The following is a 72,089-nucleotide window of genomic DNA, read 5'->3' as shown; positions in this document are numbered from 1 at the left end:
TTTAAGGCAAGATGAAGCAAACAAGAGCACCATGATGCCACAACAAGAAAAGGACAGAGCTGAAATCCATAGCTAAGGAGGTGATTCTAGAGTATGTGTTTTTACCATTAAACTGAAGAGTCCCACAACACTGTAGGTCAAGGGTCAGTGGGCCAACTCGTGTGGTCCTATGTGCAAAGGTCATGTAAAAGTCACACAGTAACCCTCATTCACACCAAGTCATCTGCATAAGATTTAAGCATCCTTGTATGAAAGCATTGGAGTTCATCCAAAATAACATGGTCAAATGAATTTGAAAAGGTTGGAACATTGAGATTCACTTACACAAGAAAATTAGATGAGAAAATATGCGATTAAATTTATTTAGACTAGAAGAGATACATCCTGAGGTTTCAAAAATTAAAAGTTTGGTTCCCAGAAAAATGGTGATCAACTATTCCTTATAATGAGATGCAATCAATTTTTTGAGCTCTTGCAATATGCTGGGCACATACTTTTTATATTCATTTTTGTTCCATAGGAGTCAGTCACAGTGGCTTTACCCCTGCTCTTTTTTCACTTCTGTTTGGGACATGTTTATTAATGGCTCAGATGTTAAAGCATCTCCCTACAATGCGGGAGACCCGGATGCAATCCCTGGGTCAGGAAGATCTCCTGGAGAAGGAAATGGCAACCCATTCCAGTATTCTTGCCTGGAAAACCCCATGGATGGAGGAGCCTGGTGGGATACAGTCCATGGGGTCGCCAAGAGTTGAACACAACTGAGCGACTTCACTTTCACTTTTCACTTTTATACTAGTTATGACATCTTTATTTTAATGTCAATATACATACTTGTATTTTTTAAACATAAAAAGGGTGAATTATGCCAAAATTAACTGTGCAGTATTAACAGAAATTGATGGATTATTGTTATAAGAATACCTTTTATTGTTGATGAGACTGTTCATTGTAGAAACACTAGAAAACAGAGAAAAGCAAAATGAGTAAAAACTTAAAAATTTTTTGAAGCCCTACAATAATCACTGTTGATGCTTTATACTGATACAAAAATATATGCATGTGTGTGTTTAAGTTACACAAAGATACCCTAGTATTGTGCGTGGTGTTTTGTAATCTGCTTTTTACTTGAGTAAATCTTAGAAACCTTTTCTATTTCAGTAAACAGTTATTTACGATATACACTGCACTTCTTGTTAGCAGGGTACACATCATATATTTCATTTGGTCCTCTAATAGTGGACATTTGCTTGTTACATATTTTCAGTTTTGCTAAGAGCTTTGAGTATAAATTTCTGATGACTGAATCTTTGGTACATTCTTAATTAACTCCTGGGTACAAATTACTCAAAGGGGACTTACCAGGTCAAACCGAATGCATGTTTTTAAAATGTTTGATAATTACATGCTTGTGGACATCAGTGTTTCTTCTCTTTGAATTGTCATTTGGAAAATTTTGTCCACTTTTAAAATGGAAGAATTTGTATTTTCTATTAATTTACAATGTCTTTACACATCACAACTATAACACAGCTTTGTCTCTTCATGTTGAATTTTGTTAACTGTGCCTTTTGGCAGAGTCAAATCAATTGGACATTTCCTTTTTCATTCTTTTCTTTTTACTTAAAAAGAGCTTCCCAATTCCAAATGTCTTTATAGATGAATGGATATTTTCAGTCTTTATAGTTTGGTTTCCTTGTTATTCTCTGATTATTTTTATGGCTATTGCTATTGTTTATTGATTTTAATATTTTTTGCTTATTTTCAGCTGACTCGGTTGGTTTTCGTCTTAGACTGTTATCAGAAATTGGTAAATCTGGATTCCATTAAATTCTTATACTGTTTTCCTTTCTCATGTCTTGTCACATTGGTCAGAAAACCAAGCACCCAATATAACACAACAGTAATAAAAACAGGCAGTATTATTTTATTGTTAATTTTAATGACATTCTTATAATCTTACCTCCTGAAATATTTTATTGCCTATTGGTTTGAAATGACCTCTTTTTTCATATTAAAGAAGCATCAGTCTGTCCTAAGTTGTTTACCGTGCCTGGATGTTAGACTTTATCTAGCAACTTTTTGCTGTTTATCATAATAAACTATAGCTTTTCTCCTCTTATCTATTGATGTTTTATATCAATTTTCTGATTTTAAAACACAAGAATTTCTAGTATAGATCTCATTTGTTTATACTCTATTAGTCTATAAGTGGAAACAGTGACAGACTATTTTGGGGGGCTCCAAAGTCACAGATAGTGACTGCAGCCATGAAATTAAAAGATTCTTGCTCCTTGAAAGAAAAGTTATGACCAACCTAAACAGCATATTAAAAAGCAGAGACATTACTTTGCCAACAAAGGTCTGTCTAGTCAAAGCTATGGTTTTTCCAGTGGTCATGTATGGATGTGAGAGTTGGACTATAAAGAAAGCTGAGTGCCAAAGAATTGATGTGTTTGAACTGTGGTGTTGGAGAAGACTCTTTAGAGTCCTTGGACTGCAAGGAGATCCAACCAGTCCATCTTAAAGGAAGTCAGTCCTGAGTATTCATTGGAAGGACTGACACTGAAGCTGAAACTCCAATACTTTGGCCACCTGATGCAAAGAACTGACTCATTTGAAAAGACCCTGATGTTGCGAAAGATTGAAGGTGGGAGGCGAAGGGGACCACAGAGGATGAGATGGTTGGATGGCATCACCGATGCAATGGACATGAGTTTGAGTAAACTCCGAAAGTTGGTGATGAACAGGGAGGCCTGGCGTGCTGCGATTCATGGGGTCGCAAAGAGTTGGACACGACTGAGCAACTAAACTGACTGAATTGAATTCTGTAAGTAATTTACTGAGCTTTGCAAAAATGCTTTGTCTATTTTGATAATTGAGATTAGCCAGCAGTTTTTGTTTTCTGTTTTCTTATTTCCCCATGTTTTGTCTTTCCTGTATGTTTCTCTATTCTGGAATATTTTCTGCATCAAGTTTAGAATCTATTCATTGGAAGTATGAAAGAAACTGCTAATACAATTATTGGGGGTTTTGTCTTTACTGGAAAATAATTTGCTCTCTGAAAACTTTGAGAATTTCTCTATAGTTAAGGACAGATTTAAGCCTTCCACATCTGCTTTGGTCTCTTTTGGTAATTAATGTTAAACTGATATACTTAATTAACACAAAATTAAATATACTTTTTGCTTGTTTCATTAATCTCACCTATATCTGCTTTTCTGTCTTCTTAACCCTAATTTTATGTGAATTGTAAAGCTCTGTATTTACTGATTATATATGCAAGAAGTTGATTTTTTAAAAATATTTTTAAAGATGTCTTTAATTTTTTATTAATTAAGCCACTTGATTCTAAATTATTTTATATTCAATCCATAATTCATTCTTTATCATGTCAGGTTTATTTTGCTTTCCTTTACCTAACTTCTTAATTTGACCTCATAGTTGATCTATGTTTGTAACTTTAAAAATGAAACGTGTTTAATAATTTGACTTAGCATATGAGCACAGTGTTGTTCACATTCAGACATGCAGTTTCCTCATTAATTCCTACATGATCCATAATCGTGGTTTGAATTCTTCTTTGCTCAGTTGTGTGGGAGACTAGTCTTGCTCTGCTCAAGGTCTAAGAGATTGCTTTTACTGTGGTTGTCTAAAGTTTTATTATTTATTTCTAGCGTGTGTGTGTGTATTGAGATAATGTTGAATATATAATTTCTACTTCTGGGGAATTTATTAAAGTTTTATGGCATAATGTATGATAAATACTAACACATATTTAAGACTGCATGTAGACTGTGATAAATAATAATATTTTAATTCAACCATATTGCTTGTATTATTTTATTCTTCTGTGTAATTAAATAATGATTATTAATTCTCCCTCCCTCCTTTCTTTCCTTCCTTCTACTGATAATTAATTCACCATTTTGTGCTCCTTCTCTGTTTCTCATGAAGTTGCTATATTTACTTTTTGAGCTCATCTTTCTCTTTGTCCCATGATGGTACAAGTGACTCATTGAGCACACCCTGGGCATTATGCTCCCTTCTTGACCTCACCATCATGTTGGTGCTGGAATTCCACATGCTACAATAGAGCCCAAATTCCCTACTGCCTGCTTGTCCCTTTGCCATCATTCTCCCAGAGTGAGAGTGGCTTCTGCCATTGCCCAGCAGCATGGCTGAGTTTCAGAAGGAAGAGTTGTATGCCATTTTTATTCTGCCTTCCTTTCTCATCCATCCCAGAACCATGGATACCCTGTCAACCAAGGCATTCCTCCTGTTAGGGAGGTAGATGGCACCTTCTGTTATTTTTGGAGTGAATATCAGTCATTTTGGTAGAGTTATGAGAGTGACTTAGAAATCTGTGCTTATCTTACCAAAAAAATTCATTGTTAAAGTTCTTGGAAGAAATAGTCAGTGCTCACTGATTGTCTTCAGTCCAACATAACTTTTTTTTTCATATGATTTTGCTAAAACTCTTCTCCAGAATGACATGCCTACCATGTTAGCTATGTTTAAGCCAGGATTCAAAATATATAAGCCATATCAGGTTATCAATCACATTTATTGAAGAACAAACACAATATATAATTACAACTCATTTAGAGTTGACACCTAAATTCCATATCTACTGCAAGAGCCTAGTGACAGTGAACTGGCCATCCACTTAAATTTGAGATTTTTTTTTCATTTTTGAAATTTGAGGAGTAAGCTGTGGTAGATCTTGATGTGTCCTTTCTGTATGACACAAAAATAATTGATTTTTACTAATATGGCATAAATCAGGCTTGTCTTAATAGCAGTGCATGAGCAAAAACATCAAAGAAATTATGAATTCTCTATTAGCCATATGGGGAAAACAGCCAACTAAACAAATAGACCCCAACTGACCTCAATATGTAATGACTTACAGAGTATGGGTATTTATTTGCCTCACACACAACAATTCTGAGATGGGAAATTCAGGTTAACTGGGCACCTCTGCCCTGCAAGAGCCTTCTGGGGCTCAGGTCTCTTCCCATTTTCTGCTCTGTCATCCCCAATGCCTCTGTCATTTTCTGCATGGCTGGAGCTCAGTCACTCCATCTGGTTTCCTGCCAGCAAGAAGGGGGAAGAAAGGAGACAGTTCTGAAGTCTTAATTCCCAAATCCAGAAGTGGCATCCATCATTTGTCTTCATGTTCTGTTAGTGAGAACGTAGACATATCTTACATCTAACTTCCGAGGAGAGTTAAGAAGTTTAGTCCAGTTAAGCAAGTATGTGTGATGAGGCTACAGTTTTATTACCACCGAGACCAGGAGAATGGATTTTAGAGGGAAGCTACCAATCTTTTCCTCAATGGCCATCTTCTGCAACAGTATATTTTCAGAAATAAGAGGGAAAAGCCAAATCTATCTTAGATAGAACTAATAGAATGAAATTCTTCAGGCCCTAAAAATTAATGACCTGATAGTCCTCTGCAAAGATCTGCTCTCTTCTCCATTGTGTTATTTAAAATTTGGGGATCGACATGTAGATACTTCTATATTTAAAATAGATAACCAACAAGGACCTATTGTTTAGCAGAGGGAATCTGCTTGGGTGTTATGTGGCAGTCTGGATGGGAGGGGAGTTTGGGACAGAATGGACACATGTATATGTATGGTTGAATCCCTTTGCTGGTCACTTGAAACCATCACAACATTGTTGATTGGCTATATTCCAATATAAAATAAAAAGTTTTAACAAAATGAAATAAAATTTTAGTGCTTCAAGAAGTTCAGAAATTAAGGAAACAATACCATTCATCATTGCAACAAAAAGAATAAAATACTTTAGGAGTATATCTACCTAAAGAAACAAAAGACCTATATATAGAAAACTATAAAACACTGATGAAAGAAATAAAAAAGGAACACAAATAGATGGAGAAATATATCGTGTTCATGGATTGGAAGAATCAATATTGTGAAAATGAGTATACTATCCAAAGCAATCTATAGATTCAATGCAATCCCTATCAAGCTACCAACGGAATTCTTCACATAACTAGAACAAATAACTTCACAATTTGTATGGAAATACAAAAAACCTCAAATAGCCAAAGCAATCTTGAGAAAGAAGAATGGAACTGGAGGAATCAACATGCCTGACTTCAGGCTCTACTACAAAGCCACAGTCATCAAGACAGTATGGTACTGGCACAAAGACAGAAATATAGGTTAATGGAACAAAATAGAAAGCCCAGAGATAAATCCACGTACCTATGGACACCTTATCTTCGACAAAGGAGACAAGACTATACAATGGAAAAAAGACAACCTCTTTAACAAGTGGTGCTGGGAAAACTGGTCAACCACTTGTAAAAGAATGAAACTAGAACACTTTCTAACACCATACACAAAAATAAACTCAAAATGGGTTAAAGATCTAAATGTAAAACCAGAAACTATAAAACTCCTAGAGGAGAACATAGGAAAAACACTCTCTGACATAAATCACAGCAAGATCCTCTATGACCCACCTCCCAGAATATTGGAAATAAAAGCAAAAATAAACAAATGGGACCTAATGAAACTTAAAAGCTTTTGCACAACAAAGGAAACGATAAGCAAGATGAAAAGACAGCCGTCAGATTGGGAGAAAATAATAGCAAATGAAGAAACAGACAAAGGATTAATCTCAAAAATATACAAGCAACTCCAGCAGCTCAATGCCAGAAAAATAAATGACCCAATCAAAAAATGGGCCAAAGAACTAAACAGACATTTCTCCAAAGAAGACATACAGATGGCTAGCAAACACATGAAAAGATGCTCAACATCACTCATTATCAGAGAAATGCAAATCAAAACTACAATGAGGTACCATTACATGCCAGTCAGGATGGCTGCTATCCAAAAGTCTACAAGCAATAAATGCTGGAGAGGGTGTGGAGAAAAGGGAGCCCTCTTACACTGTTGGTGGGAATGCAAACTAGTACAGCCACTATGGAGAACAGTGTGGAGATTCCTTAAAAAACTGGAAATAGAACTGCCATATGACCCAGCAATCCCACTTCTGGGCATACACACTGAGGAAACCAAAACTGAAAGAAACATTGTACCCCAATATTCATTGCAGCGCTGTTTATAATAGCCAGGACATGGAAGCAACCTAGATGCCCATCAGCAGATGAATGGATAAGAGAGCTGTGGTAAATATACACAGTGGAATATTACTCAGCCATTAAAACGAATACATTTGAATCAGTTCTAATGAGATGGATGAAACTGGAGCCCATTATACAGAGTGAAGTAAGCCAGAAAGATAAATGCCAATACAGTATACTAACGCATATATATGGAATTTAGAAAGATGGTAATGATAACCCTATATGCAAGACAGAAAAAGAGACACAGATGTATAAAACAGACTTTTGGACTCTATGGAAGAAGGTGAGGGTGGGATGATCTTAGAGAACAGCATCGAAACATGTACATTATCAAGTGTGAAACAGATCACCAGTCCAGGCTGAATGCATGAGACAAGTGCTCGGGGCTGGTGCACTGGGATGACCCAGAGGGATGGGATAGGGAGGGAGGTGGGAGAGGGGTTCAGGATGGGGAACACATGTAAATCCATGGCTGATTCATGTCAATGTATGGCAAAAGCCACTATAATATTGTAAAGTAATTAGCCTCCAACTGTTGAAAATAAATGGAAAAAAAAAAAAGAAGTGGAATAGTAAAGGAAAATCACAGTTTCAAAAGTCAGGGTTTGAGGAAAATCTAAACTCTGACATAAAACAGACAAAATTTAGTGAAATTTACCTGTATTTCAAAATTATTTTTTACTAAAGTTTAGGATATACTTAAAAATAGTATATTTACTTGTCTCAGGATAGATAGATGAAAACATCTTTAATTATCCCCTAGAAAATGTATATATTTTATTACCTGGATAATCTGTTGAGAAAATAAAGAAAATTGCTGACTCAAAAAAAAAAAAAAAAAAAGAAGTTCAGAGATCATTCAGTGTTGTGCAACCAGAATTATTTACCACTTGTGTCACTCCAAATACAGTAGAAAGGGACTTTTAGCTTTGAGGAAAGTAAGAGCAAGAGGAAGCCTGGTTACCATGTTAATTTTGTGAAAATCTCTCATATGAAGAGAAAGAAAGTTAGAAAAAGTTGTTACAACAGTTTTTAGGAGGTGACCTGGTACTTCTAAGAGCTGTTCTGAAATGATATTTCTAGAAAAATAGTAATTGATTCAACATATCTCATCCAACAGTTACTGGGCTTTTACTGTGGGCCGAATACTTCTCTGGGCACAGATACACACTGATGGGACACCGCCTCTACTGGCAAGTCTGCATCCTGTCACGTCATATGGTACACATCTTCAATACATTTTCATTTGCTTGAATGACTGAATCTCCTTCATCTGAGAGCACTTCAGGTATGACTTCTCTATCTTAGCTTAGTTGACTGGTGGTGTTTAGTGTTTTAGTTGTGGAACTATCACAGGATAGTCTAAAATCAAAATAACATCACCTTCTTTTTTCTTTTGTAAAATTCTGTCTATGCTTTAGGAATTTTCTTGCAGAAAATCATGTTTTAAGTGCCCAATTAGAGAACGCAAACTAGAATCAGGTGGTGAAGATAGATTTCCAAAGGATTTGGGCAATTTATTCAGTCTTTTTCATCTTGAATTCTTAATTTGATCTATAGGGCTCAAGGGGATTAAAAAATGCTTTAAAATGCACATAGTATGGAAAGTATGATTTTTGTGTGAAATGTACTTTTCAAATAAACACTTCTTTTCTTGCTTTATATCAATGTTTCTTTTTGCAAGGTCATCATTACTATTCACCAGATCAAGACAAAAGAAGGAGAAGAAAGTAGTACTTTTAATGCCTAAAGTACCCCAATTTTAGTTACAATCATTTAGAGGTAAAGAGAAAATATAGTGAGAGAAACTGTGTGAGAAATTCAAAGCTTCTAACTAATCTAAGTAAGGAAATCACAAATCCTTTTTGTTCTTTCTTTTTTAAAAAAACATACTTTCAGGGAGAGATTGGCATAGTAGATAAATAAAACATTCAAAATTATTCTCTTAAAGAAAGATTATTACAGGTATAAGTTTTTTAATTATTGCTTTGTTCACTATCTATTATAATACATGGATGTCAATAATTATTACTGGCACACGTGTATTACAAGAATACAAAGTAATAATTTCTAGGTACCTCAGAAACACATAAGCATTTATACACAAAGTTTTTCTGGAAAAGTTCTTTGGAATGAGGACCTGGGGTATGTTTATTTAGCCATTTAATAGAAACTTACAAACTTAGCAAAAAGGCCCATCCATTGGTCTCAGGACAAGACTGGCACATAATAAACTCTCAATAAATACTTGCTGAGTGAACCCATGAATTAGGCATTTAGCAAGGATGTCCTGCCTCACTAGTGAGAGACATCATTACCATGATGGGTGTTCACAGAAGGACTGCTGCCCAACAAGAGCAGGGCACACATTCCTTGAACCAGACACAGCCTCTGTTGTTTTTCATTAGTGATGGCACTCCAGTGTAAGAAAATACTCTGGTTTGTTTTTCCATTCTCTTCTTGGCAGGTATTTTGGTTGCTTCCATGTTGAGGTTATTTCAAATATGATTATTATGGATATTCTTTTTTTTTTTCAATTGAAGTAGAGTTCATTTACAATGTTGTATTGGTTTCAAATGTATAGCTAAGTTTTATATATATATAAATATATTTTGCAGATTCTTTTCCATGATAGAAAGGGAAATCTGGTCTTCTTGGCCATGTGCATGTTCTTAGTCATTCAATCATGTCCAACTCTCGGCAACCCCTGGATTGTAACTTGCCAGGCTCTTCTGTCCATGGGATTTCCCAGGCAAGAACACTGGAACAGCTTGCCATTTCCAACCCCAGGAAATCTTCCCCACCCAAGGATCAAACCTGCATCTTTTCCATCATCCTGCATTGACAGGAAGATTCTTTACCACTCAGGGAAGCCCCATCCTCTTGGCCATCCTTGTCTGCAAAAGAGTTTCTGCAACGTGGGGTCGGGGGAGGTTAAAAGTCCTAGTGGTTTGCACTTCCCATGGTGAAATCATCATTGGGGGCAGAAGTAAACCCCGTCTTCCTGACTGTGCCCACCTGGAGCAGAGTGCCCAAGCGGAGCTTCTGTAACACTGACGTGGCAGGGAGAGAACAAAGATTGTTGGTTGTGTCTCAGATGCCAAGCACTCTTGCTGTTCTTATTGAAATGTAATAGATTTTCTTGAACACATGTTTCTCTACTTTATTTATGCCCTTAGGACAATTTCCAGAGACTTGAAATACTTGACTCTAATGGTTTTTACTAGTTAAATAGTTGTTTTGCTGGGGAGCGGGTCTGGGGGCCCCTCACTCCATCATGCCTAAAGTCTTACATCCAAGCTCACTGGTTTCTTGACATCTTATTTCAAGAATGAATCAACTATGAGGAAAGATGGCTCTTCCCAAAGCCATGGTTACTGGAAGGAAGCCCAAGCCCCGTGGACGGAGAGAAGAAAGTGCTCTGAGCTTCTCCTCACCCGAAGCTCACTCTCCCCAGACTCCTTAGCTGCCCCCCCACCCCCCACCACTGCTCATGCCCTGGGAGGCTGTGTGGCATGCCCAGATCTGTCATCTTTCATGATCAGCTTTCTGGAGTGTCACTGACATTCACCAGTTACATCGTCCTCAGTTCCAACGATCCTACTCAGTATTAGTCCCCCATGAGTTTGGTGCTCTGGGTTTTCTTACATGGCAATAAGGTCAATTCATGAAGGAATTAGTGCTTATGTCCATGGAGTCGCAAAAGAGTCAGACATGACCCGTTGCCATTTACTTTGTTGTTTTGGGTTCACGTTTATACAACCTTTCTGCATTTCCTGTCTAGAGAAGATCCTTTAGCATTTGTTGAAGAGCTGGTTTGGTGGTGCTGAATTCTCTCAGCTGCACACCTATCAATAATTACCCTAAATGTAAATGGGTTGAATGCCCCAACCAAAAGACAAAGATTGGCTGAATGGATACAAAAACAAGACCCCTATATATGCTGTCTACAAGAGACCCACCTCAAAGCAAGAGACACATACAGACTGAAAGTGAAGGGCTGGAAAAAAATATTTCATGCAAACGGAGACCAAAAGAAAGCAGGAGTCGCAATACTCATATCAGATAAAATAGACTTTCAAATAAAGGATGTGAAAAGAGACAAAGAAGGACACTACATAATGATCAAAGGATCAATCCAAGAAGAAGATATAACAATTATAAATATATATGCACCCAACATAGGAGCACCACAATATGTACGGCAAACACTAACGAGTATGAAAGAGGAAATTAATAGTAACACAATAATAGTGGGAGACTTTAATACCCCACTCACAACTATGGATAGATCAACTAAACAGAAAATTAACAAGGAAACACAAACCTTAAATGACACAATGGACCAGCTAGACCTAATTGATATCTATAGGACATTTCACCCCAAAACAATCAACTTCACCTTTTTCTCAAGTGCACACGGAACATTCTCCAGAATAGATCACATCCTGGGCCATAAATCTGGTCTTGGAAAATTCAAAAAAATTGAAATCATTCCAGTCATCTTTTCTGCCCACAGTGCAGTAAGATTAGATCTCAATTACAGGAAAAAAATTGTTAAAAATTCAAACATATGGAGGCTAAATAACACGCTTCTGAATAACCAACAAATCATAGAAGAAATCAAAAAAGAAATCAAAATATGTATAGAAATGAATGAAAATGAAAACACAACAACCCAAAACCTATGGGACACTGTAAAAGCAGCGCTAAGGGGAAGGTTCATAGCATTACAGGCTTACATCAAGAAACAAGAAAAAAACCAAATAAATAACCTAACTCTACACCTAAAGCAACTAGAGAAGGAAGAAATGAAGAACCCCAGAGTTAGCAGAAGGAAATAAATCTTAAAAATCAGGGCAGAAATAAATGCAAAAGAAACTAAAGAGACCATAGCAAAAATCAACAAAGCTAAAAGCTGGTTTTTTGAAAAAATAAACAAAATTGACAAACCATTAGCAAGACTCATTAAGAAGCAAAGAGAGAAGAACCAAATTAACAAAATTAGAAATGAAAATAGAGAGATCACAACAGAGAACACTGAAATACAAAGGATCATAAGAGACTACTACCAGCAGCTCTACGCCAATAAAATGGACAACTTGGATGAAATGGACAAATTCTTAGAAAAGTATAACTTTCCAAAACTGAACCAGGAAGAAATAGAAGATCTTAACAGACCCATCACAAGCAAGGAAATCGAAACTGTAATCAAAAGTCTTCCAGCAAACAAAAGCCCAGGACCAGATGGCTTCACAGCTGAATTCTACCAAAAATTTAGAGAAGAGCTAACACCTATCTTACTCAAACTCTTCCAGAAAATTGCAGATGAAGGCAAGCTTCCAAACTCATTCTATGAGGCCACCATCACCCTAATTCCAAAACCAGACAAAGATGCCACAAAAAAAGAAAACTACAGGCCAATATCACTGATGAACATAGATGCAAAACTCCTTAACAAAATTCTAGCAAACAGAATCCAACAACATATTAAAAAAAACCATACACCATGACCAAGTGGGCTTTATCCCAGGAATGCAAGGATTCTTTAAAATCCACAAATCAATCAATGTAATATGCCACATTAACAAATTGAAAGATAAAAACCATATGATTATCTCAATAGATGCAGAGAAAGCCTTGGACAAAATTCAACACTCATTTATGATTAAAACTCTCCAGAAAGCAGGAATAGAAGGAACATACCTCAACATAATAAAAGCTATATATGACAAACCGACAGCAAGCATCACCGTCAATGGTGAAAAATTGAAAGCATTTCCCCTGAAATCAGGAACAAGACAAGGGTGCCCACTCTCACCACTACTATTCAACATAGTGTTGGAAGTTTTGGCCACAGCAATCAGAGCAGAAAAAGAAGTAAAAGGAATCCAGATAGGAAAAGAAGAAGTGAAACTCTCGCTGTTTGCAGATGACATGATCCTCTACATAGAAAACCCTAAAGACTCTTCCAGAAAATTACTAGAGCTAATCAATGAATATAGTAAAGTAGCAGGATATAAAATTAACACACAGAAATCCCTTGCATTCCTATATACTAACAATGAAAAAACAGAAAGAGAAATTAAGGAAACAATACCATTCACCATTGCAACAAAAAGAATAAAATACTTAGGAGTATATCTACCTAAAGAAACAAAAGACCTATACATAGAAAACTATAAAACACTGATGAAAGAAATCAAAGAGGACACAAACAGATGGAGAAACATACCGTGTTCATGGATTGGAAGAATCAATATTGTCAAAATGGCTATTCTACCCAAAGCAATCTATAGATTCAATGCAATCCCTATCAAGCTACCAATGGTATTTTTCACAGAACTAGACCAAAGAATTTCACAATTTGTATGGAAATACAAAAAACCTCAAATAGCCAAAGTAATCTTGAGAAAGAAGAATGGAACTGGAGGAATCAACCTGCCTGACTTCAGACTCTACTACAAAGCCACAGTCATCAAGACAGTATGGTACAGGCACAAAGACAGAAATATGGGATCAATGGAACAGAATAGAAAGCCCAGAGATAAATCCACAAACCTATGGACACCTTATCTTTGACAAAGGAGGCAAGGATATACAATGGAAAAAAGACAACCTCTTTAACAAGTGGTGCTGGGAAAACTGGTCAACCACTTGTAAAAGAATGAAACTAGAACACTTTCTAACACCATACACAAAAATAAACTCAAAATGGATTAAAGATCTAAATGTAAGACCAGAAACTATAAAACTCCTAGAGGAGAACATAGGCAAAACACTCTCCGACATAAATCACAGCAAGATCCTCTATGACCCACCTCCCAGAATATTGGAAATAAAAGCAAAACTAAACAAATGGGACCTAATGAAACTTAAAAGCTTTTGCACTACAAAGGAAACTATAAGTAAGGTGAAAAGACAGCCCTCAGATTGGGAGAAAATAATAGCAAATGAAGAAACAGACAAAGGATTAATCTCAAAAATATACAAGCAACTCCTGCAGCTCAATGCCAGAAAAATAAATGACCCAATCAAAAAATGGGCCAAAGAACTAAACAGACATTTCTCCAAAGAAGACATACAGATGGCTAACAAACACATGAAAAGATGCTCAACATCACTCATTATTAGAGAAATGCAAATCAAAACCACAATGAGGTACCATTACATGCCAGTCAGGATGGCTGCTATCCAAAAGTCTACAAGCAATAAATGCTGGAGAGGGTGTGGAGAAAAGGGAGCCCTCTTACACTGTTGGTGGGAATGCAAACTAGTACAGCCGCTATGGAAAACAGTGTGGAGATTTCTTAAAAAACTGGAAATAGAACTGCCATATGACCCAGCAATCCCACTTCTGGGCATACACACTGAGGAAACCAGATCTGAAAGAGACACGTGCACCCCAATGTTCATCGCAGCACTGTTTATAATAGCCAGGACATGGAAGCAACCTAGATGCCCATCAGCAGATGAATGGATAAGGAAGCTGTGGTACATATACACAATGGAATATTACTCAGCCATTAAAAAGAATTCATTTGAATCAGTCCTAATGAGATGGATGAATATGGAGCCCCTTATACAGAGTGAAGTAAGCCAGAAAGATAAAGAACATTACAGCATACTAACGCATATATATGGAATTTAGAAAGGTGATAACGATAACCCTATATGCAAAATGGAAAAAGAGACACAGAAATACAGAACAGACTTTTGAACTCTGTGGGAGAATGTGAGGGTGGGATATTTCAAAAGAACAGCATGTATACTATTTGTGGTGAAACAGATCACCAGCCCAGGTGGGATGCATGAGACAAATGCTCGGGCCTGGTGCACTGGGAAGACCCAGAGGAATCGGGTGGAGAGGGAGGTGGGAGGGGGGATCGGGATGGGGAATAAGTGTAAATCTATGGCTGATTCATATCAATGTATGACTAAATAAATAAATAAATAAATAAAAATTAAAAAAAAAAAAAAAGAGTCGGACATGACTTAGTGAATAAACAGCAACAACAATTCTGAAGAAATCCCTAGGCAGTGCTCTTCCCCAACTAGGGAGCAAATATGCAGCTTAATAATGGGCTTTGAGGGGTGACATTCCCATTTTATAGTCTTAGAGAGCAGTTTTCAAATCTTGTGACTATGGCAAAGCTTTCACCGTACCAACAGGAAATGAGAAATAGCAGCAACTGTAATGTTTTTATAAGGTTAAATTTAATCACCTTAAAGGATGAATTGTGGACTTTGCATCTTCCTATTGTTGTTAAAATGACCTTTTTGTAATGAAATATTGGTTATAGTAGATGGAAATTTTGCTTGCTTTGATTTTAATATTAATTTGTTATGTTCTTCCCTACCACGTGCTGTTGTTCAGTCACTTGGTCATGTCCAGTCTTTGTGATCCCCCTGACTGCAGCACACCAGGCTTCTCTGTCCTTCACTATCCCCCAGAGTTTGCTCAGGTTCATGTCCATTGAGGGGGTGACGCTATCCAACCATCTCCTCCTCTGCCACCCCTTCTCCATTTGACTTAGATCTTGAAGGACTGATGCTTAAGCTGAAACTCCAGTACTTTGGCCACCTCATACGAAGAGTTGACTCATTGGAAAAGACCCTGATGCTGGGAGGGATTGGGGGTAGGAGGAGAAGGGGACGACAGAGGATGAGATGGCTGGATGGCATCACCAACTCGATGGACATGAGTTTGAGTAAACTCCAGGAGTTTGTGATGGACAGGGAGGCCTGGCGTGCTGCAATTCATGGGGTCGCCAAGAGTCGGACACGACTGAGCGATTGAACTGAACCGAACTTCCCAATATCAGGGTCTTTTTCAATGAGTCAGTTCTTCACATCACGTGGCCCAAGTATTGGAGCTTCAGCTTCAGCCTCCATCCTTCCAATGAATATTCGGGATTTATTTCTTTTAAGATGGACTAGTTGGATCTCCTTGCAGTCCAAGGGACTCTCAAAAGTCTTTTCCAACACCACAGTTCAAAAGCGTCAATTCTTCAGTGCTCAGCCTTCTTTACAGTCGAACTCTCCCATTCATACATGACTACTGGAAAAACCATAGCTTTGACTATATGAACCTTTGTCAGAAAAGTGCTGTCTCTGCTTTTCTGTTCCTAAATAAGTTTTTGCAAATGTCATTGCTTCCCATGTTGTGGACCTGGAGCTCTAACCCATTGAGATAACTAAAGGTGGACATTTCACATCAAATTAAAGACAGCAGGAGTCCTATTGAATGCAGTGAAGATGGCATCTGAGCCACGCAGAGGTTTTCCCCACCACTTAAATCTCTGTATCTAGTGCAAGATCTCATAATGGGGCACTACTGGAGAAACTAGGACAACAAATTTTAATCCATTTGACAATTTACCCTTTGCTCAAGCAGACATTCTGTCTGAAGCCAAAGTCTTGCTAAGTCAGAATAATATCACTCTAATTGTCCTCCCAGGCATATGATTTTGATAAAGAAGGAAATCTGATTAGTCTTACAGTTTACTCACCATATAAAAGAGACCACTTATTTTCAGTGCTAATTTCTAGGAAGGTATAATGAGATTTTTGTTATTAAGGAATAATCATCCAACTCATTTAACAAAGTCTAAAAAGCATCTAATATAGATCACTTGCTAAAAATAGAACCACACATTTGCTTAACTTTCTAGATTTTATAATTTTAGTAAATAAGAAGAATCTGCATTATTAGGGCAAATCTGTCACTAAAAACTACCTAATTTGCTGCATTAATTGACTGGAATCAGATGTTGTACAATAAGTATACAGAAAGTATGTACTGCTAACTGCTACTGCTAAGTCACTTCAGTTGTGTCTGACTCTGTGCGACCCCATCCCTGGGATTCTCCAGGCAAGAACACTGGAGTGGGTTGCCATTTCCTTTTCCAATGCATAAAAGTGAAAAGTGAAAGTGAAGTCGCTCAGTCATGTCTGACTCTTCGGAGACCCCATGGACTGCAGCCTACCAGGCTCCTTCATCCATGGGATTTTCCAGGCAAGAGTACTGGAGTGGGGTGCCATTGCCTTCTCCGACAGAAAGTATATACATTTAGTAAACTGATTTTCTACAAACTGAAATATGTAAAGATGCCTAAATGCATCTTGTTTTCCTTTGTGAGGTAAATTAATGTTGTTATCAGACATTTGCTGTCCTTAAGATCCCATTTTTAGAATCTAGCCAATTTGTCAGGTCTCTGGGGGCACAGGTTACCATCTGACCATGATGAGATGTGAGCGTGCCTCTAAGGAGCTTACTTAAGGTTCCAATGATTCCCTTTCTCTTGTATCTTCATCTTTCTACATGCCTTTCTTTTAAATTGACAAAAGACACTAGAATCTGAAATTTTCCTGAGGTCCATTTGTCTGTTTTACAACTGAATAGTAATTGGAGTCAAATTGTCTAAGAATATCTTTCCTGATTGTGACGGTAATGGTGATGATAATTTTCCTTCTAGCATCTGAACTGAGTACCAGAGGCCTGTGAGTGCTTCACATGCATTACTTCATTTAATGCCTATGACAGAGAAGGAAATCAACCCTGGATACTCACTGGAAGGACTGATGCCGAAGTTGAAGCTCCAACACTCTGGCCACCTGATAGGAAGAGCTGCCGACTCATTGGAAAAGACCCTGATGCTGGGAAAGATTGAGGGCAGGAAGAGAAGGGGGTGACAGACTATGTGATGGTTGGATGGCATCACTGACTCAGTGGACATGAATTTCAGCAAACTCTGGGAGACAGTGAAGGACAGGGAAGCCTGGCGTGCTACAGTACAACTTAGTAACTGAACAACGACAAAAATAGTGATTCTCGTGGAAATGGTGAATACCCTGAGAATTTCCATCTGCCAGAGCAGCCTTCTCAACCCTGGATGCACATTTACTCATGAAGAAAACTTTGAAACACTGAAGGTGCTTGAGCCCTACCCCTGGAGATGCTGATGGAACTGGCCTGAGGTGGGGCCCAGACATTGGTATTTATTTTAAAAGCACCCGATGTGGTCCCTCTGAGCTGCCAGGTTGCAAACTACCACTCTGGGGGGCTGGTCTTCCCCTTAGTGACGATACATCTCAGAAATCACCTAATCTCTCTGAGCAACACCTAGAAACTAGAACAATCACTTCCTTCAAAACTGACAAGTCAGCTGTGTTGCAATCAAGCCATAAATGATTGTTTGCTAATATTCCCAAAGCCTGAATGGTGATTATGTTAAATATTAATATTGTCATTGTGTGACCAACACCTGGGTAAAGTGAGGAGGATTCAAGAATATTGAACTTGCTAGTCTGACACTGTGTTTTGTATAAACTCAAACCTGTATGATGCATGAAAAAAAACCTTCTTCAGTTACTTTCATTCTACACCATGGATTCACTGGAAACATCTTGGAAGGTTTGGACATTGTGTTTTAGCACGGCTAAGGATGAAACACATCATTAGCTTCCTGGATCTCAGAGTTACATTACAAAACTTTCCTTCCTTTGTCCCCCTAAGCAATCTAACTAGTTCTGGGAAGGGACCCAGAACACATAAATTTCGATATGAAGAATATACACATAAGATAATGAAACAGTTGCCAACAAATACATTTCCAGAACACAGTTCCAGCCATACACAGGATTAATGGTACAAAATAGTCTCATAATAATGCTGATAATCAAAATGCTAGGGAAATCACAGGAAAAAATAAGATATCCTTTTATTTGCATGAGTCACATTAAATTTCAATGACATTTGATCAAAGCATACAAATATGGATAGCCTATTAAGAAACCAAGTGTTTTGAATAGTGAATGTTTGAAAACAGATTTTGTCATATTTAAACCATACTCGCTATGTACCAGTCCTTACAAACACCAAAATTTGGATTAGGTTTTGAAATGCGTGATAGAGGATCTGACTTCTCATGGGCTTCAAGGTATACGAGACAACAAACGAAACTCAGAATTGCTGATGCAGCAAAGGCAGAAGAAATTTGAGTTGATGGGAAGAGTTGAGCCTTTGAAGATTTTTCAGAATTCCACAGGGCTCATGGATATGATAGCTGTTTATTTACTTGAAGCTTATTTGTTATAATATTACATGTAAAATGTATACAATACATAAATTAAAAATTATTACTTATTTTTGTTACATTTATATAGATTATAAATTGCTACGCATTTTGAAAACCTACATTTTAATAGATGTCTATTACTATTTTGGCATGCAATAAAAGATCAGAACTTCGATAACAAAAAAAGAAAAAAAAGTCTTCCTTTGATAACCCTGGAAAGAAGAAAGAGTTCCATGCGTGCTTTCTGAGTGCTATTCCCAAGAGTGGGTTACTTCCTGTCTTCTAAATTCAGACACAAATACATTCACTATGCCGAATACAAGTAAAACATTTTCTTTTCATTTAAATGTGTTTATAAATCGCATGAAACGATTCCAGCTTGTAGCGCTCCTTTGGCAAACATTGGCAGATACAGATTTTTGTCACATAAATCAGCTGCAGCCGGAGCCAAAGACTCTCTCGCACTCTCACAGATTTGACAGGAGTGTACACAAGAGCTAAACAATGCCAAGACTAATATTGTTTTAAATAGATATATGCTACATTTTAAAAGGAAGGGAAGGAATGTCAAGTTGGAGCACAAGTCAGTTATGCAGCACTCAGGAAGTAGAGCGCAAGGCTGTTTTGCCAGTCTATTTACACACCCTGATTGATAACTATTGACTTTCTAATTAGCCTTTCAGATGGGTTAAAAAATAAAATCCGTGGACTCCCATTTTTCCCAAGCGGCCAGCATCTGCCCACCCCCTCGGCCTCAGGCCCAGCTGTGCCCTCCTGCAGGCTGGCCCGGGGCGCTGGACTGCCTTTCTGGGACCCCTTGTTCTGCTCCTGAGCTGCGCCTTCCTCCTTTGCTCTGAAGTCCTGCCCCACCCTCTCCCTCGTGATCTCCTGACACTCACAATGTCCGTGACACCTGACCCTCCTCTCCTGGGGGCTCCCCTCCTGGGGCTTTACCTTGGGTCCAGCTTCGGCTTTAGACCCTGCGGGGCCCCCGCCCAGCGGGGAGTCAGGCAGTGTGGGCTCCTCCGGCGGCAGAGCGGAGCCTGGTGGAGAAGGAGCCCACATCAGAGGGGCCCCATGGGTGGAGTACACTTCAGGGAGACCCCGGGGTGTCGAAGAAAGCCGAAGAAGAGTTGGGGGTGAAGAGGAATGTGCAGATGGTGGAACGGGGCTGCCCTGGTTCCAAATGCAAAGCCTTGCTTTGTGGACAGGATTACACCAGTAACTTTCACAAGAAGCCTGCATGGGAGGATGCACGTAGCCCACCCCATTTTGTTATGATAACCTCTAGAAACAGAGCCATTTGTCCAGTAAAAGCTGTTTTTAGTCCCTTGCACAAAACTGTGATGTTAGCAAGAGAAACAGAGTTCAGAATCAGTGTTTATGGCACAAAAACGATTTCTAGATTTAGGTGAATTCAAAGTGAGAATCAATTGTTTGCATTGACTTATAGAACCACTCTACATTAAATGAGCAAACTTTAGATCCATTTAGAAACATAAAGAGTTATGTATCAGACTCCTCTACACCAAAAACATATGGTCGTTTAAATAGATGGCTTCAAACAGACATATTCATGGGTCTAGGTGCACTTGAATCTAAGCAGTGGAAAACAGTTATTGTACTGATAATAATTTTCTAAAAAACTGTATCTGAAAAAAAAAAACTGTATCTGAAAGAATGCCTATTGTCAGAGAAAATGAAAATATTAAAATAAAAAAATAGCTTTGATACTTCTAACATCATTTAGGTATTCATTCAGTTGTCACAGGAAAGCTTTATCACCTAAGACATACAATGCACTCTGTGATTGCCAACACCATTTTTGGCAACTGTTCTCTTAAGCTGAGTTTTCATCTCATGACCTATTTGTATCTTTAATGATGACAAAGCTGATGCACTTTCTCAAACTCTTAATTTTAGATTCTAGATATATCAATGTATAGTTAGGATGAGGCTCTCAGTACCAAACCTGAATAATAACTTACAAACTTGTGAGCATGTGTTTTACAAGTTACCAAGAACAAACATGGAAATCAATGTAAACTTTTCCATTGACAAGCCTCATAACAATGATCTTTCATGTTGCAAATCATTTGCTTTACACTTTTCTCCCTTTAATTAATTCTCCCTAACCCAAGGTGCAAGAAATGGTTTAGAAAATTGCAATTTGATACTCCTTTGACTTTTTTCTGTGCCTGCATCTTTGCAATAATCCGTTGTCCTTCCTGAACTGATAAACAGTCATTTTATTCTATTCAAGGTGGTCTTTTGACAAGAGCTGAAGCCTCTGTCGCTGTCACTTTCTGGGTTTGAGGCCACTGTAAAACCTTAGGAAGCATTTAATGCAAATACTGACAGTGGCTTCTGGGGCACTGATTCGTAAAGGACTAGAGGTAACAGTATAGAGCACTTTTCATGATTTGCTGTCCCAATCACTCAGTAAATAACGGCATTTGTCTAGAAAGAAAGTCTAAAAAAGTAAATGCAAAAGCGATGAGTTCTTCAGAGGTAGTTAAGTGTTGAAACAAACAGAACTATAAAGTAGATTTATGTCACCATAAAGATCCTCGTCTAAATAGAAGAAAAATGGAAAAAGGTGTACTGAACAGTAATAGAAAGTTTGTGTATACGAAAACTCATATGTTGATTGACATGGTCTTTAGGTGCCCATCCATTTTGCAGAGAAAGCCCGAGAATTATACCGGTTTTCTGAGGGTCACATAATGAATTAGATAAACAAATCCTGTGGGAATGTCTTTCAAATTTGATTTGTAACTATAAAGGGAATTTATGGGTAAATATCCTTTTTCCCTCTGTTTCTTCTTTTTTTAAATTGAAGGATAGTTAATTTCAGTGTTGTTTTAATTACTGACGTACAGCAAATTGATTCAGTATTCGTCTTTAATATATTCTTTTCCATTATGGTTTATTATAGGATATTGAATATAGTTATCTGTATTTTACAGTAGAACCTTGTTATTTATCCATTCTATATACACAAGTTTATATCTGCTCACCCCAACCTCCCATTTTATCCCTCCCCCAAAACCCTCCCCTTTGGCAACTACCAGTCCGCTCTCCGTGTCCACGATTCTGTTTCTGCTTCACAGATAGGTTCATTTGTGTCATATGTTAGGTTCACATGTGAGTGATGTCATATGGCATTTGTCTTTCTCTGACTTGCTTCCCTTCATATGATAACCTCTAGTTGCAGCCACGTTGCTGCAAATGGCATTCTTTTGCTCTTTTTTATGACTGAGCAGTATTGCACTGTATCTATGTACCACATCTTTATCTTTTCATCTGTCATGGACATTTAGGCTGTTCCCATGACTTGGCTATTGTCAACAGTGCTGCTATGAACAGAGGGGTGCGCATACATGTAAACAAACTAACACAAATCAGAGGAGAGTGGATGAATTCTCCTTCTGCTTTCCTTCTACATAAACTTCAGAAGCCTAAGTTTGGTTTCCCTTCTACATAAACTTCAGAAGCCTAAGTTTGGTTTCCCTTCTACCTCCACACTCCCCACCCCAATTGACAAAAGAAACAATACATCTTAAAGGCTATTTTTTTTTAAGTAAACATAAACAGTATTGCTAGGTACTTAGCAGCTGATGAGGAGGTTAGACGCTCTCTGTGAATCCAAGGTGACATTCATGTTCATTTCTTGACAAAAGAGATGATGGTGGTAATTTGTAGAAAGGTAAAACATTTCTTTCAAATCTAGGAAGGAAAGAATTAAAACAACAACAAAACCACATGAAGTGTTACTATCCTGATGTCTTCAGGACAATCTAAGGAATAAATCACATCCAAATAACGTTCCATTATTGAAAATAGACAAAGGTTTAGTTTTCAGATGGAAGTGACTGTATGACCCTGTGAAAAGAAAGGATGAGGGAGGGTTGATGTTACTGATGCTCAAAAGGTCTGGTCTGATTGTGTCCGACTCTTTGTGACTCCATAGACTATAGCCCCCCGGGCTCCTCTGTCCGTGGGATTCTCCAGGCAAGAGTACTGGAGTGGGCTGCCATTTCCTCCTCCAGGGGATCTTCCTGACCCAGGGATCAAAACTGAGTCTCCTGAGTCTCCTGCATCACAGGGGAATTCTCTACTGCTGAGCTGTCCAAAACATGACTCGCGATTAAGCAAGAGTGAGTTGAAGGTAAAGTTCTGGGAAGTACGTCTCTTTTCCAGGTATCATTATTTCGTGAGTAAAAGCTGTTGATCTTGTTTTAAACCATGTGTAGATACCTGTGTGCGCTTTAAAAACTCGACTGGACCTGCTGACAAGACGTTCTGACAGCTGCTTCCTCAGGTGGACCTGGATTCTTCTGTATATTTGCATAAGAAATGAAATCTCCCCGTTTCCACAGGCATTCAGCATTTCGTTTTAATGCTAATTTGCTACTTGACCTTTTGCTTCATAAACTAAGAACACTTAGTGCTCACAAACATTTGGGGATAAAAGGTTTTGGAGATAGATCATACTCCATCCTAAGATTGTTTCTTCAAGCTAATAAAAAACAATTTCCTTGGAATGTAGTATAGACGTCCATAGAAATTTCAGTTACCTAAATGGTGGTAAAAGAAGGCTGCCTGTTAAATAGGAAAAGATAGTCAGTGGCATTTTCCTCACATGCTGTGCTGTGTGTGTGCTCAGTGGTGTCCAACTCTTTTGTGACTCCGTGGACTGTAGCCCGCGACACTCCTCTGTCCATGGGATTCTCCAGGCAAGACACTGGAGTGGGTTGCCATTTCCTTCTCCAGGGGATCTTCCTGACCCAGGGATCGAACTCCTGTCTCTTGCAGGACTTTTTTACCACTCTCTCAGGTGGATTCTTTACCACTGAGACACCAGTTTATAGTGTATCTAGACTATGGTATAGTGTAAACATAACTTTTACATGCACTGGGGAACCAAAAAATCCATGTGCCATTGCCATGGTCTGGAACTGAGCCCAAGGTATCTCTGAGGTATGCTGGTAGACCCATAGTTTAAACAAACTAAGTCTGTAGAAGTAAAATATTCATGGATAAACTAAATTTAGTCTTTGAAACTTAGTCTGCTTTTAACCCATGTTGTCCCTAGGATATGAAATTGCTGAATAATGATGGGTCATATGTGATGCTCACTGAAAGAACTATTTCTGTAGAAAGAGCAGGAGTAAACACACCGTGTGATACCCCTTCCCTACGCTCAGTCATCAGTGCCTGGAATAATCCTGTTTGCTGGTCCAACTGGCTGCACCTGTGGCAGCAACCTCAGGTGTAGGGATGGGATTTAGAAGGAAATTATTCATTTGTCAGTTATCATTGGGTGATTTCCATTAGAGAGAGACACAGCACAACAGATAAGCAATACTGGCCAAGGAAACTGCTCTGAGGTTTACTTACACGGCACTCTTTCTTTAGATTTCTTTTTAAATAGTCGTCATTTCTTTTTATTGAAGTATAGTTGATTTAAAATGTTGTGTTAGCTTCAGGTGTCCAGCAAAGTGACACAATTATACATATATACGCGTGTGTGTGTGTATATATATAGGCTTCCTAGTGGCGCTATTGGTAAAGAACCTGCCTGCCAATACAGAAGATGTAAGAGACAAGGGTTGGATCCCTGGGTTGGGAAGATACCCCAGAGAGGGCATGGTGACCCACTCTAGTATTCTTGCATGGGGAATCCCTTAGACAGAAGAGCCACAGTCCATGGGGTTGCAAAGCTGGACACAACTAAAGCATCGTAGTATGCATGCACATGTCTATATATATCTCTGTCTCTCCTTTTCCAGATTCTTATCCCATATAAGTTATTACAAAATATTGAGTCTAATTCCCTGTGCTATACAGTAGGTCCATGTTGGTTTTCTATTTAATATGTAGTTGTGTGTGTATGTGAATCCAGACCTCTGATTTATCCCCCACCTCCTTCCCCTTCTGTAACCAGAAGTTTCTTTTCCTGGTACCTCATCTCATCATGGACCTCGAGTAGTGTATACTGGCTCACTCCGCTGGGCCCGGGGAAGCCACATGCCTGTAGAAAGAAAAGAGAGAAAGAAGGAACGGAAGTGAGCTTACCCTCTTGCAGCTGACATGACTGTAAGAACCTTGGCAGCAAAGTGGGAGTGGTGGTAATCCCAGTGACACAATGGTTTTGACAAGACAGACTGTTGATGAGTCCGTCTGCATACAGATGGGCAGCACCCTGTCTTCAAGTCATGCGCTGAGAGAAGAAAGGATAAAAGAGAAAGGCTGAGAAGATGAACAGACAAGATTACATGTAGCTGCCTGTTTCCTGTAGGAAGTAGGCAGTCTTTTGAGTCCATCTACAAGTAACCTCCAAGGAAAGAGATCAGAAGGCCATCCAAAAATCTGTAGTCAACCATTCAAGAACTCCATCTAACCACGAAGGATGGATTCATTATGAAATTCTGGGGATGGCCAAGGCTTTGCTGGCAGACATCAAGGCCCTAGGAATGATAAGAAGAGGAAAGGTGATGGGTCCCTTTGGACCTATAGTTGCCTTCTTTTCAGAGATGCAAGTTGAATTTTTTGTCTTGCTTTTGCCACATTTTTCCTCCTAGAAAGAGACATTCTAGTTACAATGAAGTAAAGTAAGGTATGTTAGAGCGATTTCCAGGTGGCTGAAGTGGTAAAGAATCTGCCTGCCAATGCAGGAGACACCAGTTCAGTCCCTGCGTCTGGAAGATTCGCTGGAGAAGGAAACAGCAACCCACTCCACTATTCTTGCCTGGGAAAAATCACATGGAGAGAGGAGCCTGGTGGGCTACCATGGAGTAGCAAAGAATCGGAAAAACTGAGCTACTCAGCACAGTAATTAAATAGTGTCCACTCTTGGCTGATAAGATCTTAGAACCTGAGAGTTCACCTCTGGTAAGACAGCTACACTGCTAACAGCAGATTTCAGATTTCCTTTGACACTTAGAATTCATTGCTAATATCTAGAGCTGAGACACCTAGCCTGTGTCTCACTCCAGACATTCTAATAGCTGGGTGGCTTCAGCCACTGGGCGACCACCTGGATTCTAGGCTTCCGGACTTGCAACTTCCTGCCCTGGACTTCCTGGTCCCAGGCTGAGCTGTCCAAGTCCTCCTGCAAACACCATCTTCATCACAGCATGCAGCCATTACCTGTTTATTAAAAACAGTGTCGTGTTTATAGGAGTCTTTATTTCTGACTGAAGCATTTTCTAGAACATCTGGTTGGTTACACTTTACATAAATTAGCAGACTGTCATCTCCTCTTGACAGTTACCTGTTTATGTTCACTTCATTAAATACCATTTTTCAGAAATAACACAAGATATATGAAACACAACATGTAATTAAGCAAAACAATACAAATAAACATAAATAATCATAATGAGAAGGAGAAAGAAAAAATCTGCTGGAGCATAATGCTGGGGATTTGACTATTGCTTGGCTTTGCAGGTAAACCTAGTGATTGCAACTATGTTCTGCGAAAACCTGTTAACCGATTTGCTAGTAACGTACAGTGTTTGATTTAAAACAGAGCAAAAGTCTTCCACCTTAAATAAATTCTTTAGGTGGAACCAAGTTCTCAATTTTTAGTATAGGAAAATCCATGCCAAAGTAAGCAAGATATTCAGGGGAAAGCTATTCAAATAAGTGACAAGGATCTGTTATGGAAGATGTTAGGGTAGGGAGGCTCCCAGGAGGCCCTAAAAGAAGCTGAGACTCCTGTTACGTTTAGCCATTTTCAGCTACTTTCCTCAATTCTGTATTTGATGGGGGGCATATGGTTTAAATGGGCTTCCCAGGTGATCCTAGTGGTGAAGAACTCACCTGCCAATGCAGGAGATGTAAGAGACACAGGTTCAGTCCCTGGGTCAGGAAGGTCCCCTGGAGGAGGGCACAGCAACCCACTCCAGTGTTCTTGCCTGGAGAGTCCCATGGACAGAGGAGCCTGGGAGGCTACAGTCCCTGGGGTCACACAGAGTCGGACACGGCTGAGCGACGGGCACAGCACGGCATGTCATATTTTAACGGAGAAAAACTTGTCCGAACAGATCCATTCTCAGTTCGGTTCTTGTCTCTTCAAGGGAGTTGTTGTTATCTCTACTTTTATCTTAACTAACTTTATCTATAGAGAAATTATTTTTTGTTGTTATTTGCTTGTTTTTATGAATTGCCATACCATTTACATGCATGAGCAAAAATTTACCAAGTTGCTACTTTATAAGGAGATTTCTAAAAAAAATTTTCCGTCTCTTTATTGTTTTCATTTTTCTATATCATCTATTAATTATCAAGCTATCAATTTATCTATCTATCATCTCCACTACATTTCAAAGTGATCCCCGGGCCACAGGAAAGGAAAATATAATACTATCATTGCAACTTCTATAATTAGCAATAGTTAAAAATTTCCTGTTACTATTCCTTCCCAAATCACATTGCAGCAATTGACTTCTACCAATGTTGAATATGCATGACTCTCAACAGAATCTAACATTTTCCTCCTAATATACATAACACCATCCATTTCCCCCCCACCATATTGTCATTCTTCTAGTCTGCGTGTCAATCACAGGTTCTTTCCTCACTCGGATTCCAGGGGCCAGCGCTCTGAGACGTGCGGCAAGAGAAGAGAATCTATTTCTGCCTGGCTTTGGAGAAAGGGGGCTCCATAGGCGGAGTAAGATTTTATTTCAGAAAGTCAAATGCTTGGCAAGATACACCCAAACTTAACCTTATTTAACTCAATGGGAAAGTGCAAAATTTACACTCTGTATTTTCTGCTCTATTTTCACTTTCCAGATAAACTTTTTTCCCCAATAACACTCCTAATAGACTTGCCAGATTTGATACATAAAGGTTGTTAAGTGAGAAAAGGAAAAACAAAACCAACTCGAATAGATGAGACTATTCCTCCACCGTCTGAATCTATGTAAGGCTTTCAAAGAGAATGACAACTTTATGGCCTTTAAAATACCAGGAAGCCTTTGGCAAACTAAGCTGACTCAAGGAGGCATGTAAATTACACACTTAATGTGTGTGGAAGAGAAAACGAGACATTTTCAGCTGCACAAAGATTAGACATTTTCGTGTGGCAAAGAATGAGAAACAGACATCAAGAGAATCAGAAGGTTGGAAACTATTTATAACACAAAGAACAAAAGACTGCCCTCCTCCATATATAAAAATCTAAAATTGATTTAAGCATTACAAATAATCTGAGAAAGTTGTTAATGTGAGCAGGCAGCTCATGACAGCCAATAAACTCAGAAAGATGTTGAATTTTGCAAAGAGTCAGGGAAGTGGGAATTAAAATGATGGTGAAACCAGAGATGCAAAATAAATGTAAGGAAAATGATAACTTCTGATGCTGTTGGAAGGCCAGGAAGAGCTTAGTGATGGAGTCGGAAGTGCCACAAATCTTTTTCCAAAATGAGCTTGGAAACATTTCTTAAAATTAAAAATACAAATACTCTTGAATTCAGAGATTCCATTTTAGGAATATATCTCAGAGAAAAACAAAAACAAAATCACTACCAGAACATCAGACTATATTCTCCAGATTGTTGAGTAAAACATTGCTTATGTTGTTTAAAAATATGAATCACAATAAGAGCAGTTAAATATATTACCATCTACATTATTGAGGGGAGCAGTCAGATATATTGCTTTAGAGTCGGATATACTATGGAGTATTGAGCAAACATTACCGCATGAGTTACCATTATGCCTATTAGCATATGGTTAAGTGGGGATGGTTAGGTTGTATAGTATTATAATGCATATGGTATTATCCCACTTTTTTGGAAATGATCGCATGTTTGCCCCACTGAAGAAGGGGACGTGGGGGTGTTGGTGCTGGGTGCAGGGGGTCCGGTTTACAGAGAGAAGCTGACCAGGATAGGGAGACTTATCTTTCATTGAATTATTCCATTGATTTGTTAGTTATATGGGTCATAAATAATGTCTATGATTCAGAAAATCAAGAATTAAAATAAATAAAATATGTCTATAAGAAAGAATGTGGGGAGAGATGCAGGAAAAGCAAGGAGCTTCATTTAATAATAATCATCTCATCTTTGTTAGGGAGAGAAAAGGGTCACTGGGCTTTCCAGGTGGCTCTAGTGGCAAAGAACCCCCTACCATTGCAGGAGACGGAGGAGAGGTGAGTTCGATTTCTGGGTCAGGAAGATCCCTTGGAGGAAGGAATGGTACCCCACTCCAGTATTCTTGCCTGGAGAACCCCTTGGTCAGAGGAGCCTGGCGGGCTACAGTCCACTGGGTCGCAAAGCGTCGGACACGACTGAATCGACTTCGCGTGCATGAACTGAACACAGAATAGGAATACGCACTCCAGGATTTGCCTCAAGTCTTTTGGACGCGTGGGCTGCAGTGACAGTGAGCGTCGTGGGGTGGGTTGGGGGGCAGCCTGACTGGGGAGAGATGTCTCCCCAGACTCCTGGGAGAGCAGCTTCTCCCAGCCGCTCGCCTCACTGAAGACCTGGTCCACTACCCGGGCCTGTGGATGACCACAGGCTGAACAAGGAGGGTCCCCAGAAAGTCAGCTCTGCTCCCCGTGACACGAGGTGGACAAGGCCTGTCGCAGCCAGGGCAGGGGGTTGAGAAAGCCAACCTCGGGGTCTTGGCCGCAACATGATGTCAGCAGTACCCCCTTGGCAAGTCCTGGGGAGGGGGCGGTGGCCATGATAACAGGTGACAACTGTGGCCCCACCTGGAACTGGGTACTCCAGGAGCCCAGGAATAGATTTCTCAGGGTGCCCTGGGCCCCGACTCCAAGAGGACTTAGCGGAGGCTGGGGAGCAGAGGACACCGCCCTGTGACCACACTGAGGGCTCACTCCCCAGGTTGGACATTCCTCTGCAATGCTTGATTTATCTGCTTCAAAATCAGTTGTTGTTGTCCTGTTGCTCAGTCATGTCTGATATTTTATGACCCCATGGACCTCAGCATGCCAGGCTTCCCTGTCCATCACCAACACCCAGAGCTTGCTCAAACCCATGTCCATCAAGTCAGTGATGCCATCCAACCATCTCATCCTCTGTCATCCCCTTCTCCTCCTGCCCTCAATCTTTCCCGGCATCAGGATCTTTTTCATCAGGTGACTTCTCAAAAATCAGTTCCAGGAAAGAAAACACATCAGGTATAAAGGTAAACAGCCAAGAGTAAAAGAGAGTGAGATGTGGGGTACAGTCCAAGATTTGAGGCCAAGCCGTGTTCAGGCCACAGTTCTTTGAGCTTAAATCCCCTCACACAGGAGCTGTGTCCTTGTGCCTTTGGTTCAGGCTTCAGGGTCTCGTAGATCCCTCGTGAACCACAATGATGGTGACATCCCACACTCAGTTGTGTGTATGAGTGCTCTTCCCTGCTCTTGCGGGGAAGGTCCCAGGGTGCAAGGGTGCAGGGCCAGGTGTGGGGGAGCCACTGAGCCTGTTCTCTGCTAGGCACTCACTTTAACAGAATGCAATCCTCATTCTCCCTCATTCGTTATGTTATGCCTTTCAAAGGTGTCCAGACTTCTTCCGTCAACTCTAGCTCAGTCCTGCAGAAAAGCCCGCTTCCTTGGGCACCGTCCCCCACCGTGGCCCCTGCTGACCTGGGCTTTCCGGCTCCCAGGGGAGTTCTGCAGTCACCTAACTGCATCCCTGCTCAGATGCATTTCTCTTGTGCCTTGCATGAAGTGCCTGAGTGTTTGGCATTTTCTGGAGACTGTTGGCTGTCCCGAGATGCCACTGTGCTTTCTCCATCATGTGTGGTCCCTTCCGAGATGGGTCCTAAGCAGGTGTGCATCCCCGTGCTCAGAATCTGGACGCCAGGACACATCACTGGACGTGAGCAGCCACCTCTCCATGAACTGATTCGGGTGCACATGGACCCCTCTGTGCCAGTGCGAGTGTGGCAGAGCAGACAGGTGGCGAGGGGGAGGGCTTGCTGGACTGGGGTGGGGGCTCCCCTGTGCTGGCCGTTTGGCTGATGTAAGCTGGGAATCCCCACCTTAGTCCATCCCACTGGGAAGTGAGCAAGTCAGCCAGGCCTCAAACGCTTTGATCTAAATGACATATTCATTTGACTGATTTTTTTTTTCTTACCGTGCTGATTAAACTAGAGCTTTTTCATAAAATTGATTGGTGGTTTGGAGATTGTGCAGACCAGACCACAATCCAATTCTGTGCGGTTGTCCATGTGTTCCCACTGGCTGCTTAGGGGATGGACGCTGCCCTCAGCTCATGCTACTGCGGTTAGGTGCTTGGAACAGTGGATGTGACAGAAAACAGAGAGACAAATAGCGCCAACAGCAGAAAAACGAAGGCGAGATTCAAGCAGCCCAAGGAAGAGAAAAGGAGAGGGGTAGGGTCTGAGGATTTCGCACGCCTGAAGGAGGACTGTGGTCAGGTCTGCAGACGGAGAAGCTAAGGCAAGGTGAGAAGGGTCAGGGATGATCTTTCCGGACAACTTGTCCATTCCAAAAACACCTTTCAGCATCTAGGCTGCCTGATTCTAGAGTGTGAACTTTAGGTTCTGATTCTCCCAAACAGAAGGGATTTGTGCACTGAAATTAATTTTTTTTTTTGCATAAAGTTTAGAGCCATGCTTCACCAACATGGAAAAGTCATGCACAGTTCTTTCTGTCCTCACTTCGTCCTTCAGATGAACAGTTTGCGGGACTAACTCTAGGCACCCTGAGTCTGAGACTGCGGTGGGTGGTCACGATTCATTTCATCATTTGAGATAGAATCTGGATCATGCGCTCCCCTTCCTTCACACTTAGAACCTCCAGGATCAGTCCACTAAATACTAGCCACTTTGCCACCACTAACTGGCACCCCTGTTTTTACAGATGGAGAAACAGTGTTTCAAGAAAATTCAGTGACTTTCTCAGTCACACACGTGAAGGAGTGGAGCTAAAATCTGAACTCAAGTCTGTTTTGCTTTCAGACTATATGAAATTTCATACTTACACATATAAATGTCTATACGAAAGTAGGTACCAACTAGATATTACCCCCCCTCCAAACTCCACACAAAATATTAAGAAAGTCTAAATTTGTTTACAGAAACAAGCTTATGAAGGATAGTTAAATAAGCTAAAACAGTATTCTTAGTGATGAACTTTTTGTTATAATTCAATTCTATTTAGTCCTAGGAGACTAATGTTTTGTCAATGGGAAGAGAAATGTATTCATTCAGCAAAAATGTATTGAATGTTCTAATAAGACACCATGGAAATTAGAAAATTAATTTGTCAACTAAACAACAAGTGAAATTTTGAACCAAATCTAAGTTGGAGACTGCTCACTTGCAAACCCCCGGTATGAATGTATTGAAAGATTTGTTATCATTGCATGCAGAGCTAGAGGGTCTGCATTCAAAACCCAGGCTCCCCATTCTGCAGGTTGTCCTCTTGATTAGTTTATGAAAATAGGATTTCCATATGCTCTTGCAATCCCATTCCTGGGCATGTTTCCAGAGAAAACTGTAATTTGAAAAGGTATATGCACCCTTATGTTCATAGAAGCACAGAGCAGCACTATTTGCAATTGCCAAGCCATGGAAGCAATCTAGGTGTTCATCGGCAGATGAATGGACCAAGAAGTTGTGGTCCATATAGATAAAGGAATATTACTCAGCCATAAAAAGAGTGAAATAATGCCATTTGCAACAGTATGGTTGAACCTAGAGATTGTCATTCTAAATGAAGTCAGACAAAGACAAATATATAATATTGCTTTCTCTGTGGAGTCTTAAGACACAAATGAACTTATTTATAAAACAGAAGTAGACCCAAAGACATAGGAAACAAATTTATGTTACCAAAGGGGAAAGAGAAGAGGAGGGATAAATTAGGAAGTTGAGATTAATTTATACACACTACTATATATAAAACAGATAAGCAACAAGGACCTCCTATATAGCACAGGAAACTCTACTATATATACTTCCTGCTCAGTCACTCAGTTGTGTCCTACTCTTTGCGGCCCCACGGACTGCAAACCATCAGGCTCCTCTACCCATGGAATTTTCCAGGCAAGAATAATGAAGTGGAAAATTGCATAGGCAGAGGCCATTTCCTATGCCAGGGAATCGTCCTAAGCCAGGGATCAAATCCACATCTCCTGCATTGGCAGGCAGATTCTTTACTACTAGCACCACCTGGGAAGTCCACTCAATATCCTACAATAACCTATAATGGAAAAGAATCTGAAAAGTAATAGTTAAATAGTATATGTATGACTGAATAATATATAATAATAGTATATGTATATCTGAATCACTGCTGTATACCTAAAACTAACAGGACATTGAAATTAACTATTCTAGTTAATATTCTATTAGTTATTATTCTATTCTAGTTAACTATTTCTAGTTAACGAACCTAGTCCCACCATTGAATTTACACTAGACTATGGACAAATTACTTCAATTCTGTGTGCCTCTGTTTCTAGCGGTAAAATGAGGTAGGTACCAGTATTCACCTCATGGAATAGTTGAGAAGCCATTGAGTTGGTGAGTAGAGGATTCAGGTGATTGCCTGGTACATAGGATTCAATGTATTAGCAGCATTGGCTTATAGGATGATATTCGTAAATTTTTCAAAATGATCATATGGATTGTCTTCTCCGAGATGCTAATATGGTGAATTAGCTTAATAGATTTTCTAACAGTAAAGAATCTGGCATTTCTAAAATTAACTCAATTGAAGAATAACACATTATATTTTTTTATGTGTGCAGCACTAAGTTTGCTTACATTTTGTTGAGAATATTTGCAAGCAGAATGGGATTGGAACTTCCCAGGTGGCGCTAGGTGATAAGGAATCTGCCTGCAATGCAGGAGACATAAGGCACTGGGGTTCAATCCCTGGGTTGGGAAGATCCCCTGGAGGAAGGTATGGCTACCCACTCTAGTTTTCTTGCCTGAAGAATCTCATGGACCAAGGAGCCTGGCGAGCTACAATTCATGGGGTTGCAAAGAGTTGGACACAGCTGAAGCAACTTTGCGTGCATTAGCACGTGGGGTTGACTTGGCATTTTCCTTTCTTTTTATCATGCTTATCTACTTTGATATTTGGGTTATACTCTCTACAAATGGGAAGTGTTTGCTCATTGTCTATTCCCTGGAAGAGTCTATGTAAGATTGTTTGGTAAAATCATTAAGGCCAGTGTCATCTTTGTCCATTTTGTCTCCAGAGAATTTTATAGGACTAACTTAATTTATTTTAAATATTAGAGAAGTAGGATTTTTATATTTCCTCTTGGGTTATTTATATTTTTGTTAGGAATTATTCATTTTGTCTAAAGTTTCAAATGTATTGCCATAAAGTTGCTCATAATATTCTCTGATTTTTTTTTTAAAATTTTTTTTTTCCAGTGGGTTTGTCATACATTGATATGATTCAGCCATGGATTTACATGTATTCCCACTCCCGATCCCCCCTCCCACCTCCCTCTCCACCCGATTCCTCTGGGTCTTCCCAGTGCACCAGGCCCGAGCACTTGTCTCATGCATCCCACCTGGGCTGGTGATCTGTTTCACCATAGATAGTATACATGCTGTTCTTTTGAAATATCCCACCCTCACCTTCTCCCACAGAGTTCAAAAGTCTGTTCTGTATTTCTGTGTCTCTTTTTCTGTTTTACATATAGGGTTATCGTTATCACCTTTCTAAATTCCATATATATGTGTTAGTATGCTGTAATGTTCTTTATCTTTCTGGCTTACTTCATTCTGTATAATGGGCTCCAGCTTCATCCATCTCATTAGGACTGGTTCAAATGAATTCTTTTTAATGGATGAGTAATATTCCATTGTGTATATGTACCACAGCTTCCTTATCCATTCATCTGCTGATGGGCATCTAGGTTGCTTCCATGTCCTGGCTATTATAAACAGTGCTGCGATGAACATTGGGGTGCACGTGTCTCTTTCAGATCTGGTTTCCTCAGTGTGTATGCCCAGAAGTGGGATTGCTGGGTCATATGGCAGTTCTAGTTCCAGTTTTTTAAGAAATCTCCACACTGTTTTCCATAGCGGCTGTACTAGTTTGCATTCCCACCAACAGTGTAAGAGGGTTCCCTTTTCTCCACACCCTCTCCAGCATTTATTGCTTGTAGACTTTTGGATAGCAGCCATCCTGACTGGCGTGTAATGGTACCTCATTGTGGTTTTGATTTGCATTTCTCTAATAATGAGTGATGTTGAGCATCTTTTCATGTGTTTGCTAGCCATCTGTATGTCTTCTTTGGAGAAATGTCTGTTTAGTTCTTTGGCCCATTTTTTGATTGGGTCATTTATTTTTCTGGAATTGAGCTGCAGGAGTTGCTTGTATATTTTTGAGATTAATCCTTTGTCTGTTTCTTCATTTGCTATTATTTTCTCCCAATCTGAGGGCTGTCTTTTCACCTTACTTATAGTTTCCTTTGTAGTGCAGAAGCTTTTAAGTTTCATTAGGTCCCATTTGTTTAGTTTTGCTTTTATTTCCAATATTCTGGGAGGTGGGTCATAGAGGATCTTGCTCTGATTTATGTCGGAGAGTGTTTTGCCTATGTTCTCCTCTAGGAGTTTTATAGTTTCTGGTCTGACATTTAGATCTTTGATCCATTTTGAGTTTATTTTTGTGTATGGTGTTAGAAAGTGTTCTAGTTTCATTCTTTTACAAGTGGTTGACCAGTTTTCCCAGCACCACTTGTTAAAGAGGTTGTCTTTTTTCCATTGTATATCCTTGCCTCCTTTGTCAAAGATAAGGTGTCCATAGGTTTGTGGATTTATCTCTGGGCTTTCTATTCTGTTCCATTGATCTATATTTCTGTCTTTGTGCCAGTACCATACTGTCTTGATGACTGTGGCTTTGTAGTATAGTCTGAAGTCAGGCAGGTTGATTCCTCCAGTTCCATTCTTCTTTCTCAAGATTACTTTGGCTATTTGAGGTTTTTTGTATTTCCATACAAATTGTGAAATTCTTTGGTCTAGTTCTGTGAAAAATACCGTTGGTAGCTTGATAGGGATTGCATTGAATCTATAGATTGCTTTGGGTAGAATAGCCATTTTGACAATATTGATTCTTCCAATCCATGAACACGGTATGTTTCTCCATCTGTTTGTGTCCTCTTTGATTTCTTTCATCAGTGTTTTATAGTTTTCTATGTATAGGTCTTTTGTTTCTTTAGGTAGATATACTCCTAAGTATTTTATTCTTTTTGTTGCAATGGTGAATGGTATTGTTTCCTTAATTTCTCTTTCTGTTTTTTCATTGTTAGTATATAGGAATGCAAGGGATTTCTGTGTGTTAATTTTATATCCTGCTACTTTACTATATTCATTGATTAGCTCTAGTAATTTTCTGGTAGAGTCTTTAGGGTTTTCTATATAGAGGATCATGTCATCTGCAAACAGCGAGAGTTTCACTTCTTCTTTTCCTATCTGGATTCCTTTTACTTCTTTTTCTGCTCTGATTGCTGTGGCCAAAACTTCCAACACTATGTTGAATAGTAGTGGTGAGAGTGGGCACCCTTGTCTTGTTCCTGATTTCAGGGGAAATGCCTTCAATTTTTCACCATTGAGGGTGATGCTTGCTGTGGGTTTGTCATATATAGCTTTTATTATGTTGAGGTATGTTCCTTCTATTCCTGCTTTTTGGAGAGTTTTAATCATAAATGAGTGTTGAATTTTGTCCAAGGCTTTCTCTGCATCTATTGAGATAATCATATGGTTTTTATCTTTCAATTTGTTAATGTGGTGTATTACATTGATTGATTTGCGGATATTAAAGAATCCTTGCATTCCTGGGATAAAGCCCACTTGGTCATGGTGTATGATTTTTTTAATATGTTGTTGGATTCTGTTTGCTAGAATTTTGTTAAGGAGTTTTGCATTTATGTTCATCAGTGATATTGGCCTGTAGTTTTCTTTTTTTGTGGCATCTTTGCCTGGTTTTGGAATTAGGGTGATGGTGGCCTCATAGAATGAGTTTGGAAGCTTACCTTCATCTGCAACTTTCTGGAAGAGTTTGAGTAAGATAGGTGTTAGCTCTTCTCTAAATTTTTGGTAGAATTCAGCTGTGAAGCCATCTGGTCCTGGGCTTTTGTTTGCTGGCAGATTGTTGATTACAGTTTCGATTTCCTTGCTTGTGATGGGTCTGTTAAGATCTTCTATTTCTTCCTGGTTCAGTTTTGGAAAGTTATACTTTTCTAAGAATTTGTCCATTTCATCCAAGTTGTCCATTTTATTGGCGTAGAGCTGCTGGTAGTAGTCTCTTATGATCCTTTGTATTTCAGTGTTCTCTGTTGTGATCTCTCCATTTTCATTTCTAATTTTGTTAATTTGGTTCTTCTCTCTTTGTTTCTTAATGAGTCTTGCTAATGGTTTGTCAATTTTGTTTATTTTTTCAAAAAACCAGCTTTTAGCTTTGTTGATTTTTGCTATGGTCTCTTTAGTTTCTTTTGCATTTATTTCTGCCCTGATTTTTAAGATTTCTTTCCTTCTGCTAACCCTGGGGTTCTTCATTTCTTCCTTCTCTAGTTGCTTTAGGTGTAGAGTTAGGTTATTTATTTGGTTTTTTTCTTGTTTCTTGATGTAAGCCTGTAATGCTATGAACCTTCCCCTTAGCACTGCTTTTACAGTGTCCCATAGGTTTTGGGTTGTTGTGTTTTCATTTTCATTCATTTCTATACATATTTTGATTTCTTTTTTGATTTCTTCTATGATTTGTTGGTTATTCAGAAGCGTGTTATTTAGCCTCCATATGTTTGAATTTTTAACAATTTTTTTCCTGTAATTGAGATCTAATCTTACTGCACTGTGGGCAGAAAAGATGACTGGAATGATTTCAATTTTTTTGAATTTTCCAAGACCAGATTTATGGCCCAGGATGTGATCTATTCTGGAGAATGTTCCGTGTGCACTTGAGAAAAAGGTGAAGTTGATTGTTTTGGGGTGAAATGTCCTATAGATATCAATTAGGTCTAGCTGGTCCATTGTGTCATTTAAGGTTTGTGTTTCCTTGTTAATTTTCTGTTTAGTTGATCTATCCATAGTTGTGAGTGGGGTATTAAAGTCTCCCACTATTATTGTGTTACTATTAATTTCCTCTTTCATACTCGTTAGTGTTTGCCGTACATATTGTGGTGCTCCTATGTTGGGTGCATATTTATTTATAATTGTTATATCTTCTTCTTTGATTGATCCTTTGATCATTATGTAGTGTCCTTCTTTGTCTCTTTTCACATCCTTTATTTGAAAGTCTATTTTATCTGATATGAGTATTGCGACTCCTGCTTTCTTTTGGTCTCTGTTTGCATGAAATATTTTTTTCCAGCCCTTCACTTTTAGTCTGTATGTGTCTCTTGTTTTGAGGTGGGTCTCTTGTAGACAGCATATATAGGGGTCTTGTTTTTGTATCCATTCAGCCAATCTTTGTCTTTTGGTTGGGGCATTCAACCCATTTACATTTAGGGTAATTATTGATAGGTGTGGTCCCGTTGCCATTTACTTTGTTGTTTTGGGATCACGTTTATGCAACCTTTCTGCATTTCCTGTCTAGAGAAGATCCTTTAGCATTTGTTGAAGAGCTGGTTTGGTGGTGCTGAATTCTCTCAGCTTTTGCTTATCTGTAAAGCTTTTGAATTCTCCTTCATATCTGAATGAGATCCTTGCTGGATACAGTAATCTAGGTTGTAGGTTATTCTCTTTCATTACTTTCAGTACGTCCTGCCATTCCCTTCTGGCCTGGAGGGTTTCTATTGATAGATCAGCTGTTATCCTTATGGGAATCCCTTTGTGTGTTATTTGTTGTTTTTCCCTTGCTGCTTTTAATATTTGTTCTTTGTGTGTGATCTTTGTTAATTTGATTAATATGTGTCTTGGGGTGTTTCGCCTTGGGTTTATCCTGTTTGGGACTCTCTGGGTTTCTTGGACTTGGGTTGCTATTTCCTTCCCCATTTTAGGGAAGTTTTCAGCTATTATCTCCTCGAGTATTTTCTCATGGCCTTTCTTTTTGTCTTCTTCTTCTGGAACTCCTATGATTCGAATGTTGGGGCGTTTCACAGTGTCCCAGAGGTCCCTGAGGTTGTCCTCATTTCTTTTGATCCTTTTTTTGTTTTTTCCTCTCTGCTTCATTTATTTCTACCATTTTATCTTCTACCTCACTTATCCTATCTTCTGCCTCCGTTATTCTACTCTTGGTTCCCTCCAAAGTGTTTTTGATCTCATTCATTGCATTATTCATTTTTAATTGACTCTTTTTTATTTCTTCTAGGTCTTTATTAAACAGTTCTTGAATCTTTTCAATCTTTGTTTCCAGGCTATTTATCTGTAACTCCATTTTGTTTTCAAGATTTTGGATCATTTTTATTATCATTATTCTAAATTCTTTTTCAGGTAGATTCCCTATCTCCTCCTCTTTTGCTTGACTTGGTGGGCATTTTTCATGTTCCTTTACCTGTTGGGTATTTCTTTGCCTTTTCATCTTGTTTAGATTGCTGTGTCTGGAGTGGGCTTTCTGTATTCTGGAGGTCTGTGGTTTCTTTTTGTTGTGGAGGATTAACCCAGTGGGTGGGGTTAGACGATTGGCTTGTCAAGATTTCCTGGTTAGGGAAGCGTGCGTCAATGTTCTGGTGCGTGGAACTTGATTTCTTCTCTTTGGAGAGCAATGGAGTGCCCAGTAATCAGTTTTGAGATGGGTCTATGTGTTAGGTGTGACCTTGGGCAGCCTGCATGTTGATGTTCAGGGCTATGTTCCTGCATTGCTGGAGAATTTGCGTGGTATGTCTTGCTCTAAAACTTATTGGCTCTTGGGTGGTGGTTGGTTTCAGTGTAGGTATGAAGGCTTTTGGACAGTCACTTATTACTTAAAGTTCCATGTAGTCAGGAGTTTTCTGGTGTTCTCAGGTTTTGGGCTTAAGTCTCCTGCCTCTGGATTTCAGTTTTATTCTTCCTGTAGTCTCAGGACTTCTCCAACTATACAGCCCTGATAAGAAAACTTCTAGGTTAATGGCTAAAAGATTCTCCCCCGTTAGAGACACCCAGAGAGGTTCACAGAGTTACATGAAGAAGAGGAGAGGGAGGAGGGAGATAGAGATGAGCAGGGGGAGAATAAGGGGGACTCAAGAGGAGAGAGACAGATCTACGCAGCTGTCTGTTCCCAGAGTGTTCTCTGTAGCCCAGTCACCTACAAGGATTCACAGAATTGGATTGGGAGGAGAAGGGGAAAGGAGGAAATAGAGGTGTTCTGAGGTAGAAAACAGAGAGTCAAGATTGGGAGAGAATAATCTTTGGTTTAAAAATAGGGCTTCTCTTCTTTTTTTTTTTTGTAAGGTTATAGTGTATTGAAAATGAAAATTAAGGAGTAGTAGAGGAGTACTAGAGGACTTTAAAAGAAATAAGAGAAAAAGAAAAATAGAAAATAGAAGAGAAAAAGGAAAGAAAAAAAAGAAGAAAAAAGAAAAAAAAGAAAAAAAAAAAGAAAAAGAAAAAAAAAAAAAAAGAAAGAAAGAAAAAAGAAAAAAAAAAAAAATTTTTTTTTTTCCCCTAAATAAAAAATCGTAAAAGTCTATGGAAATGAAAGTTAAGGAGTAATGGGGGAGTAATAGGGGATTTTAAAGGAAAATAAAAGAGAAAAAAAAAAAAGAGAAAAAAGTAAAATTATATCTAGGAGTTTCTCTGGAGCTGTTGCGGTCAGTGTGTGTTCGGCTCAGTTTCAGATAGCTCCTCGTTCCAGCTTACACTTCTCGATATCTACAGGCCCCTTCCGGTGTAGTCAATGTTTCCTAGAGGGATTTTAATCTGTTGCACCAGTCCCTTCTGAAGCGGTTCCCTTTGTTTATTTGGCTTCTGTTTGCCGGTCTCTTCAGAGCCTCATTTCCGCCCTGACACCGGCGGGCGGAGGTGGACTCTTATTCAGGTAGCTAGTTCCATCGCGCTGCCGGGAGGGGCTGGCGCTGCCGGGAGTGGCTGGCGCTATGGGGACGGGCTTGCGCCGCGGGGTCGGGCTGGCGCTGCCGGGAGGGGCTGATGCTGCTTTCTCCGTCTGCGCTGCTCAGGCTCCCGGCTGTTCTATATGGAGCGCGCCCCGCGCTGCGCGAGGCTCCAGCCCTCGGGTGTTCCACAAAAGCGCGGAACGAAAAGCCGGGCCTGCTCTCTGCGCCTTCCCCGTCAGAGCGGTCCAGGCAGCCAGGGGCTTGGTGGGCGCACTCTCCCCAGGTGTGGCGCGCCCCCTCCCTTCCACGGACCCAGTTTCAGTTTCCTCTGGCGCCAGTCGGGTGCGTGCGCCTTCCGCCCTCTGCGTCCCCAGCCCCAGTCCCCGCCCGCGCCGGTCGGGTGCCTGCGCCCTGTGTCTCGCTGCGACCTTCCCCTCCCCTCTGCCTCCTGCCTCCGGCGGGGCTGGGCCGGTCTGCAGCCTGCGAGCTCCTCTCTGGACCCTCTCGGTCTCTTTGTTCTGCGAGCGGCCGGCAGTGTGTTCGGGCCGGTTAATGTACTCTCTCTCTTTTGGTCTCCCACAGTTCAAGTTGGCAACTCACAGAAGCTCCCTCTGATTGTCCTCAGGGCACTCACGCCCGGACCCTACCCCAAGCAATGCCGCCTAAGAGTTCCCGGGACGGATCTCCGTCCTTAGCTCTTTTGTCTCACTTTTTATCTTTTATATTTTGTCCTACCTCCTTTCGAAGACAATGGGCTGCTTTTCTGGGCGCCTGATGGCCTCAGCTAGCGATCAGAAGTTGTTTCGCGAAGTTTGCTCTGTGTTCAGTTATTCTTTTGATGAATTTGTAGGAGAGAAAGTGGTCTCCCCGTCCTACTCCTCCGCCATCTTGGCTCCTCCTCTCTGATTTTTTTAATATCTGTTGTTTATGTAGTTGTGGCCCTCTTTTCATGCCTAAAGCTGTTTATTGCTGCCATCTATGTCCTTATGAGTCTTGATAATTTTGCACATCTTATAACTTCTTAACGAAGCTAGTATTTGGTTTTGTTGGCTCATTCCATTATGTTTATTTTCCTCTTTTATTGATTTCTGCTGTTTATTATTTCATCCCTTTATTTTCATTAAATTTATCCTGTTAGTATTTTAATATCTTTTCTTTACTGAAGTGAATCAATAACCAGTCCTTTCTTTCTAACATGAAATTTTGAGATTAAATATCTCTAAATACGGATTAAGTAAAATAACACAACTTTTGATACATAGTATTGCATTGTTTTTGTTGTTGTTGTTGTTCAGTCACTAAGTCGTGTCCAGCTCTTTGCAACTCTGTGGACTGTAGTCCACCAGGTTCCTCTGCCCATGGGATTTCCCAGGCAAAATTCTGGAGTGAGTTGCCATTTCTTTCTCCAAGGGATCTTTCTGACCCAGGGATCAAACCCATGTCTCCTGCATTGGCAGGCGGATTTCTTTACCACTGAGCTATTAGGGAAGATGTATTATCTTTAATAATAAGTATCATATAATTATCCCTATGATTATATTTGATCTTTTAAAAACATTTATAAATGTAGGTTTCTAAAAATAATTTTATCTTTTTTACTGTTAAATTATAATTAATTGCTGATATTTTTAAACATAGTTTATATACTATTTATTCTGTGAAATTTGTTAATTCTTGATATATGGCCTGGTAAAGTTTCAATTTTTATAAAAATCACATATATGTTTGAGAAGATTATATATTCTCTAAATGTTTAGTGAAGGGGACTATATATATTCATCAGATAATATTTGTTAATTTTACTATTCTTCTGTTGAATTTTTGTTGCTGTATCTTTCAACTAATAAGAACCTACTATATAGCACAGTGATCGCTACTCAATACTCTGTTAATGACTTACATGGGAAAAGAAGCTAAAAAAGAATGGATTTATGTATATGTGTAACTGATAACTTTGTTGTACAATAGAAACTAATGCAATACTGTAAATCAACTATACTACAAAAAAATTTTTTTAAGGTTAAATGTTCATGTAAGACATGATTTATGCAGTAAAATATAGATGCCCATTTTTGTGTATCCAAAACTCTAGGATGAGTGGAAGATAGCTTTCACCCTGATTCGGCAACCACAGTTACAATCGACTAAAGTGTCCACCAGGAAAATGCCATGTAGGATATCTCTGCTCAGACACTGTGGGGCCAGCCACAGTGCTCTGCCATCACACCAGAATCACTCAGAGTTCTCGAGCAGCATCATGGATGATGAGATCTAAGCAGGGTACCCATCTTTCACTTCAATGATCATCTCATTTCCCAGCTTACTAAGGTTGTTGTTGTAATAAAATTTGAGTAATACAATCCATTTATAAATTTATTTGGTCAATTAATTTTATGGACTTGCTGTTGGGAGGAGTCTGATAAATACAGAAATGACCAAAATTTGGGTTTCATAAAGTTGACAATGGAGAGTGGAAGAGGAAAGAGGAGGGAAAGACATTTACACAGAGATGACTCATTTCTAAGTACCTTCATGGTGCCTATGGCCCTTGCTTGTGTGGGCAGTCCAACAAAACCCACTTGGTGAAATCTGGTGGACCTTCACCGAAGGCATTTTAGGTGCTGGTCCAAAATGGTGTAGAACGCTAAGGATCCAGAGTTTTGTTTGAAATGAATATCCCGTGGCTGTGAGGAAGGGGTGCTGGATTCACGACAAAGATGGGTGTGCAGTTTGCAGTAAATTAAACTGAAAACATCTAGGACTGACCCAGAGAGCCTCCTGAAAACCCACTCACCCCCAGGCGACCCTGTGTCTGCGTGAACAACCTGGCCTCATTAGAACTGTACATAAACTCTTGCCCTGAATGGTATGTTTTAATAGGTATGAACTTTGGGGTTGCTCTTCCTTCAGTGTCATCTCTTCTCTAATCACCCAGAGCCCTGGCTGTGGGTTAGGAGTGATTTGGATCAGCGCTGACCAAGATGTTCTCCTGTGAAAGGAGACTGCAGAAGGTGCAAGTGAGCTGCCAAGAAGGGCTACACTGTTCCTTCTTCTTAGAGGTTTCCCACGCAAGTGAAAGCGGAGGTCCTTGACTTGTTTTAGAACCAAGACACCTGTTTGACTTCACCGCTTCCCATTACCTTGAAGCTCAGATACCTTTCCTCTCCTCTTCCTTCTTCCTCTTCTCCTCCTCCTCCACCTCCTTCTCTTTCTTCTTCCCCACCCCCACGCCCCGCGCTGTACCCATTCCCACATCAACGTCTCGGCATCTTAAGAACAGCGCTCCATGCAACAACGCTTGTAAAGCTCATTTGAGATCGGCTCCGTCTCATCTCTGATTGGCTGACAATACGGAATTCACTGCAGCAGCCAACAGACATTTCCTTGTGACAGATGGGCCGTGGTTATTTCATTTTTAGTCTGTTTTGTTTAGCGTTTATGTTGACGAAGAGGGAGAAAAAGGAAAGAAAAGATTTCCTGGAAGCGGGGAGGTGTTTGTTGTGTTTGTCGAGATGCCTGCAAGGCACAAGAATCCCTTCAACTTCGTGGTGAGATGATCACACTGCCTGAGGGGAACCCGCAGCCAGTCTGGCGTCTCGCGATGCAAATCAAACCCTGAGACTGACAAAGAAGAGACGCAAATTTGATATTCCACTAGTTTCGAAAACGCCCAAAGTAATATTTACAAATAAGATTTTTGATGATGCCAGGAGAAACAATTGAAAATACAAAACAGAAAACCACACATTCTTCTACAAGCAAATAGAAATTCAGTCTTCATCATATGACTGTTTCTACAGTTGTGTGTTTTGGTGACTGTATCTAATGCTTATGTGAACCCAATAGATAGTGATGTAGGCTTACCAGGTTAAACTGGGATGGGGAAAGCATTTCTAGGTTCAGTGGTTTAATTTTTGTATGGCAAGGTTAAGCTTATTCGGTGCATGAAGGAGTTGGAGGGAGATGGATGGGGACAGGGCACCTAAGTTAGCAACGCAGAGCTGCTTCATTTGTCCTTGTCATTTGCAATTATTATTTTATTGTAAATATTAATTTCTGTCTATTTTATTGTTTTTATATCTAGGTAATTTGTCATTGTTTTATCTGAAGCTTTTTTTTTTTTTTTTTTAAAGAACCCCGTGTGTTTCTTTCTCATAGCTTAGGAAATGGTTTCTTGAGAATTTTGATATTCAGTTCAGTTCATTCACTCAGTCGTGTCCAACTCTCTGTGACCCCATGGACTGCAGCATGCCAGGCATCCCTGTCCATCACCAACTCCCAGAGTTTACTTAAACTCATGTCCACTGAGTCGGTGATGCCATCCAACCATCTCATCCTCTGTCGTCCCCTTTTCTTCCCGCCTTCATTCTTTCCCAGCATCAAGGTCTTTTCCAATGAGTCAGTTCTTCCCATCAGGTGGCCAAAGTATTAGAGTTTCAGCTTCAGCATCAGCCCTTCCAATAACTATTCAGGACTGATCTCCTTTAGGATGGACTGGTTGTATCTCCTTGCAGTCCAAAGGACTCTCAAGAGTCTTCTCCAACACCACAGTTCAAAAGCATCAATTCTTCAGTGCTCAGCTTTCCTTATAGTCCAACTCTGACATCCATACATGACTACTGGAAAAACCATAGCCTTGACTAGACGGACCTTTGTTGGCAAAGTAATGTCTCTGGATTTTAATATGCCATCTAGGTCAGTCACAGCCTTTCTTCCAAGGAGCAAGCATCCCTCAATTTCATGGCTGCAATCACCATCTGCAGTGATTTTGGAGCCCAAAAAAATAAAGTCTGTCACTGTTTCCATTGTTTCTCCAACTATTTGCCATGAAGTGATGGGACCAGATGCCATGGTCTTAGTTTTCTGAATGTTGAATTTTAAGCCAACTTTTCACCCTCCTCTCTTTAGTTCTTTAGTTCCTCTTCACTTTCTGCCCTAAGGGTGGTGTCATCTGCGTATCTGAGGTTATTGATATTTCTCCTGGCAATCTTGATTCCAGCTTGTGTTTTATCCAGCCCAGTGTTTCTCATGATGTACTCTGTATATAAGTTAAATAAGCAGGGTGACAATATACAGCCTTGACATACTCCTTTCCTGTTTTGGAACCAGTCTGTTATTCCATGTCCAGTTCTAACTGTTGCTTCTTGACCTGTAGGTCTGTCTCAGGAGGCAGATCAGGTGGTCTGATATTCCCATCTCTTTAAGAATTTTCCACAGTTTGTTATGATCTTCACAGTCAAAGGCTCTGGCGTACTCAATAAAGCAGGATGTTTTTCTGGAACTCTCCTGCTTTTTCGATGATGTTGGCAATTTGATCTCTGATTCCTCTGTCCTCTTTAAATCCAGCTTGAACATCTGGAAGTTCGCGGTTCACATACTGTTGAAGCCTGACTTGGAGAATTTTGTGGACTACTTTGCTAGTGTGTGAGATGAGTGCAATTGTGTGGTAGTTTGAACATTCTTTGGCATTGCCTTTCTTTGGGATTGGAATGAAAACTGACCTTTTCCAGTCCTGTGGCCACTGTTGAGTTTTCCAAATTTGGTAGCATATTGAGTATAGCACTTTCACAGCATAATCTTTTAGGACTTGAAATAGCTCAACTGGAATTCCATCACCTCCACTAGCTTTGCTCATAGTGATGCTTCCTAAGGCCCACTTGACTTTGCATTCCAGGATGTCTGACTCTAGGTCACACCATCGTGTTTATCTGGGTCATAAAGATCTTCTTTGTACAATTTTTCTGTGTATTCTTGCCACCTCTTTTTAATATCTTCTGCTTCTGTTAGGTCCATATCATTTCTGTCCTTTATTGAGCCCATCTTTGCATGAAATGTTCCCTTGGTATCTCTGATTTTCTTGACAAGATCTCTTGTCTTTCCTGTTCTATTGTTTTCCTCTGTTTCTTTGCACTGATACCTGAGGAAGGCTTTCTTATATCTCCTTGCGATTCTTTGTCATTTTTGATATGGACCTTTCTAAAGTTTAGGCAAAAACTGTGAAAGTGCTTCTTCTTCACTCCGTATGCTATTTTCAATTTACAGGTTGCACAATAGCTTTCTCTAGAGATTCCTTTCATTTCTGTATGGCAATAATTATTTATTGTTTATAAAATTAAATCTTTACCAAAATGTTTTCTTCATTATTCTCAGAGTAATAAGCAGTTGGCATGGTAAGTAAAGTATTTTTCTTTTTCAGTAGAGTGAGATTTTCCATCAGACCTCTGGGTAGTTGGAATGGCCTTTCAGTCTGACAGCATCCTTTCTGCTAAATGCGTGCTCTATTTATTTCTCATTATTGCCCAATTTCTACTTCTGGGAGGTGGGTCAACAGTATTCTTCTACCTCCCTTATTATAGAGTCTCACCCCATTCTGATGGCAACATGGATACAGTGGACATGAGTCTGAGCAAACTCCAGGAGACAGTGAAGGACAGGAAAGCCTGGCTTGCTGCAGTCCATGGGGTTGCAAAGAGTCGGACATGACTTAGCGACTGAACAACAACCCCATTCTGTACACATACTTCTCCACAGCCAATCTCTTTTTAATTTATGCATTCAAGAACGTTTCCTTTAAAAGTCTTTAAGCTTAAGTCTTTAAGCTTTTTATTTTGAATTATATAATCATAAGCAATTCTGAGAAATAATACCATGAGATCCTGTATACCCATCACCTCACTTCCCCTAGGAGTGACATTTTGAAAATCTAGAGTGTATCACAGCCATCAAGTTGACATTCACACAATCCACTGGCCTAATTCACATTTCACCTATCCAACATGTACTCATTTGAAAGTGAGTGAGTATTTGGTTTTATGCAATTGTGTTCTATGACACAATTGTTCCATGACAAGTACCAGAGCATACACACAACAAGGGCCTATGTCATGCTTTTCCAACCCCAGGCACCTCCCATCCAACTGTGCTTAATCCCCACAACCACTGACCTCCATGCTGTGATGCTCTTGTTTCAAATGTAATGTAGAGGTCAAAAGGTGCCTAGCTTCTGACACTTCTGATAGCTCTTGCTCTTGGGATCAGCACCTTTTCTTCTTGAAATGACCTTCATTCTTCATGCTAACTCTGTTCTTAGTTTCTTATAATCCTCACCCCTGACAACATCAGCTCCAGCTGGTACAACAGCCTGGAGTCAAAGTCCCATTTTGCATCTAAAACCCAGAAGTCTCATCTTTAGCTGTTGGCTCTCTGACCACAGCTGTTTGGTTTCTCCCCTCAGCTGTCTCAGGACAAACTCTGCCCCCTTAAAACTCCTTTTGAACAATTTGAACCACTTTGCAATGACAAAAAAACAGACTGCTTTTGAGTTTAGAGTGAGAAGGATCATATGATGCAGCCAGGGAAGCAGGCGGGACTATATCAGGAGCTGAGATGCTTCCACTGCCTGGAGTCAAAAATAACTCCAGTAGTGCTATGTGAATAGTCAACATCTTGCTAACTTTCAGAAGGGGGCATTTTCCTCTTCCCTGGCCTAATTCTTACAGGCACCATCTGCAGTACCTACCATGGAGCAGGTGTCATGCTAGATATGTTTATAGTTCTCTCGTGTAATGTTCACAGCATCTCTACCATCAGGGGCATCAGGTCTATGAACCTGAAATTAAGGATCTTTTCTCTAATCAGGCAGTGGGTACAGACAGATTAAAATTTGCCACTAAGATCAAAGATCCTTCTTGGAACAGACTTCCTTAGGAATTCAAACAATCACCCTGTAGCTGAAGTTCCTGAGTTCTTACAATGGCATATAATACACTCTTCCTCTTCTACTGGGATCGTTTCTTTTCATTAATCTTCCTCTAACCATGAACACTTTAGAATAAATTTCTGTGCCATCTGTAAGATAATGCATGCTAACTTGTAAAATTTGTTTCACTTATACTTTATACTTATGCTTTTATGCATTCTTCTTTATCATTATTGTTATTTTTTCCTTGGACTCTCTTCCATTATTTTTCTTCATTCTACATCATAACAATATATCAATTCTAACACTATCCAATTTCTTACCCCACGTCTCACACTGAGGTTAGAGCCCTCCTGGTCAAATTCTTATTCTTTCCTTTAAGTCTTTGTAAGATGCATGTTGCCCATGGTCTACCAGCCCATCATTCAGATGTCATAAGCAGTGATCCAGAAAACCACATGCTCTTGCTTTTATTTTTAATCTAGCTGCACCTATTCTACATCCTTTTTCCTCTTTCAAAGTCAATAAAAATAAGTTCCAGGATTTTTTAAGGTCTCTCATCTATTCTCACATGAATCAGCAGAAATGAGTAATTGTCACATGTTTGATGAACCTTGGCACTCCTTCCATCATCCCTGGGAAGAGAAAAGCTCTCATTACCCACGTCAAGGCAATGAACGATCACCTCCAGACCTCTCATGGAAACCGTGACATCTTCTGTTCCTGGTGATCCCATAACAGGGTCCCCTGAACTCATTGATACCTGAGGATTTTTGCTCTGCTGGGGGTGTGAGATGTCAAGTCTTTGAAAGCAAGTTCTCTATTCTGTGGGGCAACAACTGGATAAACCATTTTTATTGAGTCCTGACTTCTAATTATTAAACTTTGGCAGGACATTTGCATCATTTGTTATTGTTGTTTCGTTGCTCAGTTGTGTCCAACTCTTTACTACTCCATGTACTGTAGCCTGCCAGGCTCCTCTGTCCATAGAATTTTCCAGGCAAGAATACTGGAGTGGGTTGCCATTTCCTCCATCAGGGATTTTCCCAACCTAGGGATCGAACCCGAGTCTCCTGCATTGGCAGGCAGATTCTTTACCAATGAGCCATTAGGGAATCCCACTTGCATCCTTACCAGATTTTAAGTTTTTGATCAGTTTTTTTTTTTTTTTTGGACTATTTTCTCCATCCTAATTAGGAACTCTGCATCAGGCATAATAGAGAGAGAGAGTTTTTCAAATCTCTTCATCTTCTACCTGGGAGTCTAGCTTGATAAGACATCCAATTGATGTAATGGCTTCAAGCAAGAGGAGTGGGCAACCTTCTGGTCTCTGGAAACAGCCTTCATTCATATTATATGGGATTAGCAAGTTGAATTGGAGTCTTTCTCATTTACGAGAGCATCGGATCTAACATACATGCTCACCTTCGAGCTGCTAGTGACTCCAGGCTTCTGGAAAACCTATTTTTGACTTGCTGGATTACTCAAACTCTTCTGAAGACACAGTTTTGTAATATTTGTTCCATATTAAACTTTCACACACACAAAAAAAATCACATCATGTGATGTGTGCAATCCAACTCCCCAGTTCTGCCCAGCACACACATCTTTCTCTTCTCCATAATCTCACTGCCCTGCTCCACTCCAGGAGCAGGGTTGCATTAATATAAGTCTGTAATTTGTTTCCTTAATTAGTAATAGTATATGATTCCTGTGAACTGGTATCTAATTTCCTGATCTCTAGATGTGAGGGGGTTGGGGAAAACCATGGAAGCGTTGTGAAAATATCTGTTCTAACAACTACAAATATTTAGTACATATGAATGCTATTTTTTGAAATAACAGTATATGAATGCTATTTTTTAAAATGATAAAAGAAGAGGGAAAAAATCTCCAAGGTCTTGAGGTGTGCAAAACAAAACATCCAAGTTTATGAACCATAGTGTAACTTATAGAAGTTGTACTTCATGGTTCAGAATTTTATTCCATCCTCTGGATGATACTGAGTCAGAAACTCCTAGAAATCTAACATAAAATAATTAGATGGACAGCATATCATGTATGTGGCCTTATAAGAAGAAAATAGAAAGCTTTTGTAGCTATTTTTTATTGATCTGGTTTTTAAACCCTTGGGTGTGTCAAGAAGTGGAATTTAAGCAAGTACTAGAAACTTATGAACACTGCTGTCCTTCACTTTGTCAATTACTTTAAGGTAGTGTGGGATGGGAGGAAGGTATGTGTTTGATTCTGTTCTTTCTCTTTCTCTGGGATTTTCTGAGTTTCCCAGTTACTCAACTAAGCACAAACTGCTGTTCACACAGATGCAGTGCCATGATTTGTGATTTGCTGGCTGTCATGCCCATTAATACCTGACTATGCTGTTACACTGTCACTCCTGGTTGCTGCCTCGATTTGTCTCCACAAGGAAGTGGATTTGTGAAGAGGAGGGGAAAATAAAAACCCTTCCATCATCCTGGTCCTGATTTTCACTGGGAAGCACACAGAGGTCATGCAAAAGCATCAGAGAAAAAACACATACGCCCCTTTCATCCACAAAAATTAATTGCCAAGAACATAACTTGGAGATTTTTTTTGGAAGTTAAACAAACACTCTTCTAGGAGCTTGAAATTCAGTGGAGTTGAGATCAGTTCTCGGGAGTATTTCCACCCAGAGTTCTCAAGTTGCTTCATCAGACAGAGCCCAAAGCACAGTTCTCCAAATTAAGAATAAGACTCCGTTTCTTCATGGGCTTCCCTCATAGCTCAGTAGGTAAAGACTCCGTCTCTTCAATCATGCTCCCTCACATGGCCATCTTCAAATCCTGTGGGTGGCATCTTGGCAGCCAGTTCAGAGTTCTTTGTGCCCCTCGCCTCACTGAAGACCTGGTCCTCCCAGAGCCCAAGCAGTGGAGGGTCCACACAGCACCATGTTCATTCCAGTTTGGGGCAGACTTTCAGTCTGTGAGTCTAAAGCACTGAATCAGAGTAAAAGTGAGGAAGCTATAACAAATGTTATTCAAGGTAGTTCATAGCCTTAAATATCTGAGATATAAAAATATAAGTTCCAGACGAAAACGTAGAAAAATACTTCTGTTACTTTGAGATAGGGAAAAGATCTCTTACATAGGACACAAAAACCATTAGCTATTAAAAATGTTGACAAACTGTACTTCATTGACATTGTCCTGCTTGACAAAAGACACCCTAATAGAGTAAAAATTCAAGTCACACACCAAGGGAATATATTGTAATACATACATCCAACATAGTCATTTCACATTAAAAATATCTCAGTGAGCCTACAGGAGGTTTGCCATTGTCAGTCATCTTACAAATGAAAATTAAAGCCACAGTGAGATGCTACTATGGTACCAACTGTTGACAAGGATGTGGAGCAAGTGGGGTTCTTGTATGTTTCTGGTGTGGGTATATATGACTGAAAAATGTTTGGAAAACTGTTAGGCAGTAGAAACTAAAACTAAACATGTGCCCACAGTCTGACCCAGGAAATCCACTCCTGCGTATGTAGCCAAGAGATGCCTAAGAGTGTTTCCAACAGCTCTGCTCATAGTAATTAGAAAGTAAAAACAACCCAAATGTTGAACAACAGAAGAACAGATAAATAAATCATGATATATTTATACAAGGAAATACATAATAATTAAAAAAAGAAAAAAAAACCCTACTGCTATCTGCAATAACACAGATGAATATCATAGAGATGTGTTTGGTAGATATGAAAGAGTAAAACCTGTCTGATGTTTATATGGGCTTCAGTGACAGACAAAACTAACCTAGGACATTAGAAATCTGACAAGTGGCTCTCTCTGTGTGTTATTGACTGAGAGAGGGCAGAACGGGGATTTCTAAGGTGCTGGAATGTCCTAAACCTTAATATCAGTGGGGTTATATAGGTGCATAAACATATGCATCAAGTTCAATTAGTGGGCTAATATTTCAATTAGCCCACTTGGCTATATCATGTCATATTCTAACAAACAAGCTAAAAAAAAAAAGGATTATGGAGGAAAACGGTGGGGGAGGGGGTGGTAAGATTTATCTAGTTTTGCTTTTACTTTAGAATATAAAAAGCTGGAACCCTAACAGCAAGAGAGATGTGGATAAACTCTAAAGTCATTTTGTTTTGTTGAAACCATCAGAGAGATTAGGTACAAGGAAAACGAAGAGCCTTAAATCAAGGGAGAGATAGTCAGTCCTCCCACCCTCACCAGGAGGGTGGAGATGTGTGTTCTTGCCCATCTCCCATGGCAGAGGCAAGAAACAGGAGATTCCAGGCACTATGCAAGTGGGTGGGAAGAGCGCGGTTAAAAACCTGAAGCATTTCTAAGGCCATGTGTGGACGGGTGTGAGAGAGGAGCCTTCTTGGAGATGTCAGATGTTGGAAGGCGTGTGTCCATCTACGAGTTGTTTTTCTCAGATGTCCACCAGATGCTGATGAGAGATCTTGGTAGAATGGGGAAGCAAAGAACAACTGGATCACAAAGCAGGTCTGAAGACAAGGATGGCCGTGGCTGTGGGATGGGCATGGAGCCCTGCCTGATGCTTCCTCCTTATGAAACCAGAGCTTCCTCCCAAAGGAGAGGCAGGAAGTATGCTGTCCATGGGCAGAGGCAGACTTACTGCAGCTAGGCGGGGAACAAGCAGAAAGTCTTCTACTTGGAAGAGAAGCTAGAAATCGCTGGGCTCGTGACCCAGTATCCTAGACCAGAAGAAAGGCAGGAGACTATGTCTTAAACAAGCTCTACCAAAGGCACAAGGCAGTGATCAGCTGAAGAGGAGGAAGCTGAGACTCTGTAGGAAGCCCAGCCTTGAGACCCCAGCACACAGAGCCCCCTGAATGAGGGCTGGAGAGCACCACAAAAGCCAGAGAGCAACAGGACGCCCTGTTAAAGCACTGGTAAAACGGAAACTGAAAATCTGAAATTCCATACCTAGCCAAGATATCTCTCATAAATAAAGTCAGAATAAAGACTCTTAAAAGGAAACAGAAACAGAGAATTCAACATCAGCTGATCATCAGGGAGAGAAAATAGGGTGGCACTCAGAAGCCTAGACCAGAACCCTGGATATGATTGAAAGGAAACTTTCTGATTTGTGATCTGTCTAAATAATCACTATCTAAGCAAAATGCTAGCAGTGCATTCTGGATTTATAGCAGGGTAAGAGAAAATGTATGGCCACAATAAGATAGAAGACTGTAGGGGGAAATCAGAAATATGCTGTTATGTTTTTATAATTCATGTGAAATATATACTATTTACACAGCCACAAAACATTTTCTTCGTGTTTTATTTAGAACAGTTTCACGGCCACAGCAAAATTTAGAAGTCTTATGTACATATGCCCACACATAAATGTCAAGGGCAAAATTATTCATAATGACATGAACTAGAAACACCATAAATATCTTTTAACTGGTGAACGGATAACCAAATCATGGAATATCCATATGATGAAATACTAGTCAGTGGTAAGTAAGAACAAACTACTGATACACACAATGTGGATGAATCGTATATAGATTTGCTAATTGAGAGAAGCCAGACCCCCAAAACTACATATTATATGACATTCTGGAAAGGATAAATGACAGAAATAGACCTCTGTTTCCCAAGGGCTGGGGCTGAGGTGAGGGGTTCCTGCAAAGAGGCACAAGGAAGGCATTTCCTTTTAGGAATCAAGGAAATGCTTTGTATGTTGATGAGGGTCATGATTATGTGGCAACTTGAGCTTTTTTTTTTTTCTAATTGGAGGATAATTGGTTTACAATGTTGTGTTAGTTTCACCATACAACAACGTGAATCTGCTATATGTTTACATATATCGCTCCCTCTTGGGCCTCCTTCTCCTCCCCCACCCCACCCTCCTAAGTTATCACAGACTGCCGATCTGGGCTCCATGTGTTACACAGCAGCTTCCCGTAACTAGCCATTGCACATATGGCATGGCATATACATCAGTGCTGCTCTCTCAATTTGCCCCACCATCTCCCTCCCCCACTGTGTCCACACATCTACTCTCTGCATCTGCGTCTCTATTCCTGCCCTGCAAATAGGTTCATCAGGACCATTTTTCTAGGTTCCATATATATATGCATTAATATATGATATTTGTGGCTACTTGCATTTTTTTGCATTTTTAAAACACTAATAAAACTGTACACTAAAAGAGAATTTTACTTTTGTAAATTATAACTCAATACATTTGCTTTTCAAATGATTAACATGAGCTGTACTGTTTGCTACAGTTTAGACAAAACTTAACCTGTTTTATAGATTTTAGTAAAGAAAACAATTATAATTTCCGATTTTAAAAATGGAGTGCAATGAATCAGGGGAATCACTAACTAGTTGATGTCAGGACGCTTACACATATTTCATGACTAGTTCATGAATTGTCTGCAACTGTTCCTCCTGGTCACCATTGCATCTTCATCCCAAAAGTTATAGCATCCTTGGTCTATTTCTAGTTGGATGATGGTAGTAAGGAGAAGACACACACAACCTTTGAATACCTATGAGAAGAGTGAATATATACTTTTATACATACAACGCTTAGGTATCTCACACTCCTTGCAACATTCAAGCTTTAATTTTTAAAAGACCTTTGAACTTTAGCTTCAGTTCAGTTGCTCAGTTGTGTCCGACTCTTTGCTACCCCATGGACCGCAGCACACCAGGCCTCCCTGTCCATCACCAACTCCCAAAGTTTACCCAAACTCATGTCCATTGAGTCAATGATGCCATCCAACCATCTCATCCTCTGTCATCCCCTTCTCCTCCTGCCTTCAATCTTTCCCAGTATCAGGGTCTTTTCAAATGAGTCAGTTCTTCACATCAGGTGGCCAAAGGATTGGAGTTTCAGCTTCAGCATCAGTCCTTCCAATGAATATTCAGGACTGATTTCCTTAAGGATGGACTGGTTGGATCGCCTTGCAGTCCAAGGGACTCTCAAGAGTCTTCTCCAACACCACAGTTCAAAAGCATCAATTCTTCGGCGCTCAGCTTTCTATATGGTCCAACTCTCACATCCATACATGACCACTGGAAAAACCATAGCTTTGACTAGATGGACCTTTGTTGGCAAAGTAATGTCTCTGCTTTTTAATATGCTGTCTAGGTTGGTCATAGCTTTCCTTCCAAGGAGTAAACTTTTTTAATTTCATGGCTGCACTCACCATCTGCAGTGATTTTGGAGCCCAAAATATAAAGTCTGCCACTGTTTCCACTGTTTCTCCATCTATTTGCCATGAAGTGATGGGATCAGATGCCATGATCTTTGTTTGCTGTATGTTGATCTTTAAGCCAACTTTTCACTCTCCTCTTTCAGCTTGGAAAAGTATTAATGCAAAGGGATGTCTAGTTCTTATTCCACGTTTGACAGACAGCCAATCTGTGGTCTATAAGAGAGGGCATGAGGCTGGAACATCACACCATGGTGTGCTTCCCTCCAACCCTCTGTGGGCACCTCCCCACCAGGGAGAGAACCCAGATGGTTGGTGGAGGACTAAGAACTTGTCACTGTTGTGCTTTAGGGTCAGCCTCACGGGGCACAGAGCTGGATGGAGTAGAACCTGGATCCCAAAGGACATGAAAGATACCAAGTGTAGCATCCTTTGTTGAAAAGAGCATTTCACTTTGATGTGTCAAGATTTATCAGTCTTACCTCTCATGAATTATGTTCTGGGAGTCTTAGGAAATCATTGGTGTAAATGTGCATCAATTTTCCGAGATTTGGGGTTTAATTCTACTTTCCCTTGGGTACCTTTCAGTAAGTCACCAGTCTTTGACAGGAATGCCTGTAAGGGATAAATCGATTCCGTAAATCTAATTATTCTGATTAAGAATCGGGAGAGTCTTAATGAAGTAGCCGAGAATGCTTGTATTTCTTCTGTGGATAAGAAAAATGTAAAAACTATTTGAAACTCTACACAAAGCCACAGGAGAAAGAATGGCCTGATATTTGCATAATGGTTAAAAGAACCACCTTTTGAGGCCAGCCTGCTTAAGTAAGTATGAATTCTAGTCTAGTGGTTAGCTCTGTGATCTTGGATAAATTACTTCTTTTTTCTGTCTCTTATTTTTTTATCTGTAAGATGGGGTTAATGACAGCCCTTCCTGAGTTAATACATGTACATGTCTTAGAACAGCACTGACATGTGTTAAGTGTCTTGGAGGTGTTTTCCATAAAATGAAATATGGTGGACCTTTAAACAACTAATGACATGTAGGAACAGAAATCAATTTGACCTTGATGTTTTAAACATTCTCTTTCAAGGGACATAGATTTCATGAACTAGGTTCACATTTTTTTTTCCCCACCAGTCTAAACTATTTGATATTGAAACAAACAAAATAATACCATCCTAACTGTGAGGTGTGTTGTTGTCTTTTTAATTTTTTTAATAAAACTCATGGATCGATCAGAAGGATGCAAATATTATCATAACTATATAAAAATGTAATGGGACAGTCTGCCAGTTTTGTGGGTGAAGAAATTAAAGTCAGCTTAGAACTCCTGGATCCAAATACACTCATACTGAGGGTTACAGATTTAATGTATGAATTTTGAGGGCACACAAATATTCAGTCTATGCAACATCTAATTTAAATTCTGGTGTTAACCACCAGAATAAATAAAGATGATGCTTTGAATGGAAATAGAAAATGAGATGCTTTTTTTAAATTTAATTCTTTAATATATTTTTGGAATTATTTTTTACTATGTATGTATACTACTTTCAAAATAAAAAGAAATACAGTTTAGGAGAAACACCCCAAATGCTTGTTGTAAAATAATGTCCTTATTCTGGGGTTATTTTTTTCTGGAGTGAAGGGAAGTAAAGGTAGGATTTCAACATTGCTGAAATCTTTATCAAAAGATTTACAAAATTTAAAAAAACTCCATGAATTTTCATAGGAAAATATAGTTTTAAATGTTATATTGTTTTCTTTTGTTTTTTTAAAACACATTTCCCTCTTAAAGTTTTCAATCATTAAGTCTTTACAAAGGAAAAGAAATATGAATCTTGCCATAATTGAGATATAAGAAAACTTCAGACACAGAGGTTATTTTTTTTTTATGATTCCTAAGGGGAAAATCTGAGTTATTTAGAAAGAGAAGCTGAATAACAATGATGTGTGCATAGCTTTAAAAATAATTTGTTGGTGGCTGTTACAGTTTAAACCAGTAACTTCTCTACAGTAAATAGCTTTTTTGACTTCCAAATTGCAAGGACAACTTAGGGTGAAGATCAGGTGTCTGGCTGATATGAAATAAACAAGACTGTCAAAGTGGCAGAAGAACAGCACGCACCTGCCCCAGATACTGACACCACCTATTTCTGGAAGCACTTGGGCTCCAGGGAGTACTCAGGAGGTCCAGAGGCTACTTAGTCAACCAGCCAGTTCTGGAGTTAGTTAATTCTGGAATTCATAATTCAATGCACATACAGCTGGTGTTTGAAGCCAAGAGATCTTTAAACTGTCTCTACCAGGAACTTTTAGTCCCAACTCTTCTCAAGAAGATAGAAACACTTCTTTAAAAACAGAGGGAAAAGGAGGCCAAGGTTAAATAGTGTGCTGGGAGTTAATGGAAATAAACAACAAGAGATAAAATAGCTCAAATGAAATTTCTCAGGACCATGTGTTCACGGGGGCCCTAGTCTCCTATTTGGGTCACAGTGCTAAACGTGGCTCTTTATCATGTTTCCCACACGTTTTTTCTCTCATTCAGCTAGGTATATAGGACTAAAAGATTCTTAAAAACCCAACGACAATAATCATTAGCTGTTCAATATGAATTATCATTTACATTAGTGTTTTGGAGGTGAAATTGTTAGTCTCTCAGTCACGTCTGACTCTTTGTGACCCCATGGTCTATAGCCCGCCAGGCTCCTCTGTCCATGGGATCCTCTAGGCAAGAATACTGGGGGGGGGGGGGGGGGTTGCTGTGTGTTCTCCAGATCTTCCCAACTCAGGGAATGAACAGAGCTCTCCTGCATTGCAGGTAGATTCATTACAGTCTGAGCCACAAAGGAAGCCCATCTTAGAGGCAGAGTCACCTTAAAGTTTAGTTCATTTTTAATTTCACTTTTAACTGCAAGAATTGTCTCTGCCAACCTTTTCTAGCAGCCTACCTTAGAATGTCTGTTCCGCATGTTGTGCCGTGTTTAGTTGCTCTATTCATGTCCGACTCCATGTGACCCCATGGACTGTAGCCCACCAGGCTCCTCTTCCATGGGATTCTCCAGGCAAGAATACTAGAGTGAGTTGCCATGCCTGCCTCCAGGGGGTCTTTCTAACTCAGGGATCAAATCCTCATCTCTTATGTCTCCTGCATTGGCAGGCAGGGTCTTTACCACTACACCACCTGGGAAGCCCATTTTCTAAATCAATGTTTAATGAAGTACAGTCGCCACAGGTTTTCACTTTACCATTTTAATGTGATCTCCACGGCATTGCAGGAATCTTAAGTTTCTATGAGCACATAACTCCACCCTTTCCTTGTCACAAGAAATATACATTCATTTTAGAGTTGCAGGGGCAATTATATAAACCAGCAGATGCCTCAAGCAGCTAATCAAAGTGATAGCCTGAAAATTCTCAACTTCTCAGGAGACCTCACCCCGGTCTCCAGCTGCTGCAAACCCGCAGCATAGTGGGCTCCAAGGCAATGACCCCACCAGGCTAGATGGAGTTTTTAACCAACCTGTCACTTTGTAAAAGCATTCTGAACCTCACTGAAGAGGATAAAGAAGGAAGTTTATAAAATGAGAAGACATCTGTTACCGCTGGTGTCTTGGCGCCTTATATTGCCAGGTTCCTGTGGATAGCTTTTGGCCCACTCATATTTCTAGAACAGGCAGAAATCTTCCCAGGGAGCTCTTTAGAGGGTGCACATCAGAACTTCAACAGCCACATTACGAGGTCATAAATATCATACCGACGTGGGTCATTTCCTGAAATACCTACCCTGCACATGGTAAAACACTGCAGCAGCTACAACCAAATCAAATCGAAGGGAAGAAACAACACACACACATACATATTGTCAAATAACCAACAAGTCAAGTTATTTCTTAGTAGAAGAAAAAGACTGAATTGCTAGGATCCCCTCAGGTTTTATTATGAGTGTCCATTTCCGGTTATTCTTACACTTTATTGCCTCAAAACATGAATGCCTCTGTCTTTGACAGTGCCTTTTTTTTCTCCAGCCATTTCCCGCTGCATTAGCGACAAAAACCCATCCGGTGGTGTCATTCGATTTCAGCTTTATCACATTGCTACATGCAGAAGGGTGAAATGCAATTTTTAAAAATAAAGTAAAACAATGATTTTTGCCACCTGAAACCTGCTTTGCAGACTCACGTGTAAATAGAATGGTGGGGATGAGGCAGGTAAATAGAAGAAAGAAAACAACTCCACTTTAAAAAATTTACTCCTGTTGAAAATAATAATAATAATAATAATAGATAATATGAAAGCCCCAACACTGCACAGTTCCTGAGGCTAAACAGCAATTTGGAGTGGCTGTTTAATCTGAGGTTTACTTTAGGAGTTCTTGCCAGGGTACTCTTTTTTTTTTTTTTTCTAGGATAAGTGTACTTTATTTCTTTTTAACTTTAAACTTTTAATTTTGTGTTGGCATTAACCATGTTGTGGTAGTTTCAAGTGAACAGTGAAGGGACTCAGCAATACATACACATGTACCCATTCTCTCCCAAATCCCTATCTCATTCAGTCTGACTCATAACACTGAGCAGAGCTCTATGTGCTATACAATAAGCCTTTGTTGGCTATCCCTTTTAAATATAGCAGTGTGTTCATGACTTTTAATAAAGTGATCTTCCAAATGTATTGCTTTCCTGGATTCCATGAGGTCTTGATTTATTGGATCCCATGAGGTCGTCTCTATTCAACATAGATCAGGAAAACTAGTCCTCTTCACCTGACTCCTGCTGTGTTGGTGGTTCTTGACTCACCTTCCCCTTGCTCACATGACTTCACCTCTGCACCTTACCTGTCCTTCCAGGCGTTACCTTTGAGGCAGCTGGTTTTCTTCCCTGAACCCCAGCGGCTCTTTATGTTCATAGCTTATGCGACTTGCACAACCATTCATGAAATTACAGGCTTATGGAACCACAGAGTTGTGGTCACATGGTCCATCAGAGCTCCTAAAGGCCGGAGATGACATGGTGATGTCCCAGTCATCAGGGTGAGTCTGAGTGATGATGAGTATCTGATGTAACCTCTGACCTCCAGTTTTCTTATTTCTAAAGTGGAGCACAGAATTGCTGTATTAAATGGGAAAACGCATGTGAAACCCTCAACATTTAGCTAAAAGGTCTTCTCAAAACACTTTCCATGATTTTTTCAGGTCGGCCTTCCTCTGGGTGCTCCCAGTGGTACCCAACTCCATAATGGCATGACTATATTCTAGTTCAGTTTATTATGTATATGCTTCTACTAATGTGATGGTGTCTCAAAAGAAGGGATTTGCCTTATTTATATCTGAACTGTCTCCAAGGGAGGGAATGCCTAGGAGTAAATACTGCCTGTTGGCTCAGACAGTAAAGATTTTGCTGCAATTTGGGCAATGTGGGTTCAATCCCTGCATCAGGAAAATCCCCTGGAGAAGGAAATGGCAACCCAGTCCAATATTCTTGCCTGGAGAATTCCATGGACAGAGGAGCCTGGCAGGCTACATACAGTTCCTGGGGTCACAAAGAGTCAGACATTACCAAGCAACTAACACTAACTAAAACACTTGATAATTTACTAAGTAACTTATATACTTGATAAATGAATAAATGTTCATTGTAGATTATAAAGCATCACTTAAACATAAGGTGTTATTAATTCAAATATAAGCCACACCTGGAAGACCACTTACCTTGACATATCTTTATTTTATAGGTGAGGGAACAGAGATACAAAGAGATGAAATGCTTCTACTATATACCATAGTTACATGATGTATTTGAAACTAGATCTGAGTCTCATGACTCTTAATTCAGAATTCTATCTCTTTATTTGTATATGTTTATTTACCATATAATCTTCTTAAACATAACAATCATGTAATCTAATTCTGTATAACTTGTCATTTCAAACTAAATTTTTGAAAATAGCGATGATGATGCTGGTTATGAAGATTATTTTGATGAAAATTTATTTTGGATGATAATATATTGGGGCTCTCACCTTATTTTCAATCTCTACCTAAACTAGCATATCCTTGTAAACCATTGCAATACAATTGTTGGATTAAAAAACAATGTAAGATTTTCTTTTGGAAAACAGACAAAATTATTAAGCAAGTTTCAAACTTGTGTTGCTATGCTTCACTGTGTTTTGTTTTTAAATAAATGTCTATATTGTTTTATAAAGTGATACATGCACTTCATTTTATGGAGTGGTAGTTGATTGGACAATCTGAGATCCGGGAGAAATTACAGCAAAGTGATTTTTAATCGTTTGAAAAACTTAGTGGAAAATAAGCAGACATCTCCAAAAAAAAAAAAAAATAGAACGAAAAACAAAATTAAAATGATAGAAAACCCTGATCAGTGGCAATTAAATAAACATAAAATCAAGATTTGCTCTAGAAGTAAATGCTTGCATCAGCTGTTAGAAAAAGTGTTCTCTGGGATCACAGCAAAGTGAGAGGCAAGGGGATGGAATAAACTTGAAACTCTCACATTAACTGTTAAATCAGAACCCTCCAAGGGGTCCAATGTGACCCCAAGTTCCTAGCACTTATTGATTCCCAGAAGATGCAAATGCAAATTTCTAGAAGAAATAAACTTCAACGTAGGCCTCAGGTTTTCATGAGTTGCGTGCAATAAAATATGAATGCAAAATCTTACCACTGGTGAAAGTCCCCAGAAACAGCCATCAACAAGCTCCTAAAGACTTTAGATATCGGAATGATCAATGAGGAATGGGAAAGTATGAAATGATTATGGAAATAAAAGAATTAAAGAAAATTTCAAAAAGCAGAGATGATATATCGTGTTCTAAAAATCCTAAAAAGAGCTAAGTGGATTTTTTAGAACTGAAAAATTTCACTATTGACATTAAAAACCCAATAGAATGTTTAAATAGATATAAATAATGCAGAGAATTATTGAATTGAAAGTTGGATGTGAAGAATACCACACCAATCAAAGAAATTTTGAATATGAAAAAGTTAAAGAAATATAACATAGAATAAGGTCAAATGTAGTTTCAGGGGAAAGGAAAGAGGCAATGGAGAAGAGCTATTATTTGGGGAAAATAATGGATGAATATTTTCCAGGAGTGATGAAAGAGAGGAATCCACTGATAAAGAAGTACAACGTAAACAAACAGTATGAATTAAAAAAGAAATCTATGCCAGATATACTTGAATAAAACTAAAAATCCTCAAAGGGAAAAAAAAATTCAAAAATCAGCCTGAGAGAAAAGAGAAATAACTTCCATATGCAAGAACATAATGAGGAGCCATTTCTCAAGAACAAGAAAGTAGATCAGAATATTTTAGAATATTATCTTCAAATTTCAGAGGTAAAATCATTCCCCAAACTAAAATTATGAGCCCCAAACTAAATTTCAAGAAAAAAGGAAACATGCAGAACCATTTTAATTGAACTAAAGAGGGAATCTATCACCAGCTGACCAACAATGAAGTGAATTTAAAAGGTGAGGTGATATCAGAGGAGGGGCTTCCCAAGGGGAGCTGGTGGTAAAGAACCCACTTCCCCATGTAGGAGAAGTAAGAGATTCAGGTTTGATCCCTGGGTCAGGAAGATCCCCTGGAGAAGGGCATGCAACCCAGCCCAGGATTCTTGCCTGGAGAATCGTAGGGACACATCAGAGGAGGAGAGGACATGGTCCCAGAAGGAAAACAAGAAGAAGCCGTGACTGAAAAAATAGATAAAATTCATGTTTAATAGTAGACTTCAAACAAAAAACAAAAAACAACTTCAAAAAAACATCTTTATTACAGAAGCTAGACTCAGAAGTAATTGTTCTCCCTACTGTAAGTTCCAGATATGTGCAACATATAGAAGAAGGCATTATGAGAACTCACTTTTGTGGGTCAGTCCTGTAAGATTTAACATGTGCATAGATTCTTGCAACCACAACTAAAAAGAGAATAAACAAGCATTCAACCCCCACCATCCGTTCTCTCATGCTCTCTCTTTGCAGTCAATTCATCCTGCCAGCCCTGAGTCCTGGCACAATCTGCTCCTCATATTCAGCTTCCTCTAGCTTGAGCAGTAGTTCTATCTATCTGTGTGTATGTGTCGGTATGTCTCCTGTATGTTATGTATAACGTGGGTTGTCTATATCTCTATCACCACAGTCAGGATTCTGACCTGGTCTGTAACTACAAGGATGCTCTTGTAACCACACCTCCATTTTCCCTAACCCCTGGCAGCTACTAACCTGATCTCCTTTCTGGAGCATTGTCATTTAAAAAAAACTATAAATGGAGTTATGCCTTGTGAGATTGGCTTTTTTCACTGAGTATAATTCCTTTGAGGTTCATCTAAGTCATGTGTATCAATATTTCTTTGTATTATTATTGCTGAGACAGTTTGTCTAACTGATCACTTTCTGAATGACATCTGGGTTATTGCCAGTTTTTAGCTGTCGCTAATAAAGCAGCTAGCAACAGTCACGTGTAGGTTGCTGGGTGAACGTAAGTTTTCATTTTTCTGGAATAAATTCCCAAGAGTGTAATTGCTGGCTTGTGTGGTAATTTCATGTTTAAAAGGCAACTGCTAAACTGTATTTCTATAGTGGCTATACCATTTCACATACCTCCAGCAATGCATGAATGGTCCAAAGTCTCTGCATCCTTGCCAGCATTTGCTAATGTCACAGTTTTTTTTATTTTATTCATTCTGGTAAGTGTCTAGTGATATCTTGTGGTTTTAATCTGCTTTTCCCTAATGGCTAATGATATTGAACATCTTTTCCTGTGTTTATTTGCCATCTGCATACTGTCTTCCATTTAATAAAGGTATTCATGCATTTTCTAATAGGAATTTTTTGAATATTGAATTTTAAGAGTTCTTTAATATATTCTAGTTACAAATACTTTGTGAGATATGTGCTTTTCACCAGTGTCTAGCTGCTGTTTCATCCTCTTACGAGATCTTTCAAGACTGATTCAGTGCAGTGAGGAAGGACTCTATTTGGACCTCCTTATATTGTGAGTCTGGAGGCTGGAGAGCACTGAGCTGAGTCTCCTCTTTCTCTTGTCTCGAAGGGTCCTAATTTGCCTGCTCCTCTTTTGTCCTGCCAGCTCTCAGGGCCCCCATCAGACTGTTTTGCCTTTTCCTCTTCTAGAACTTTCCTTTGGTTGTCTCTTGCATTATTTCCAGCCTTTATACTTTTGTTATTAGCTTTTAGTTCAACTCGATTGTGATCAGAATTTGTGTCTTTGTATCATGACATAAGTCATACTGAGTTAGCATCCATCCTACTGTTCTTAACTTGATATCTCTGGAAAGACCCTCTTTTCAAATAAGACCACGTTCACAGCTACCAGAGGATAGGACTTCAGTACGTCTCCGGGGGTGGGGGACAAAATTAAACCCACAAAAGTGGTCTTTTAGAAATTTCAAATTTAACATGACCAACTGAAATTCTGATATTCCCAACTGAAAATATCCACCACAAACTTTCTCTTCTTACATGATATCAATCTTACCTACCAGTTCCAAAGGTCAAAAATCTGGGAATCATTTCTGAGTCCTCTCTTTTTCTCACATAGCATAACTGATGTCTAATAAATCTTATCTCACCACTTCTTCCACTGTTGTTACCTTGCTTCAAGGCATTATATTTATAATTGTTTCTCAGTGTTACTTGGTGTCCTATACTATAATTTATATCACCACTATTCTCATGGTTAATCTCCCCAATTTGACTGTTATAAACGGCATTGTAATGATCATCCTCATGCAAACATCTTTCCATATGTAAGCAATTATTTCTTCCAAGTAAAATTCTGGAAGTTGCAGAGTCAAAGTAATTACATTTTACATTTTGTTTTCTCTCACTCAATTGCTTTTCAAGAAAGTTATATGGACTCATCCCTTTAAAATCACCAGTAACTCTCTACTAAGATAACTTTTTTTACTTATGGTAAAACATAAGTGTTGGCTCTTGAGAAAAATTAAACTATTTGCTTCCTATTTACTTTAATTTTTAATTTTACATATTATATATGCCCAAGAGGCACCAGGCACTATTGTAAACCCAGGTTTCTGCCCTCCTGGAGCTTACATTTTGATTGGGAAGACAGACTAAAATAAATAGAGTACACAAATGAATTACATAGTATATTAGACAGTGATATTCACTATGGGTGTCAGCCACATCTAGAAAATAACTTTACAGCTATGCCTGGATTAGTGTTTGATGAGTAACTAGACACTAGAGTCTAGCCAAGTTGTCACCTGGAACCAACCATCACACTCACCTCTGGGCTGTCTAGACATTTGTGTTGGAAGAATCCCCATCATTTTCCTTGCATTGCCTTAGGGAAAGGACTAGGGACAAAAAGGGGCCTTGAACATATTATTTACTGTGAGACATTTAATCAGAAATCTGTCTCTGATCCAGAGGGCCTCATGTGTGAATTTAGGATAAAATGAATATTAAAACCCCCAAAGTAATCTAATAACAAAGCCATAAATTTTAAGAGAAAGTTTTACTAGTTTAATTAAGTGTTACAATTTTTGAGAATACCTTCCAAAACATGCACGAAGAATTTATGGCTATAACTCAGCTGAAAGTCTCAACATCTGTTGACTGGATAAAATTTGTCTGTACTCAGTATATTGTTAACACAAAAATTATACTGTATAGTCTTTATTATCTAGCTATGGAAAGAGTCAAATTGACTATAAGATATACTTTGATTCTTTCATTCATGTTTTTTTATCAACTTATTTTGAGGGTTCTTTTTATTGAGTTCCTATTGGAGAAGGAAATGGCAACCCACTCCAGTATTCTTACCTGGAAAATCCCATGGACAGAGGAGCCTGGCGGGCTACAATCCATGGGGTTGCAAAGAATTGGACACAACTGAGCAACTTCACTTCACTATAATTATTATTAAATTCTTCTTTAATGGGAAGCCCAAGCCATTTCTTGATTTTTTTTCCCCAAGTGGGTTCTTCCCATAGGTTTTACCTGGTTTTTCTTTAACTTCACTAACTAATTATTGTCATTAATATATTTTGTATTTTATTTTGGCCTTAAATAGCCCTTTTATTATGGCTTTGGGATGTAGCAATGAACATGGCAGATAGGATCTTGTACTTATGAACTTTAAATTCTCATCTTGAGAGACAGATGGTCAATCTAACAATACATTCATTAAAGAATGTCTTGTACAGATACCCAGCCTGGAGCACATCCCAAGTACAGCAAACTGATCTTGAGACAAACTTGCTGTGGAAGATGGAAGGCTCAGAAGTCCTTTCTGCTCATGCTAAAACCCCATCAACGTAAAAGGGACCTTTCTCTTGAGGTGTTTTCTCCCTTGGGCTCCAAAATCACTGTGGACAGTGACTGCAGCTATGAAATTAAAAGACATTTGCTCCTTGGAAGGAAGCTATGACAAACCTAGACAGCATATTAAAAACCAAAGATATCACTTTGCTGACAAAGGTCCATATAGTCAAAGCTATGGTTTTTCCAGTAGTCATGTACAGATGTGAGAGCTGGACCATAAAGAAGGCTGAGCACAGAAGAATCAATGCTTTTGAATTGCGGTGTTGGAGAAGACTCTTGAGAGTCCCTTGGACTGCAAGATCAAACCAGTCAATTCTAAAGGAAATCAGTCCTGAATATTCTTTGGTGGGACTGATGCTGAAGCTCCAGTGCATTGGCCACCTGATATGAAGAGCCAGTTCATTGGAAAAGACCCTGATGCTGGGAAAGATTGAGGGCAAGAGGAGAAGGAGGCGACAGAGGATGAGATGGTTGGGTAGCATCATTGACCCAAAGAATATGAGTTTGAGCAAATTCCAGGAAATAGTGAAGGACTGGGAAATCTGGCATGCTGCAGTCCATGGGGTCACAAAGGGTCCGGAAACAAAGGTTCGGAAATGACCGAACAGCAAAGTAACTGAATGTGCATAGTTGTGTGTGTTCAGTCATGTCCTGCTCTTTACGACCCCATGGACTGTAGCCCACCAGCCTCCTCTGACAATAGAATTTTCCAGGCAAAAATATTTGAGTGGGTTGCTATCTCCAACCTTCTAAAAACTATAGGACACTGTGGGGAAATTTAGGATTTAATCAGTTCATATTCTGAGTTCTGTGTTCTGTTCTTTGGAGACAGGGACAACAACCCTACTGATTTGAAATTTCTACTTATTATCTACCAATATCCCACTGGTTTGAATGATTGCCAATGGCAAATTTTGCCCTAGTTTTTAATTTTCTGTATCAATATGCTCTTAACATTTGATTTGAATATGTGCATTTTGCCCATTTGTATCTATTTTTCTTAGATGTTGTGTGAGTAACATTATATGGTTAGGCTTTATTCTGTCCTCTTTACCTAACAATCTGGCTCTTAATTTAAAATAGTTACCTTAATGTCTCCTGGAACAAAATTCCTTGATATTTGTTAACGAGCGATCATTTTTTGCCTTCCTGCAGTGTCCATGGGCGTTCAAACAGATGATCCTATCCGTCAGCTTCATACCACCATATCTGTAGGCACCAGATGAGTATCTGAAATCAATAGGGAGGGAATTGTGGTAATTAAATTATAGCACTTACATATAATTACACTTATGTAAAAAATATCCACCCCGACTCAGAGCTGCTCTTGAATATGATAGACATAAATCTTTGACGATGATCTTCTTGGGGGCGGGGAGGGGCAAGAGTGTTAATCTTTAAAATTATGCCGGGAAAAATGAGGCTCCTGGAACTCTCTTACTTCAGAGAAATCATTTGACTCAACGTCTAGCTTAAACAGGTTCATTTCAGTAATTTTTACCTTTGAAAATTAATTTTGATGCAATTCTTTCTTGCAAAGCTTTATGAAGAAGACACTGATGTCCTGGGCTGTTTTGCTTGAGGACCGAAGTAAGCAAGACCCTTGGGGGCGGAAAGGTGGGTTATGCCCCCTCCTATCATCAGTTACACACACTGTGGGCAGTTTGGAAGCACTGGCTCTAGAAGTCACAAAAAAAGTGCATTTGTCTTACAATTGGACAGTATGAGTTTAGGTACAGGTTCTGTGAAGATATGGTTCGAGGTTTTAAGTTTCACTAACTATAAAACAGGAATAATATAATCCTATCTATGACAAGGAGGAAAAAAGAGAATAGGTCCAAAAAGTGCTTTAAAATGATAAATTAGTAAATTAGTGAAACAAGTATATAAAGTAGAATACCAATATGAAGTATTTAGTATGGTTATCATCATAATATGACCATGGCAATTTCTAGTTAATCTTCCTTTAACCTGCATCTCTTATATCTCTTCTGTTGGCAGGCAAGTTCTTTACCACTAGCACCACCTGGGATGCCCCAATATTCCTTTAGTTACTAAAAATTATTCATGAACCAATCTAGCTACTCTGGAAACATCTTAGAGCAGTAGCTTCTAGCTAGAACTTAGTTGATAATGGTAAACTTAGTTGATCATAAATTATAAATTCACAAATGAGATAAACACTAGAAAGGTAAAGGGCATATATTTAAAATTATAAATAATAAATAGCCGTGAAGACACAGTGTTACTTTAACAGCTTCCTTCCCACAGTTACAAATGTGTTATAGATAATGGCGATGTCAACATGAGGCTCCCAAATTTGCAGCTTTCGATTATGTACATATTTGGCCTTATGCACAAAAACCTGAAATTTCTTTATTTCTCGTCTTTGAAGACACATTTTACTGTAGATTGTTGTTGTTGAAATGAATGAGGAGTGTCATTTGCAGCTTTGTGACCACCCTGACTTTTTGGAGGAAAGGTGTACAAAACCATAAGGTCATCACTTAACTGGAATTTCACATTTTCAGACACTGCTGGTGTGGTAAGAAAAAGGGAAGGTGTGGGAGATGGAGCTTTAATAAAAACTAAACTTTTTCCATGTGCGTCACTGTGTTCATTCCTGAACCTGCTTTGCTAGACGTGAGAAGAGTGTTCTCCCGACCTAAGGACAAAGGACAGGAGATGCAATGGCAGGATACGTGCAACCTCTGCTGGTTTCTCACCTTCCAAGATGTGGAAGGTATTAGAATGAGTTCTGTGAAGACCACAGTCCTTATTTGTTTCTTCCTGTCTCTAAGCAGTCCTGCTTTAATGTGGTGATAACGTAACCACATGGGTGTCTGGAGACTGACCCTAATGCCAAAAACCCTGTTTCATTTTCTTCTACCGTAGAAATCCTGGCTCACTTTCTGGGTTGTTATTAATCATGCTCATTTTTAAAGATAATTTAGTTTTAATACATTGTCAATGCAATCCTCTCGGGTGCATCAAAAGTGATCTATCTTGTGCACATCTGCTTAGCTCCATTTCCTGACTCTGGAGCAACTCTAGCATTTCTGATTTTAACTGAGGGAAGTAACCAAAAGGAAGGATGTGTAAAGTACAGCCTGGTTGGCCGTGCAACTTCCAAATGTCTTTGGGGTCACTGCTTAAAGATGTGCCGGCGAGTAATGGCTCCATATTATAAGCGTGAAGACTCTCCCGTTGGCATCTTATTTAGTTTTCACCTGGCTCATGCTGCCAGAGTTGAGGCTCCCTTCTCCGTGGAGGGGGATGGACATTTCAGGGAACCAAATAGCCTCTTTGAGAGACTCATAAAGCTACAACTGTAAAAGGGTCTGCTATTTAAGGCACTTAACTGGTCACCCACCACCTTGCTATTTGCTTAGGTGTGTGGAATAAAATTTATTGTGTCTAGAAAGCACCATTAATGCTTCGATATTGGACTGAGCCTTATGAAGTTGCTTTCTTTTGTAAGTAAAAATGTGATCCAATATTAGCAGTTTTGTATGGTCCAGCCTAATACTTGGGAATATTTTTATTCCTCCCTGCTTGGCAACTTTCCCATAGAACTGGAAAACAATGCTTGTCAGCAGAAAGAATATTAATGTTTTGGCTTGCCCATGTATTTGTAGAATGGCAATTCCCTTTAAGAGGTTTCTAGCTAGAAGCTACTGCTCTAAGATGTGTCCAGAGTAGCTAGATTGGTTCATGAATAGTTTTTAGTAACTAAAGGAACATTGGAGCATCTCAGGTGGTGCTAGTGGTAAAGAACTTGCCTGCCAATGCAGGAGATATAAGAGATGCAGCTTCAGTCCCTGGGACAGGAAGATCCCCTGGAGGAGGAAATGGCAACCCACTCCAGTATTCTCACCTGGGGAATCTCATGGACAAAGGAGCCTATGGCTTCCATCCATAGGGTCTCAAAGAGTAGGACATGACTGAAGCAATTTAGCACACATGCAGGCAAAATAACATTTCCCCCTCACAAATTAGGAGTTTCAATAAAGTCTGGAAAGTAAATTATTCTATTTGCTCCATTCTAAGATTTGTCAATCAAATATAGGCTTTTCTGTGGATATAAGGAAATAATTAATTTGAAGAGGAAAACTGAACAAAGCCACATCAAATATATGTATTGATTACAGGAAGCATCTCAGTTTTGGTCAGTGAGGCGGTTGGGTAAAAAAATTTGTACCAAGAGAATCTCATTTATCTTGTTTGTATTGGAGAATATTAGGGATTTGGGGGTGGGGAGGATAGCCCAAATTACTGTTATGAATATGTGTACAATAGGTTCAAAGGGCATTTGGAATAAAAGTTAAGGTCAAAGAGCAGTATTGGATGGTGTTTTGGTACTTAGGAATATTTCACACTTACCTAAGATACATTTTTTCCTGAAAATGAAACATAGGTCTCCTTGTCAGAAAGGATATTAATTTAAACTAAAAGGAGCCACCTTGAAGGATGAAGAGGTAGGTCTGCAAAATGTGTGTTTGGGGGAAAAGAAAAAAAGATGTATCGAAAAGCAAAAAAGAAGCATGCTGCAGAAGAAGCTAGTCGAGATTGGCAAAGGCCACTTTAAATGCTTCTAAATTATGCACACAGTGTGAGGCTGAAGCCAAGCCCCTCCAGAAATAACTAGCAAATGATTGAAGTAAAGATGGGCATTGTTGGCTGGCTTCTCCATGCCCACGT

General features: G+C 39.4%; 1 long non-coding RNA gene across 1 annotated transcript; it reads right to left on the bottom strand.

Moving 5' to 3' along the window:
• Positions 1-22,136: 22,136 nt before the first annotated feature.
• On the bottom strand, positions 22,137-48,422 carry LOC122684843. Its single transcript, XR_006338167.1, has 3 exons — positions 48,092-48,422; positions 25,185-25,252; positions 22,137-22,944 (listed from the first exon to the last, which is right to left on the bottom strand). It is a non-coding gene; the product is annotated as an uncharacterized LOC122684843 (long non-coding RNA).
• Between the last annotated feature and the right edge of the window lie 23,667 nt (positions 48,423-72,089).

The sequence above is a fragment of the Cervus elaphus genome, chromosome 27, assembly GCF_910594005.1.
Source record: "Cervus elaphus chromosome 27, mCerEla1.1, whole genome shotgun sequence".
In the NCBI taxonomy this organism is placed as follows: Eukaryota; Metazoa; Chordata; class Mammalia; order Artiodactyla; family Cervidae; genus Cervus; species Cervus elaphus.
The sequence above is the reverse complement of the archived record's forward strand: the minus strand, read 5'-3'. Positions and strand labels throughout refer to the sequence as shown.